This window comes from Diplotaxodon limnothrissa, linkage group LG14, assembly GCF_057381915.1.
Source record: "Diplotaxodon limnothrissa isolate DT_005_m linkage group LG14, D_limnothrissa_male_GT1.1, whole genome shotgun sequence".
NCBI classification, from domain to species: domain Eukaryota; kingdom Metazoa; phylum Chordata; class Actinopteri; order Cichliformes; family Cichlidae; genus Diplotaxodon; species Diplotaxodon limnothrissa.
Window position 1 is genome coordinate 41960355 of NC_140609.1, and position 62012 is coordinate 42022366.

The 62012-nt window shown below is 48.0% G+C and overlaps 4 protein-coding genes and 1 long non-coding RNA gene across 6 annotated transcripts; 1 reads left to right on the plus strand and 4 right to left on the minus strand.

Annotated features, from left to right (window-relative positions):
* Positions 1-3881: 3881 nt before the first annotated feature.
* eif2a (eukaryotic translation initiation factor 2A) lies at positions 3882-14638 on the minus strand. The gene is made up of 16 exons (XM_085371417.1): positions 14590-14638; positions 12922-12991; positions 12760-12831; positions 12553-12671; positions 11459-11558; positions 11292-11374; positions 11138-11211; positions 10922-11066; positions 10728-10844; positions 10441-10597; positions 10032-10116; positions 6346-6678; positions 6150-6263; positions 5473-5586; positions 5291-5356; positions 3882-5112 (listed from the first exon to the last, which is right to left on the minus strand). Exons 1-16 carry the CDS (start codon positions 14615-14617, stop codon positions 5047-5049), a joined length of 1743 nt encoding a protein of 580 aa, XP_085227543.1. The 5' UTR covers positions 14618-14638; the 3' UTR covers positions 3882-5046.
* Positions 14639-16657: 2019 nt separating this feature from the next.
* serp1 (stress-associated endoplasmic reticulum protein 1) lies at positions 16658-18585 on the plus strand. Its single transcript, XM_085371418.1, has 3 exons — positions 16658-16864; positions 17388-17460; positions 18088-18585. The coding sequence occupies exons 1-3, from the start codon at positions 16781-16783 to the stop codon at positions 18126-18128; spliced, it is 198 nt and encodes a 65-aa protein (XP_085227544.1). The 5' UTR covers positions 16658-16780; the 3' UTR covers positions 18129-18585.
* Positions 18586-21795: 3210 nt separating this feature from the next.
* On the minus strand, positions 21796-27912 carry mmp23bb (matrix metallopeptidase 23bb). 2 transcript variants are annotated; one of them, XM_085371193.1, is made up of 9 exons: positions 27861-27912; positions 26520-26528; positions 25553-25622; positions 24432-24571; positions 23661-23828; positions 23099-23263; positions 22747-22857; positions 22539-22665; positions 21796-21988 (listed from the first exon to the last, which is right to left on the minus strand). In XM_085371193.1, the coding sequence occupies exons 1-9, from the start codon at positions 27910-27912 to the stop codon at positions 21796-21798; spliced, it is 1035 nt and encodes a 344-aa protein (XP_085227319.1). The 2 variants fall into 2 exon arrangements, with proteins under 2 accessions (XP_085227319.1, XP_085227318.1); XM_085371192.1 differs by lacking the exon at positions 26520-26528 and having other exon boundaries at positions 25553-25665; positions 27865-27912.
* Positions 27913-38831: 10919 nt separating this feature from the next.
* On the minus strand, positions 38832-45517 carry LOC146619594 (uncharacterized). The gene is made up of 3 exons (XR_014906786.1): positions 45068-45517; positions 39246-39448; positions 38832-39159 (listed from the first exon to the last, which is right to left on the minus strand). It is a non-coding gene; the product is annotated as an uncharacterized LOC146619594 (long non-coding RNA).
* Positions 45518-49192: 3675 nt separating this feature from the next.
* On the minus strand, positions 49193-61358 carry dvl3b (dishevelled segment polarity protein 3b). Its single transcript, XM_085370618.1, has 15 exons — positions 61195-61358; positions 59625-59694; positions 59045-59178; positions 58869-58960; positions 58631-58775; positions 57361-57457; positions 56601-56670; positions 56137-56276; positions 55973-56049; positions 51654-51721; positions 51489-51569; positions 51283-51417; positions 49891-50058; positions 49633-49800; positions 49193-49485 (listed from the first exon to the last, which is right to left on the minus strand). Exons 1-15 carry the CDS (start codon positions 61356-61358, stop codon positions 49193-49195), a joined length of 1902 nt encoding a protein of 633 aa, XP_085226744.1.
* Positions 61359-62012: the final 654 nt, after the last annotated feature.

Below are 62012 nucleotides of genomic sequence, written 5' to 3' on the forward strand. Positions count from 1 at the left end.
AGCGAGGAGAGGGGCAGTTCCTCTGTAGATGTCCTATGCCGGAGCAGTTATGGCAAACAGCCTCCTTCCTGCTTGACTTGTTGGATGTGCTCCAGCTTTGGCGCCCATGCTGGATAGGTCTTTGAGCCCTCTCCGGTGGTTCATAACTTAGCATATGAACATTCTCCCGTAATGCAGCTGTTCGGGCCCCTGTACTGTAGAGACTCGTGGCCCTGGCTGCATAAGCTGCGTGACTGCCCTGGCGGCCCTTTTCGTTGTCTCGAACCTGTGGGCGATTTCATAGGCTCTTGCCAGGGTGCGTGGTTGTTCTTCCAACAATTTCTGGACCATTTCAGCATCTGCCAAAGCATTAGTGAAGATCTCTACAGCAATTCAGTCCTGCTCCAGCTCGGAGCGGTTGGCATACACAATGGAAACCTTCTCATAAATATCATCTCTGAGGGTGTGCAGGGCCTCACCTGGTTTCCTGATTCTCTGCCGTAGCTCAATGCCAATGGCTGCTGCATGCTCTGAACACGGCCCATAGGCAGCCTCCACCTCCTCCACAATCCTCTGGTAACTCCAGCGAGCAGATTTGGGGTTTTTGTGGATTATGGCTCCAGCTGCGCCCCTCAGGCTGAATCTCAGTTGGACAGCCATGGTGTTCTCCGTCCAGCAGTTGGCCTTTGCACAGGTCTCGAACTGATAGAGAAAGTCTTTCCATGACCCTGACCCATCGAACTGGTCTGGTTGTAATGTGGGAATTTTCTCCTTGCCCCTCGTCTGTCCATCAGCACTACAATCTGCAAAACCACCGTCTTGCACTACACCAGGAAAACAGCCGCGTGGCCCTGGCATGGCTTGTTTTGAACTGTGACCCTGGTCATGCTTACAAAGCCCACACCCCCCATCTGGTGCTGGTATTACCATGCGAGGTGTTGGGGAAAAATAGCCCTGAGCTGGCATTTCATAGCTGTATTGCGCAGGTTGGGGTATACCCGGCATAATGTGTAGCTTCGCTGGCTCAGTAAACCGTGTTTTTCTAGGGACACTGCAGGTACAGTTCATGGCGGTGAATGGCTGGCTGCATGGCCGAGATGTAACAATCCGAGATGGGTGATCATGCAGGCCATGCTGTCCCACTGTGAGCGGTGTAGATGCAGTGTTACCAGGGCCTTCGCAGTCTGAGCACTGCAACTGCTTAAACTCACTGCACACTGCATTCTGCTTCGCTATTGGTGTTAAGAAAGGGTTGGTGTGAGCTGAAGGTGGCAGGGTGAGATGCCATGCAGCCTCAAACTCTGTCGTATCGACTGCTGCTATGCTCGCCGCTGGCGTTAACTCTATGTCCGTGATGAAGGGGTTGCTGCTGTGGATTCTATTGTTTACATAAGTGGCATGGTCCACATTAGCTGTGCCACTCTCTGGTGTTTCTGACAAAAATGGGTTGCTGCTCTTACTGAAGTACATTACCATGCCATCCCCTTCAGCATCTCTCGGAGCTGCCATTTTCTCTGTCGTCCGAGGGAAAAGAGAGAAAAAAGTTCGCTCCCTCTCTCTCGGCGCTTTGCGGAGTTTAATCCCGGAAAAGAGCCCCCAGTGTTACCGCGCCAGATCCGCGGCCCCGAACCGTAGTAAGGAAACCTCTGGCAGTTACTTGAAGGTTCCGTAACTGACTCGCAGCCGGCAACAGCTTACTATACAGGTCAACTCCGCTAGCAAGAAGATCGAGGGAGGCGTAGGAAACTGCTTTACCGAACCTTTATTTCTCCTCCAAGGCACGAACACCGCATACAGTGGGCTGAAACAGTTTACTCACAGCGGGCATCGCCGATACAACTCTGGCTGTCGAGGGAGTTATTATATTCCTTTTATTTATTTTCCCTTCGTCTCTTCTGTAGCTAACCGTTACTCTTCCTTTTCCTTTTTTTTGCTCTACCCCCCCGCACACATTTCCCATCAGGCTCATCCTTAAAGGGCCACGCCTGTAACACCAGCCTGGACCCACGCACGTATCCGAGGCCTGTAAAGACTTCACTGAAATCACGTGTCCGACATTTAACTTCAGCTTTTACCTGTTAATTAAACGTTGTCCTGCTGCTGAGTGAGCCCTCATCTGGGACTCTCCTTAGCTCTTACTGGGACAGTGGCGCAGCTGCCCCTCTGTGGGTCTTCCTTGGTCTCTTGTGTTCTGGGGGCCTCTGGATGTCTGGAGTTTTGATCTCCTCCATACCTGCTTGATACCATAAAGGACAGGGCTGTGGCCCCCCACACTCCCTAGCAGATCATTACATGGAGAAACCTCTGGAATGCAAGCATGCTGATCCACACAGGTATGCACACAGGTGTACACATGGGTATTCACAGACACGGACTACAGCTTTCTTGGCTGCTACCTCAAAGCACACTGTGCGCTGTCTATCTTGAGTGTTGCACAATATCGTTTATTATTTAGTAACTATTGATATCTATGGCTAGCTAGTTTATTGTGATGGTGCTTTTTTTTTTCTATTATTATGTTGCTCTTTGTTGTTTGCTGTCTCCTCTGTTTTTTTTTCTCCATACAGGTGACCCAGGAGTTTTTTTTTATTTTTTGTTTTTTTTTTGTTTGTTTTTTTTTCTCTCTTCCCCCCCTTCTCACCGTCTCTTCTCCCCTTTGGTTTTCTTTCTTTCTCTCCCCCTCTTTCTTTCATTCTTTCCCCCTGTCCTATCCCACAGTTATGTCTGTCCCGTTTGCAACTGAAAATAAAATAAATTCATAATTATAATAAAGGTCAATCAAATGGACCAATATGGCAAGGCCATGATGATCCACTTGGTAAAATAAATCCGCTTGGCATCTTTCTTGGCCTTAAGACAACAATTCTGATGCTAAAGATCCAAACGGGACAAAAAAAAAAAAAAAATTAAACGTTGTCCTATCTTAACGAAGGTGACACAACTGAGCCGGTCAGAGGTGAATCTTTATGTGCCTGTTATGATTTTTGGTCATTTAACTTTGCATTTCAATTACAGTAATACAAACGCTTTCAAACCTCACTTATATCCTGTATAGCGGGTATCCTCGGTATACCCTGACACCACCACATCTGTCCACAACACACACTTAAAAGGATACGGGGTGCCCCCTTACAACAGTCCCCGGCCCCACACCAGGGATTCTTGAAGATCACAAGTGCTGGACCAGGAAAATTCACTTAACTGTTCACTGCACTTAAGTGAGGAGGAGTGAGGAGAGAAGCAGCCTGACAGAGGCTCAGCAGGCAGCACTTCATGTGGATTTTCCATAAAAACGCCATCGTCGCAGCCGGGCACAAAGCCAGGTCTGCTCTCCTTCTGAGGGTGACTGAGACCATCCAAAGCCTTTTCCACATGGCCGCTCTGATCGCCAACAGCATGTATTTGAAAGATGGTGAGCAGCTAGGAATATAATTGCTTATCAGTGCTCTCTCTCCAATCTGTCATGCTTCCTTTAGGATTTGCTAGATTAGCGGAGAGCATCTTCCACTATTAAAGTGTATTTAGCTGCTACTTCAGCCTGTCATATTGGCTTTGGAATTGCACCAGTTGGCCGACATCTCTGAGAAGCTTTAAGAACAGGACCCACAGGTTGAGGCCTACTGGTGAGCCTGTTGCTCCTCACAGACAGGACTGAAGCCTGTCACAGTGGTGCTTATCACACTGGGTGGAAGAGGCTACTGTGATGGTGTGCAAGTCCCAGGACTGCAGCCTCGTGGGGCCTTTGGGGTGTTTCTGTGGGACACATCTGCACACGCCGACCATGATTGTGTCACAGAAATAGCTTTTATATATGTGGTATCGTAAGGAATTATTTGTTTGTATAAATATATTTGTACACGTAGGCATAACAGTTATTATTTACAGATACAGACATGTTGACTTCATGTTTATTTTGCTGAAGAAACACAGACAGGATTGTGTGAAACACGTTACTTTGAACTGACTGAAGGGCCTACAGCGTTTGTGTTTGTAGTTTTCACGGTGTTCAATAAATGCAGCAAAGCGGCGTCTTGAAGAAGCCGTGCCTGTCGCGGAGCTACAATGATGATGATCCATGTGACCCTCACTCACACACTCAGTCCTTAGTGTGGGCTCCTAGAGACACGCAGACCTTTGGAAGCGCTGACCTGCCTGGGTGGCGGAGTTACAGGCTTTGATGCACGTGATCCAGGAGTGGCGCCGTTTCCCACAGCGAGACACTGAGTGCTGCTTGAAAGAGAAGGTTGGTCACTTGCATAACACCGGTTCTCTGAACACCGAGTGAGATATCTCACCCAACTGCCCTACCTGCATGGGCAGAGGGCTGGGGATCCCCGTGTCCTTTGCAGTGATTGGACGGCCTCGCACAGACCAATCACAGGAAACGGAGGTGGTGGAGCTTCCGTGATTGTTCACACCAGAGGGCACTTCCCATACATAATGGACTCACTTTGCAGAGAACGGGGGTTACACAAATGACCAGATTTTTTGTTGAATTTATTAGAAATAACGGCTTTATTTTCTTTTTATTACCCATAAAAAATGGAACTGTGAGGCAGAGAGAAAAAGTGTATTATATTAGGGCAGCGACGAAGCTCGGCAGGTGTAGCCGAGTTTGTGTAAATGAATCCAATTAAAAGGACCCGACTCTGGGGCACCGGGTTGGCTCAGTGGGAGAGCAGGTGACCGTAGTCGCAGAACAGCAGGCCTGGGTTCGAGTCCGACTTACTTTGTTGTCTATCAGCACTCCCACGGCCAAAAACAAAAAAACTCTGGTGACAAATAAAAACAAAGGTTTCACTGCGACAAGAAGAAGAACTGGTCTCATGCTCTGTTACACAGTTTATTACTGGACAACCTCCAGCTGAGACAGAGGAGCGCTCGCCGCTCGCAGCCACGGGCAGGGCGTGAACATAAGGAACAAACATCCACTCAGTCTAACCCTCTGGAGGCATGCCACACCTGTCAGATAAGCCCCGCCCCTCAACTAAAAACTCAATCACAGACGCCACCGTCCCTCTGTGCTCTGCAGGATGGGAGGCGTGGTCTGTAGCTCCCAGGGACCTCTTACTGTCCGATCTGCAGCTCCTGCAACTCCTTCAGCAGCTGCTCCTCCTTCTGGATCTTCTCCACCTGCAGAGGAAAGGTTAAGCTCAGAGTTAGCGCCGCTGTGCTCGCAGCACCAAGATGTCAGTAACCGTTACCAGTCATCGTCTACAGCGTGATCACAGTTCCTCCAGACACCACCCAGGGCCCGCCGATGACTGCGGCGTTTGCCCCTCATGAGTGTCGGGTTGTCAACAAACATCACCTGGTTCTTCTGCAGGACCTTCCCCGATGCCTGCTGCTCCTTCAGCTCCTCGATGGCCTTCAGTTTCTGAAACGTACAAAAGTCACTGAGAGACTGACCAATCAGAGCACCACACACCACTGACCCCACCCCCAGGCTGAGATCCACCTGACTGACGTTCACAGAAATAAACCAGCCTTTACCTTCTTTAAGTTCTTGATCTTCTTTTCCACCTCTGGGTCACCGATGCTTGCCTCTGATTGGCTGTTACTGACAGCGGCGGGGTCAGTGGGAGGTTCTGGTTCTGGTTTCGCCTCCTGTTGAAATAATCAGATCAGTGACCGTGTTCACGTGACTGCCTCGAGCACCTTACAACATGGCAGAACCCGGAGTAAGAGGAATGCTGGCAGGCGGTGTGAGATCCAGGTGAGAGCAGACAAAGATCCTCCACACCTGAAACGAGGCTGAAATCATCAGTCAGGCTTTTCCTGTTTTTAGCAGATGAATATCAGCAGATCACATGATCACACGTCAGCTGATGATGAAGAAGCCTCTCAGCTTCTTCATCATCAGTCTGTCTGTCTCCTCATCATCCTCTGTGATGATGACACATGAATTTAATCAGACGCTGAATATCAGATGTTTCATGTAAACAAGTGTTTCACAGTAAAAGCCAAACTTTAGAGTGCTTTTAATTTGAAAAAGGCACAGCATGTGTAGTGTTTGTATAAACAGCTGATGCAGGAAGAGAGCAGGAGCAGGTGACCATTGCTTCTCCAGCAGCAGACGTCGACGCCGTGCGAGCGACGGTGTGATGGCGTTCAGCTCGCCTGGATTTCAGCACCTGTGCTCACAGGTACGTCACACTTTCGAGTCTCACCTGCTTCGCTGCCTTCTTTGCTTCTCGTTTCCTCTGGTTCTTCAGAGCAGATTTAGAGAGACTCTTCTCTCCCGAAGCTCCGGGACGAAGGTCCTGAGGAGGCTCGTCCTCGTGCTGACAGGAAAAGACAGGTGAGGTCAGGTTACCATAACGACGACTTCTGCCTAAATAAACCAGAAAGCCATCGTCATCTCACCAGTTTGGAGCTGGGCGTGGCGGGCAGGTGTCTCAGTGCGGGTGGCCGGTACGCCTGTGTGGGCGGGGCCTGTGTGGACCCCAGCTGGCTGGGCGCTGCCTGGTACTTGATTGGTCGCTTGGGGAAGCTGCCGTCGGGGAGCGACTGCCAGCGCACCTCCCACAGCTCCGAGCCGGCCGCCACGTCCCATTTCTGAAGCACGGAGCCGGTGTAGTGCCAGATCTTATAACCGTTACTGACCCGCAGCCGAGGAGAGCAGGTCGCCGTGATGATATGCTCACCATCGGGACACCAGGAGAAATGAGTGGCGTCTGGCGCCTGAGATTTGGACACCTTGGACGAGACAGGTGAGACTGGTGAAGCCAAACACGACAATGATGGAGTTTAAAGAGAAACCGATGGACAAGACGCCAACTCGTTCGATTAAATCACTGATTCTTCCTGTAAAGCTGCCTGTAACAGGACAGCTCAATGAGGGCTGGGTTTACAGTTCAATTCATTAAATCCTGAATGACTTTTACATATAAATGTATTTTATCAGAAACGTCAGAATCTCAGGTTAAAGCTCACAAAACTATTTCAGCAAACAGCTCAAACTAGGGCTGGGCCATATTATACCGTTCACGGTAATACCGGTATAATGTTAGGCAAAGATAGGAAAATGAAATATCGCGATAGAATATGAGTAAAGCGCGCATGCGCAGTGCCTTTGTTTTCATACGCACATGGCCGATTGTTGAGTGAAACAGATGAACCAGAATTGGTTTGTAAAAATGGTGCAACTTCCGTGACGTGGAACTGGTTTGGTGTTTGTCCGTCAGATACACAACAAAGCACATTTTTTTGCAGAACATGCAAGCGGCCGTTGTTATTGTCGTATTTGTCGGACTAAGATGCTCTTAAATCTGGGAGTAATCTGGGTCCTAAACTCCGTATGCTTCAGGTCAAACGAACACTGCAGCATCACTGAGCGTTAAAAACTGTCTAAATTCTTTCATCTTTAATAAAACGATCAGCATTGCTGCTTTACCAGGTGTAACTATAAAGTTTAACTTCCAGGCATCCATGAAAACAAAAGTTATTACATTTAACGGAGTTAGAAGTTAGCAGGAAGCTAGCGGAAGTTAGCTCGCTAGTTTCGCTAGTTACCTAAGCATGATATAGCATGTTCTGACTGAGAGATTTCTGAAAAAAAATCAAACGTACAGCTCTGCTATCACTTCCAACATAAATGAAGACAGGAAACTAAACAGCAGTGACGTTTGTAGGGTTACTGAAGTTGGGCTAGCTGGTATATAATGATGTGCTACGTGATCGCTAGCTACACAGCTATGTTAGCATAACATAAACAGTGAAGCTGGAGGACGAACACTAACACTTTTCCACTTATAAAAGTTAACGTCAAGGTTCCTCATGGTTAGAGACAAATGCAATCGCATGGCAGGATGCTGTAAACGGACCAAACTTCAGTCAGGAGAACAACTGAGATAATCCATCCACAATACGAGGTTAGTCATTAATATACTGCAACAACATGGGAATAGAGCAGCTGCCAGAGAATTCAACATTAATGAATCAATGGTACAGAAGTGGAGGAAGCAAGAAGAATGAGTTTAATAAAGTTTGATTTATCTGACTGCTTTGTTTCGCTTAATGTGCCTTATAATCCCGTGCACCTTATGGTCCGAAAAATACGTACTGCACACTGCAGTTTAATGTTGCAAAGCACCTCTTTTTAACTTCAGTGGATATTATACATGGTTATGCTCAGGATATGTCAGCACATTTCTACTGGAAATGCCTTTTGGTTAAACTTTCAGCAAGGAATTTGCATTTGCACTGTTACATTTTTATAAAGCTTTAATGTACATAAAAACCAGCTTCTTGTTTAAGTGAAAATAAATGGAAGGTTGTCTTTTTGCGCTAGTAATGTTGTGGAGTTGTATTTTGTCTCGCATCAATTATATCGTCAGTTATAACGTTATCGCAAATTTTCAAATATATATCGTGATAAATATTTTTGGCCATATCGCCCTGCTCTAGCTCAAACAATTAAAGAGCAGGTAAAAACGTGGAAACAGAGCGTGGATCGTCCACAGACGCCGTCGGCGCTGAGAGTCGACGGCTCACAGATCCTGAAGCTGCAGGTTTCGTCACTCTGACCAACACTGACTGAACCAGCAGCAAAAGAAGATCAAACTGCGCTTCACGTTTGATAACCATGCTCATGAGCTCCCTCTGACTTTGGCTGCTGTACTTCCTGCACAGCTCTCTCTCTCTCAGCACTCAGAGACCAGTTTACCATCAAATCTCTGTTTCCTGCATTATTCTCTGTTTATTAGCCACCAGTCTGCTGCTGTGTTCAGTGCTGTCGGCCTCTGACAGCAAAGCCTCGTCTCTGCTGTTCAAACTGAACGAATGGAAACAAATGACTGCTCAGCTGTGTCTGTAATCAAACCTCATCAGGTCATGTTCACATGTTGATTCATGGTTTGCTTCAGTTTTTGATCGACTGCAGAATATTTTTAAGGTTTTCTGCTATAAAAAGCCAGAACAGGAAAACCTGCTTCATGTTTCTCTGTTGGATCCTCAGTTACTTTTAAATTTCCAAGGTTTAGAGGGTTCTTTGGACAGCACACATCTAAATGATCAGAATTATATTATTTCTGACAGTCTGAGTCAAAAATGAGCTGAATTGAATCAGTGATGATACGAGCTGTAAATAAGAGCATCGCTTTGACATGTGATAACAGAAACACACAAACGTGACGGAAAATGCGTACGAAACAATAAAACTGTGTAATGATACAGTTACAATAAAAAAAGCTTCAGTAACAGTCAAATCAGACTGAACACCATCCACAACCACAGATGGAGCGGTTTGATCAAAGAGCCGGGACCAAAGAGCCGGGATCAAACAGCCGGGATCAAACAGCCGGGACCAAAGAGCCGGGATCAAACAGCCGGGACCAAACAGCCGGGACCAAACAGCCGGGACCAAACAGCCGGGACCAAACAGCCGGGATCAAAGAGCCGGGATCAAAGAGCCGGGATCAAACAGCCGGGATCAAACAGCCGGGACCAAAGAGCCGGGACCAAAGAGCCGGGACCAAACAGCCGGGACCAAAGAGCCGGGATCAAACAGCCGGGATCAAAGAGCCGGGACCAAACAGCCGGGATCAAAGAGCCGGGACCAAAGAGCCGGGACCAAACAGCCGGGACCAAACAGCCGGGACCAAACAGCCGGGATCAAAGAGCCGGGATCAAACAGCCGGGACCAAAGAGCCGGGACCAAACAGCCGGGATCAAAGAGCCGGGATCAAACAGCCGGGACCAAAGAGCCGGGACCAAACAGCCGGGATCAAACAGCCGGGACCAAACAGCCGGGATCAAACAGGTCTCTTTTACATGTTTGGTGTTCTTGGTTTGAGGCTCCACCATCGGGGCAGGGGTCAGAGCTTTGTGACCTGGCCTGGTGTCCCTCAGGGCTCCAGTCAGCGCCCCCTATGACTATCGTGTGAGCCGACAGCGTGTTGCTGAAGAATGAAACTCACGCTGGGCGTGTGCTTCAGCACTAACCGCATGGCGCTGTGACGCTCACAGGAAGTGAAACACCGCTGAAGGTCCATTTACCTGTTGCTTTTCGACCCACCCCCACCCTCCCTCCGCAGGTGTTTTTCCCTCACCTGTTTGTAGTTCTTCACATCCCAGACCTCCATCTGACCTCGCAGGTTACCGAAGCCGGCCAGGATCAGGATGTGGCCCTGAGGGCTACAGACAGGGAGACAGACAACATCCAGCAGTTTAAGGTTTGACATCCAGCCTGATTTCCCCTCACAGTTAAAAGCTACCAATCAGGTGCAGCCTCTCACAGGAAGCATCCCATCCTACTGACTACACTAGGTCAGCAGGTTTGGTAGCCGTTACCCACCGAGGAGCCAACCACGTTTTCTGCTGCGGTGATACGACGCTTTTCCATCACGTACCGACCTCCTCCTGAAGACGCCGTATGGCTGAGCCCCCGTCACGGTGGCATCATTAACAGACGTGACCAAAGAGGCGACAACACGCCGTCGAGCACAGGCGGATTCTCACCTGTAGTACGCTGCATTTCGCGGTCCGGTCCCAAAGTCGTAGACGGGGTCACATTTGAGGTTGAAGACGGTGGCTTTGGCCGGCATGAAGCCATACACCACGCAGAACTCGGTGGAGCTTGGACTCCACGCCACGTCGTAGATTGGGCCGTTCTTCGCTGTTTCAAAGCGATAAAGAAAAGTCGTTACACAAACATTTCCTGTCGCTATCGCCATATTTTACCCCTCAGGTGACCAGCGCTGGCGCTGCAGCGAGAAGCTAAACTGGGAAGTAAAAGGAGGATTTACACAGCTGGACCAGCGCCGTCTCTCCGTTAACGCCGAGGTAATGCAGCGTCTGCTCTCCATAGTACGACGCGCCAGTTTTATCCACTTCAGTACTCGCCGTCACCAGCACGGCCGAGGCTGCGGGAAAGACAGGCGGGTTAAAGTCAGCGCTCACAGGGGTCACGGTTCTAGCTGTCGGGACTCGGGACACCTACCTTTCTTGTTCCACTGCATCATCACTCGGTCAGCCTTGAAGAAGCTCTTGTTGGCGAGTGCAGCAGTCGGCCCTCCAAACGCCGGGTACTGATACAGGCGGACGAACGAAGGAGCTCCTTTGCTGCCCGGAACGTAGACGGCGACCTGACGGGGACAGACGGTGGGTGGGACCATGTTCAGGTAGAATGAACTATGCTGCTGGACGCTCCGCTCACCTTGCTGGGCTGACCTCCAGGCGACAGCGCAAAGTCGGACACCTTCTGCATGTGGAGCTTGTTGGCGATGGAGTCTGGGAAAAACGATGGCGCAGACATCAGCTGCTGGTTTCACAGCGACAGAGCCGCTGGCTACCGCTGCACGCGTCCTTACCAAAGTCGTTGTCCTCATAGAAGTGCAGCTCGTTGTTGACGATCCTCACGCAGATCTTCTCGTCTTCAGACCAGCTGGGACACCTGCAGACCACCACAGACATCAACACTGACAGGCAACAACCAATCAGTCGATCAATCAATCAGTCAGGGTGCGTCAGGACTCACCACGACTCGACCTTCTTCTGATAGAGGGCTTTGATGAGTCGTCCGCTGCGCAGCTCCCACAGCTGGAGGTTGGCTTCCCCCTGAGGACTGTCCTGAGTCTCTGCAGCGTCACAGAGTCAACTTTGTTTAAACAGCACCGTTCACACCAGCACGACACACCGAACACACTGAAACACGCCAATCAGCAGAAAAACTGACAATTTAGATTCAGACACAGCAGCTTTCCTCCTTAAAAACCGTTATCTGCAGCAGGCCACACCCCCACACAAACTAAAGCCACGTGCCGCTGACACCTGAAAGGGTCAGTGTGGGTTTAGCCCACACAGGAAATGTCCCTTTCCACCAGACTCCATTCACAAAAACAGTCATTTAACCTCAGAAAGTCTTTACCTGTGAATTTTTCTTACATAAAAAAGTAAAAACAGCTCCACCAGGTGTGCAGACAGCCCTCACCTGTAAACGCCTACAGAACTCACTTTCTTTGTTTGGACAAAATTAAACATGCCATGCTGCAGGTGAGAGGCTCCGTGCAGACACAGGCACACCTGCCTGCACAGGGGAACAAAAAGGAGTATCTGCGCAACCGGTCTAGTGTCACTGTCTCTGCGACTGAGCGTGAACTCCGAGTGCAGAGGAGAGTCTGCAAACAGCTGAGAAATGTTTATGTCACATGACATCAGTCTACCTGTCTGGGTGTAGAACGTAGGTGTCAAACTCTGGCCCGCGGGTCAAATTTGGCCCACAGCCTAATTACATTTGGCCTGCGAAGCCATACCAAATTATTATCAGAGCTGGCCTACTGGTATTATACAGCTAATATATATATTGTTTAGTATCAAGCTTTGCTTGTTCCATATTCAGTTTTTCAGCAAAACCTGTTTGAGTCCATAAGAAAAGATTCATTCTTATATCTGGAGGAATAAATATATTTCAATAAATATTAACGTTAGCCCGCGACTTTGTTCCAGTTTTGAATTTTGGCCCACTGTGTGTTTGAGTTTGACACCCCTGATGTAGAAGGACTCGTGACCTCATGTGAACTTGTTTTATCTCTAATCTCTCTACGGACGTGAAACTCCCTCTTCTTCTCTTACTCGTGTACAGTTGCCAGGTAACCAGGATGTTGTTGAGTGGAGAAAATTCCAGCAGGGCTGTCTTCGGGAGGTCAAAGGTCGACACCACAGCGCCATCTGAGGGGTTCACGATGGAGACACTGATGTACAGGCAGACAGAGGGTTAGAGGTCAGAGGTCAGACAGGGTGCAAGACAGATGTTACTCACAGGGATGGAGAAGCTCCTACTTTTGTCCGTTACACCAACCAAAGAGTGTCCCGTCTGTGCTGAAGGTCACACATCTGCTGGGCCGGCAGTCCCTGCCACACACACGCACACACACACACACTGTAAACAAACAAACTGTGTCCGTGTGTGTTGGTGACAGGGTGCGTAGGGGGCAGGGTTACCTCTGGAAAGCTGCATGTGGCTCACAGTGGGGGGGGCCTCGGAGCAGAGACGTGCCATCGGATCCTCGCACTGAAACACAAACACACCAGAAGTATGTGGACGGCTCACTGACGCGTCTGTGACTCCTGAGCACTGACGTTAGCTCAGCGCTGTGAGGGACGGTCTCACCGTCGTCAATGCTCTCTAATATTTTTGAACTTTTTTTAGTTGTTCATTCCTACAATGTTTATCCTTAAGACCTCAAATGTAAAACTGATTTTCATCGGAGCTTTTATTTTATTTAACTGTCATTTGAATGTAAACATTTTAAGTTCTTTCTTTACGTTCGCTGGATTGTAGTCATACTGTTAGGAGTCAACATGTCTTCGTGTTTACGGAGCTTCTGAGAATCTGTGAGACTGAAATTAAATTACAAATTATTCTTGCACCTGTTACTGTGAACAGGTCAGATTAAAGCGGCTCGCTCCTTCAGCGGTGAGATGCTGTTGAAAACAGATGCTTTACATCAGGGGTGTCCAACTCCAGGCCTTGGGGGCGTGTCCTGCAGGTTTTAGATGTGTCAGCTGATTAAAGTGGCTAAATGACGTCCTCGCCATGTGTTGAGGTTCTCCAGAGGCCTGGTAACGAACTAATCATGTGATTCAGGTGTGCTGACCCAGGGTGAGAACCTGCCAACACCGGCCCCGAGGCCTGGAGTTGCACACCCCTTTGGTTGCAGCACGGTGGTTAGCACTGTTGCCGCACAGCAAGAAGGTCCTGAGTTCAATTCCACCATCAGGCCGGGGTCTTTCTGTGTGGAGTTTGCATGTTCTCCCCGTGTTTGTGTGGGTTCCCTCCAGGTACTCTGGCTTCCTCCCACCGTCCAAAGACATGCAGCTTGTGGGGATAGGTTAATTGGAAAAATCCAAATTGCCACTAGGTGTGAATGTGAGTGCGAATGGTTGTCTGTCCCTGCGTGTTGGCCCTGCGACAGACTGGCGACCTGTCCAGGGTGGACCCCGCCTCTCGCCCTATGACAGCTGGGATAGGCTCCAGCGCCCCCGCGACCCTCAAAAGGATAAGCGGAAGCGAATGGATGGATGGGTTGCGACCATTGGTCTCAGATATCAACACAGTTTGGAATAAACCGAAGAGTAAAAGAGGCCCTGAAAGAGCTCCATTTAAAAATCCCTTAATGTAACGTAATCCCGATTGAACCAAAACAGTGTCACGTGAGTTTACAGCAAACGCGGCGTTTGAAGCGCACAGCATCGCCTCGCACATCGGCTCTAACACAGACCCTAACGTAGCTGCTGCTCTGCTGTTGTTAAGCTCTTTGTACCCGAAACCTCACTGACGTGAAACAGAAAACAGCGTGGTAAAATTCAACCAGCTCAGTTTTATTAACGGAAACACACACGGGCGTTATTTTACAGCCGAATCAACCCAAAGACTCCACCGATTTAAAAACATACAACACTTTCATTGCGAGCGCACGTGACTTTGTTATATTCGCACAAATTAATATTTTATCCGATTCCTCACTGGGTTTGGCGGGCTGCTGGCTCTACCTAACAGCGCGGAGGCTTACGCTGGTCGTGGCGGATGTGTGACTTTGTGTCGTTGTCCGTGGGCTTTAAAAAGACAGACATTTTTATATAAATCAAAATAAACAAAAATGTACCCACCTGCCAGCAACGGGACGGGGGGCGCCATGTTTATTGTGCCGGAAGAAGAAAACAGCACCCCGGAAATGCTTCAGACCACCGAGAGGTGGGTCTATCAGCGCCACGTCAGCAGACAGTCAGTGACACGTCGTTAAAAACTGAAAAGAAGACGCTTACTTTATCATTTATTAACATGTAATTAACGATTCTCTGATAATCGCGAGCTTATAAGATCAGCCACGTTCAACAATTATCATTAAATATCATTTCTTTTTGATGTAAATTTGAGGTCAAAGTTGCATCAAAAATGTCGGAAACTGACTAAAAGGGATTCCGCTTTTGCTTTCAAAATAAAAGGCATCTGAAAGCGAAGGAAGGGTAGGAAAAATGAAGGACCTCAGTCGAAAGGTTTTATTTAAATCAGCTTTATAAAAACAACAGTTTAAACAGTAACACTGAAATGGCAGGTGGTGAGGGTGGGTAGATGCGTTTCCAACAGCATCACCATCAACACAGGAGCACCTCAGGGATGTGTCCTCTCGCCACTGCTCTACTCCCTCTACACTTCAGACTGTGTGGCCACCCATGGCTCCAACACCATTGTGAACTTTGCTGACGACACAGTGGTGCTGAGTGCCATCTCCAACAACGATGAGGCGGCCTACATGGATGAAGTGAAGAATCTGGCATCGTGGTGCCAGGACAACCACCTCCAGCTGAACGTCAGCAAGACCAAGGAGCTGGTGGTGGACTTCAGAAGGGGTCAGCACAGAGACTACAAGCCCATTATCATCAATGGAGCTCCAGTGGAGAGGGTGCAGTCCTTCAAGTATCTTGGTGTCCACATCTCCTCAGACCTGACATGGGCTGCCCACATTCAGGTCCAGACCAAAAAGGCTAGGCAGCGCCTGTATCACCTACGACAACTGAGGAAGTTCAGGGTCTCTCCAAAGATCCTCAGGATTTTCTATACAGGCGCTGTGGAGAGCATCCTCACACAGAACATGACATCGTGGTTTGGGAACAGCTGTGTGAAGGACCAAAAAGCTCTCCAGAGAGTGATCCGTACAGCAGAACGCTGCTGCAGGATTGCTCTCCCCCCGCTTCAGGACACCTACACCAGGAGATGCCGGACTAGAGCAGCGCAGATACTGAAGGACCCGTCCCATCCTGGCAACAAACTGTTCCAACTTCTGCAATCTGGTAGAAGGTTCCGCATCTTCCGGGCAAGGACAGAGAGACTCAAGAGGAGCTTCTATCCCCAAGCCATCCGTGCCCTAAACACACACACCCGCCCTCTCACATCATCTATAATTGACTGAGACAGGACTCTTCCAGACACTAAACCAAGGCACAATGTACATTTCAATTCCTTTAATTTTAAATATCTTTATATTGTCTATCCTGTAAAATAGTCAGATGTCTATTCATATTAATGTACAGAATTCACCTGCTTGCTGCTACTACTGCACATTCACCCAGTGTATATACTATTACCCCCCCCCCCCTTTGCACATGTCGAGGAGCGTGTCAGGCTACATTTCACTGTGTGTTATACTTGTATAACTATGCATGTGACAAATAAAGAACCTTGAACCTTGAACCTTGATAAATCCACAGTGGAGAGGGGAACTTTTTCAAACACACATTTTATCAGAATTTTCACTGAGTCTGTAATTGTTTTATATGATTGTAAATAAATAAATTGTATGGCTATTAAAAAGATAAAGATGAAAAAATGTGAACCTTTCCTTTTGACTGGTTGCAAGTCATTAAAGAAAACTGATAATAAACAATTCAACCTGTTTTATACTTTATAAATTACAGCCTTCAAATTAAGTAACAATAAAGGATTCAAAATAAAAGCTAACAGATATTACATCACAAGTTATTACGACACAGAAAGGATATAAACTTGATTTAAACATGATAAAAATGGAACCACGTCCTCTTGAACGGCAGACCACAACTGGCTTTAATTTTGAAAGGTCCTGCAGGAAATCATGTTTGCGCAGTAAGGCGCTTTCCATGGAGTGTGGGCGTGACCAGCACGAAAGGGGGCGGGACATCAGGTTTTTGAGTACGTCGACAAACAAGAGTCGGTCCCAGTGCGTGAAACAGCGGAGCGACGAGCGCGAGGACGAAACGACGACAAACAAACAAACAAACAAACAAACAAACAAACAAACAAACAAACAACAGCGACGACAAGATGGTGGCCAAACAGAGGATCCGCATGGCGAACGAGAAACACAGCAAGAACATCACGCAGAGAGGAAACGTGGCCAAGACCACGGTGAGTAAAACCGTCATCATCATCGTCAGGGCGAAGAGCGCGAGCCGAAACTGATCGATCGCGTGAGGATCCGTCGTCAGGTCCAGTCAGGCCAACTTCAGGAGCACTTCAGCTCCCCTATAGACAGGCTGTAACAGATGTGTTTAAAAACAGGAAAGGTCAAAGGTCAAAGATGATTGTTTTAAAGGTGAGACGCTTTAAAAGTGTCTCTACAGGAGAGTAAAGCGCAGGTATTGATCACAGGTGATCGAGTTTAGAGCCAATGTGACTCAGAAGTCTGAGAATTCCAGAGAAACGGGCTGTCCGTGAAGGCAGCGCACTTGGAGCTGGTCCCAGCAGGCCTGGGAGAAAGGTGGGGTACACCTGGACAGGTGTCAGGTCTAGTTTTAGTCACAATCAGAGTCAAACCCACAACCTTCCTGCAGCGAGGCGACCGTGATAACCGCTGCTCCACCCAATCCTCAATAAACACAGATCGGGATGAGCGTGATGGGCTGATCAATAAATTGTGTGTGTGTTTCAGAGGAGCCTGACTGATGACAAAGGTGTGGGGCCGTGGCTGCTCGCCCTCTTCATCTTCGTCGTCTGTGGATCAGGTGAGTCCTCCTCTTCTTCTTCGGTCATAAAGGTCTGCTTCACGCTGACGGCTCGTTCATTGTGTGTTATAAACGTGTCCTTTGATTTTCTGGTTTATGAAAGATTTAAATAACTGTTGACTAAAGAGCTGGAAATGGGTGGGGCCTGTCCCTGTGATGTCATGGCACGCCGTGCTGCTGTGACCTTTAATTGATGACGAGCACCTGGTGCTTCAGGTGTGTTTGATCAGGGTGATCTGAGCACGCTCAGACGTGATCACAGAGGTCGTGTCAGGTTATCTTTAATGGAAACTACTTTTAAAAAATATATTTAAAATAATATAAAATCAAAGGGAGAAAAATGCTTAAAAAAGTTCTGAAAATGTCATAAATATTTAAATAAACTGAATATTTTAACTTTAGGGCAAAAAAATCGCATTAATACTAAAAATAAGTTTGTTTTTTGAATAAAAATGTAAACAAATCCTTTAAATAACATCAAAATGATGAAGAATCACATTTTCCACGTGAAATCGTTTTTCACATAACTCGAGTGGTGTGAATAAAATCACCAGTGATTATTTTATTCTGAACGGATTAAAGACAAACGTGAAACGCAGTAACGCTGATGCCTCGTCTGTCCCGCAGCCATCTTCCAGATCATCCAGAGCATCAGGATGGGCATGTAGAGTGATGTCATCGACGGCGGCGGGGCCACGGAGGCGCGGCGAACGCCAGCACCATCAGAACACCGTGTTGCCGCCCCAACCCGACGAAAACATTCCTGAACTCTGACCACCGTCACCTGAGCAGACCAACCCCCTGCCCCCCTCTCAAACAAACCCCGCCCCCTGACACCAGCCTGTTATCTGTTGATTTAACCTGTCGCCACCCGCTGTCCTTCTCACAGTGTTCATGTTTCACTCTGTGCCTTTCTGTGTTTACCTGAGCTTTGGCCCCGCCCCCCTGCGGGGCCAGCTGCAGACCAAAGTGATGGTGGCGTCTGGACATGAAGGTCTTTTGAATCAGAAGGTAGTGAGGAGCTCACAGGTGAGCCTGCACCGTGTGCAGCTGCACCTGAACATTCCCGATCACTCAATAAAGTTCACTTTGAATACGGAGCGCCGTGTGTGTGTCGTGTCTAAGCCCCGCCTTTCCTCGCTCACCAAGTCAAAGCTGTCGGCACGATCGTCTCTAATCAGTCATCAGACCTGAGACGGCGACTCCGTCAGAGTCAGACGTCTGTATCTGTGAGTGTAATCAGATTACACTCACTGTGCCTTACTGTAGAGTCCCTGATTACATCACAGCGATCAGTCGGCGGTCACTGGTGGGTGTGACGGTGTCACAGTCGCAAAGACGATGAAACTATTTGCAAACTGAAACGAGGGTGTTTACAGTGTAATCAGATTACATTTAACCTCACAGGTGGAGAGTCAGTCGCTGAGTGATGTCACAGATTTCAAATCAAAGGTACCGTTAGGATTCACGCTCTGTGACGAGGACCGGCAGCTGTTCCTCTGAAGTCTGTGATGATGTCATGAACTGACTGATCAGCTGATCAGTGTTGAAGCTGCTTCCTGGATCAAGGCCTGTGCTGACCTCTGACCTCTTACTGTGCTGTTACTGTGACCAATCAGATCTGAGCAGCTTTGGCTAAGTTGGTTCATCCTCCAGGGGGCGCTGCAGGGTTAGAGCTAGGGTAACCCTAACCCTCACTTTAGGACCAGGAGTAAAGGTCGTTGAAAGGGGAGGAGACATGCTGCTTCCAAACAGAGCGCCAGAGGGAGTGTACGCCCAGGGCGCCAAACAGGCTAGGACCGCCACTGCACCCGATGGATTAATAAAGTTTTATGTAATCTAATCTAATAACTTTGATCTCAGCCAAACCGATTTACTCACGAACAGACCTCCCTCTGGGCTTCTCTGCTTGGGCTGCTGCCCCCACGACCCGGCCCCGGATAAGCGGAGGAAAATGGATGGACGATGACATTTTTAAGTGACTTATGTATCATGTTTAACCTTTTCCAAATATGTGACGTCTTGATAAACCGAGCAGATATTTGAAGTTTACACAGAAACATTCTCGCCTGAAAATATCTTAAACGTTTATTTTGTGACCCAGAAAGATTAGTAAGAGTAATATTAAAACTGAACAGCTGCCACCATTGTTGGAAACACTATGAATGCTGGGAACGCGGGCCACGAAGGATACACCGGACCCATCCTTCAAATCTGGAGAACAGGAGGACCCGTTTGGAGGAGTCTACAAATTTGGACAGCCTTTGCTGCGTCGCTGTAATCGGCCTCAGGACGATGCAGCCTATGAATTTGGACATCGCAGGTGGCAGCAGGGAGCTGCTGCAGTGTCCCTGTTGGCCCACCAGGTGGTGCTGTGTGAGTGTGAACCATGTTTTCAGGCCTCATTGATGAGCGTAAACAAACAGCTGATCAGTCAATAATCTGCAGTCTGGACTTTTGAACATTTCAAACGTATTTTTACATAATTACATGAAAATAATAAAATGTTTCCATTTATTAAATACGATATAGAAACAACAACAACATGAATACACACATAAGACTGTGTGTGTGTGTGTGTGTGTGTGTGTGTGTGTGTGTGTGTGTGTCAAACTGGTTATGTACACTTTTGTCCTGAGCTGGTCTTCACTGTGAATACTTGTTTTTCATAGATTTTATTATAAATATTATTTTGTATCTTTTTACACTAAATGTAAATGTACACAAGTTGAGTCTGTTCATCTGGATGGTTTCAGTGGGAGAAACGTTTCGTCATCATCAGCTGACGTCTTCAGTCTCAGCTGACTGCAGGTTCCAACCTTATAAACAGGACATTTGTACAATGACTGAAACCAGCAGCACTGATGAACAACGGGCTGGGAGGTCACCTTCATCATAATTATGCAAATTCTCATGACCATTGATCAACAACCACTGATCAATAACCACGAGTCCCATTCACAGAGAGGTGGGGAATGGCTGCAATCACAGCAAGTAAGATGGCGACAGATGAACCCTTAGGCCCCTCCTCCATTCAGAGATGGTCTTTGCCTTTCACGTAAATGGAAGCCACTCGCATCACTTAGTAAATGTGTTTTAATTCTGTCATTTCTTGTTTTTAGTTTACTTCCTGTTTGGCTCTCGCAGCTCTTGCTGATTTGTTTGTTTATTATTGATAATTGTGTAAAAATCAAAAATATCACAAAACAAATCTTTCATTTACTTTTAAAATATTAATATTTCAGATGTTTATTTTGTTTTATTTATTAGTTGTAGTTATTTATTTTATAATATTTAACTTGAGATTGTTAAACTTTATTTGTTTTTGATTTTTAAAATGATTTTGTCAGTTTGTTTGTGTCTGCAGGGTGAGCGACCCACGCTAACCCTGCAGACACTCTTTGTTCTCAGGCCTTTGTTTCCACAGACATCAGTGTCTCTCTCACACACACGCACACACACACACATTCATCATCCAACCCATTTCTTTAAAGTCTGACCTGTTTTCATCTGAATATTTGGAGCACCCTCCCCCTCCCTCCCCCCAAAGAGAGCATGGACGACCTGAGAGCGTCTCAAACCTGCGTTCTCTCTAACGGCCACCAGGGGGCTCCACCTCTGAGAACTCGTACCTCGTACGAGCTGCGTCCAGCAGGAGAACATTTACTAAAATGTTTCTGTTTATTTCTGTAATTTGTCAACAAAACAACAAACAAATTTCACACATTAAGGACAGAAAGAGGACACCACCAGTTTACTGGGTGAAGGACTCACACCTGTCATAGTGTCCATCACTCGCATTCAGAGCGCTGCCGTGCTGTTTGTGAGGCGGGATTAGTCTGAACTGTGAATCATGCAAAGCTGCTCTACGTCAGTCCAGCACTCAAATCGTGGCGGTGAGGACGGGCCGGCGGGGGAAACAGGAAGTGCACAAAGATGTGAAACAGCTTCCCCATGATGGAGGACAGAGGAACAGCGTCTGACAGGACACAAGTCTAAGCAAAGGGCAAAGAGGGATTACATGACTGTCGTTGCTAAGTAATTAACTCAACCGCTGCAACTAAAGTGGGCGGGGTCAAACGCCACAGTTCCTACAGGCTACAGAAATATTCTCACGTAGATGAGCAGCAGGCTGCTTATCACCAAAACGCCATCCAGTCAGCTCAGTCACCACTTTACACATTGTGATGTCATTCGCAGTCATGAGGATGTGGCGCCGTGACATCACAGAGCTGCCAATGGTTCATTGTTCTTTAATGTTTAAAGTCCCTTGAAGTCAGGAAAAAAGTCCACAGACGCCATGCTTCCTGTCAGGTCACTTCCTGTCTGTCGTCTTCAGCTGTTGGATGCCTGCTCCGGCTTCAGTCTGATAGCCCAGGAGTTTGCAGAGACGATGTCGCCGCGGCGATGGACGCGGCAGGTGTAAACGCCTTCGTTGAACTCGTTGGCGACGATGCGCAAGTCTCGGTCCTTCATGACGATGTACCCTGGAATGGATGAGAGGATCTGCTCGCCATCTTTGTACCAGCTGCAGGAAAACCACAGACACCACAGACCTTTAAGCTTTCAGCTCCGCCCACAATCATTCAAACAGCTGTACAGAAAATGACCACAAGCCCGGCTCGTTAACTGTGACTCGTCCTGGCTCCTGAAACTCTCCGAGAAAGATTTTAACCTTGACGAGCTGTGTCCATGACCAGTGACGCCGCAGCATTAGCTTCAAAACATGAACAAGGAAAGTTTGAAGCCTAATCTTGAAAGTAGAGATAGTGTCTGTCTCCCGAATCCAAACTGGAAGCTGGTTCCACAGAAGAGGGGCCTGAAAACTGAAGGCTCAGTTATTGTAAATTTTATCAGGAAATGATCAGACAGGAAACTCTGTTACATGTTCAGTTTCTATGCCACATGTTAAAACAAGATCTAGAGTGTGATTAAAGTGGTGGGTGGGTTCTTTTACATGTTGACAGAAGCCAGTTGAGTCTAATAACAGATTAAATGCCATGTTGAGGCTGTCATTCTTAGCATCTACATGTTAAAATCACCCACAATAATGATTACGCCAGCATTGATGAGCTGACCTGATTTTGGGGGGTGAGCGGGTGCTTTTGGTCCCACAGCGGAAACCCACCACCTTTCCCCGAGGAACCATCTTGATCTTCGTGTTGGCTGCCGGCGGTGTTGCTGTAGTGACCACCTCCAGAGGCTCTGCAGTGGGAACAGGATGGAGACGGGCAATGAGCGTCGTGCGGGCTTCTGTGAGGGTGTCAGAGGTCAGAGGGGCCTCACCGTAGCAGAAATCACAGCGCTGAGGACAGTTCTTCTTCATGAACGTCTTCCTTCGCTCGCAGAAGCCGAGCCGAGCCCACGGGTCGCAGACTCGCTTCTTATCCAGACAACCTGCAGAGCGACAGACGTGTCCAGTCACTTAAACACAACAAACACACGTCACATGATGCAGCGGCGTGTTTCCGCCTGTCTGCATCAGGGGATGTTTATTTCTGATCGGTCAGAGCAGTTTCCCCTCAGTCCACCTTAAATATCTCAAATGCATAAATGTGCTGTTTCCCAGCTTTGCAGCGAACAGCTGTAAACCTGACTGAAGCAGGACGAGCTCGTTTCCGGCCGCGCTGGGGTTTACCGTAGAGTCTCTGGATGCCCCACACGTCGTCCTGGGCGATGTTCCTCTGTCCGGTGTAGGTGGCGTTGGGATGCATCAGAGCCTGAGGGTCTCTGGAGTGCCACAAACCCAGAGCGTGGCCGATCTCGTGTGCCGCCACCTGGACCAGGTCGTTCAGCCAGACTCCTGCAGGAGGAGATTTTTACATCCAATCATTATCATCCTCAGAGCGCCGGCTGCAGGATGGTAATGACGTGTTCTCAGAGGAGCGTCACTCCTGCTGCAGCCTCCTACAAACAGACCACGCCCACCACACTCGCACAATGATCTCTGAGGTTTCTGCTGTGCTCTTCCTGTCTGTCATGTTTCAGGAGTTTGTTTAGATTTTTATCATTTAAGAAGCATTGAGGAATAAATCCTGTCACGATACCAGCGCTGCTGTTTATAACACACACACATGTTATAAACTCAAAAAGTGAGGAACACCTAAAACAACATTTGTGCTGTTTCTTTCATCTCTCAGACTACGGTGGCCTTCTAGGAACACACTAAACACACACAGAACCATCCTACGTGCTCCAACCTTGTTTCCAGCTGAAGCGCGACTTCCCGAGGATCCAGAACTCGTGGTTGTCAAAGTGAATTTCTCCCCGTGGTGGCAGGAAGGCGTGCGCCAGCTCGCCGTTCAGCCCATCGAAACACGGGTGGAGAGGAGACCACCAGCAGTCCGTGTGGTTGAAGGTGTAGAAACCTGGAAATAGGAAACTGAAGTGGAACATCTCAGAGGACGAAAGCAGAGCTCCTCATCCTGCAGACGTGTTCGTGTCCTTTCATGAGGACGACCTACTGAACGCACTTCTTTAATTACCACCAGCAACATGTAGCTGCAGCCTTCACCAGCAGGGGGCAGAGTTTTACTCTTACCGCCGCTTCGTCCAGAACCTTCAGCTTGTCCAGCCCACTAGTAAAGGTTCGGCTGACTCACTACGCCATCTTGTGGTACAAACTGGTATAACATGAAACAACAGCCTGTCTCCATTTTAATATCAGCTGATATCTGTTCAACACAACATCGATGCCGTCTCTCCACCTTCTGTTGATACTTTGGTTGGTTTTTCTAAGGTTTGAATCACTTTGAACACAGGCAGTTACAATTACGAGGCAATTTTTTAATGATATGGACTAATCTTGTATTAAAATAAAGTACCTGTGACCTGTTTAGTGCCAGGGTTAGGGCTCTAATCCATCACTTTAAGCAGAAGTTGGCCCTTTTCAAATGAAGTCTCCCACACAGAGAGAGGTGCGTGTTAACCTGACCCTGTGGGTCCACAGCCAGTTAAACGTTCAGTCCTACCGATGGTGATGTCAGCGGTAGCGTTGCCGTCAGTAACCTCGGTGAAGGTCAGCGGAGACACGTCACTCCACTTTGTGAAGGCGATGCCGATGGCCTTCCTGGTGTCCTCCACATTCAGGGTGTTGGGGAACTTGATGATCCTGAGATGGAAGAGACAGACAGATAACTGGACTCTGATTGGTCCTCAGAGAATGATGCTCCGCCTCCTCTGATTTCAGTTGTGTGATTGGTATAGAAATACAATGGGAGGGCAATCAGTGAGGTAGGTACTCATCAGCATGGAATCAGGAAACAAACGAGCCAATCACGATGCTGCGCCATTCGCTTTCTTCATCGTCATCTATGAACGTTTTTCAGTCGTTAACAAAAAAAACCCCAAAAAAAACTGGTTGTCAAAGAAAGGACAAAATGTTGTTCCAGTCACCCGGGCTCCGCCTGCTACTACAGGCCCTTTACCTGCATGGAAGGAGCCAGAATGAAAATAACCACCCAAATAACTGCCTGCAGGCGTTACAGCGAAGGGTCCTGAGTGTCAAGATTGTTTCTAGACTTTGACCTGAGGCTGCTGCTCCTGCTGCCGACGATGAGGAGGAGGAGGAAGGGTTGGTTCCTGCGCTGTTTATTGGTTAGACTCTCGGACACCAGAGATTATTCTCTGCCTTGTGGTTTATATTCTGCTCTTTATTTTTGACTTGTATAAATTGGAGGCCGAACACGAGGCTCTGTGTGAGGGTCACTTTCTCTGTTCAGGCTCCTGCTGGGTGACATCCTGAATCACTGTAGATATGACAGCCAGCAGGCCCTCAGTATTAGCTTGAATTTCAGGCTCCAAATGTTTACCTTCATAATTAAATATTCTACACGTAGAATGTGCTTTAATACAAGCTGTGGCAGAGGTGCAGAGGTCCAACCAATAAACGCTGAAATGCAGCAAAATAATAGAAAGACGCAGAATTAGACGATGACGACATTAAATCTTTAACTTACACATGATCTTAGAGGACGATTAGAGAAACAGAGCATTTTGAAGTTCCTGACCTTGTAAAAGCACACGTGATGACCTCAGAGCTTCACTGAATGAATTACAGGATGTTACTAAGTCTGCACAGGTGTTTCTCTACCTGTACGTGATGTTATGGTGAGTCCACTTGTGTCCTAGAGGGTTGATGGCATAGCGTTTGCTTCTTGCTGCTCGGTCCCCGAACACCTCCATTGATCTGCTGCTGTCAGACATCTGAAACACAGCAAACATGCAGAGTTAATAACCAATCAGCTTCCTTAAAATCAGTTGCAGTGCCTCTAGCGTCCAGCAGAGGCAGCACTGAGTCAGTCCTCATAGACTCCCGTTTTTAAACTTTACAGCAGAATTAAACACGTTTACAGCCAGATACACAAACTGTTTGGTCTCTGTGGATACGCGACGTCTGGACCGTGTTTGTGCTGTTGGGGCCTTTGTAATGACATCATCTGACCAATAATATGTCTGCTGTGAGGTCACTGTACTAACAGAGCGTCCACAAGGCTGAGCTCTGGGTTTAATGCGGCAAACTGGAGGATTTTGATTGTATAGTACTGAGCCCTAACTGGCCCGTGTCTGTGGATGCAGACCAGCTCATGACTCAGCCATGCTGGCTTTGCTGGCTGAGGCTGTTTTATCGAGCACGGCGAGCTCCGTCTGGAGGTTTTCTGTTATTGATGATTTGACACCACCTGTAGTTTCAGGAGGTCATAGGTCACATGAATGACTGGTTTTACCAAAGTCAGGAGCTGATGCAGCTGCAGCGTTTTGGCCTAGCAATAACTTCCTGACCTCTGTGATTTCCTGTGACTATTTCAAAATAAAAGCTCAAGTCTCAGCAGCCGTGCATGATACGCTGTTCAAACAGAAACAGAAATACTGCAGCGCTCTAATGAAACAGGAGACTCTGGAAGGCTCTGTGCACAGATGTGGACAGATGTGGCAGTAGGGTGATTCCATACAGATGTGAAACACTTCCTTCTTTGTCTCTTTCATGTGTGGCTTTGATGTGCTTTGATTTCCCCCCCCCTCCCCACGTTTCTGTCAGCCACATGTGAACTCGGCTGAACCTCCTTTGCCTCCACGTTTCACTCGCTAGAAAGTCTGCTCACACATCTGAGCGCTCAGACAGAAAGGACCCCACAGGCTCCACCCAGCGCCCCTTGCTATGTGGACACCACCTACAGGTTCTGCTTTGGCGCTGTTCATTCACACGTTTATGCTCTGCTCCCAGCAGCTGTTTGCTGTTACTGCAGGAAACTTGCAGAGCGCCATCTGGTGGACAGACTGTGCAACACCAACACTCCAAGCCTGGCTGAATGGTGTTTCTCCTGTTATCAGTGCTGACACTGACAGATCAGCTCACAGATAACATCAGCAGCCTCACGTTTGTGACACCGAACAGCAAAAGTTGAATATTTGATCTGTTTCTGATCTGGATCGACTGAAGGAACCAAAACTGTGATAACGACGGGTGAGTTCAGACTGACAGCAGACTGCAGGTGATGCTAACACCCCGGGGACCTGAGTGTGACTGAGGAAACAAACCTAAGACCTGCCTGGAGTCCGTTTCACAGGAATCGTCAGACTTACAGAGTTTGATCAGATTTCAGACAGTGTGAACGTTTCTACACTGAGTCTGAGACACGAAGCAGTAAACATTTTAATTAGCAGTGCAGGACTGTGTGAGGTCACCTCTATGCTCTGCAGGCTTTTAAAGGCTCATTCTAAATATTCAAACCAAACCAGTCAGCTATTTCATGGAAAATCATCTCAGCAAAGTCAACTTAAGATGTTTAAAGAATCATTCCAAAAGTTTTAATGAGCACAAAGAAATGGCAGAACCACAGAGACCACAAAACGTCTGCAAACGTCTTCAGAGAGCTTTGTGGAAAACAGACTCAGACCACATCACAAAGAGACGCAGCGAATAAAAAGATTACAGCGCAGACACACTCTCATCACGTTTCAATTTTGTTTCCTGACTTTAAATAGAAGAAAATCTTGTAAAACCGTTTCACAGATTTACGTTTCAGTGACTTTTCAGACCCAGAAATCAGCTCCCCACCCACTCTCACAAAAGCTGCAAACTGATGTTGGAGTCAGTTGCTGTCTGACCTTCAGGGTCCCTCAGCTGAGAGCCAATCACGTGACTCCAATCACGTGGTTTTTTTTTAGTTTGATGTGTGAAAGAGTAAAAAACGCTCAGATTCATCTTCAGTTTATCGTCAGAGAGAAAGAAAAGCGCAAAATCATCTGAACTCAGAAACTTCATCATTTCTAAGTCTGAGCGAATAAGAGCCGGCTCCAGCGCCAGGGTGAAGAGGAGGAGGGTTATGACCTGTGTCTGACCTCGGGCTGACTGCGCGCTCTTTGTTCTCTACCAGTTTGTCTGAAGTCGGTCCCGACACTGACCTTCATCATCACCATCATCATCATCATCATCAGCTGAACGGGGTCCATGGCGAGTCTCGGACCGCGTGCCCGTCAATATATCAGTCAAACAATCGATCGGTGAGCGCGTGCGTCATCCCACGGAGTTTCCAGGCGCGCAGATTTACGCACGCACACTCCGCGGAGCTAAAAGTCGCGCAAGCTCCACTTCAGGCAGAAAATCAAAAAGCGGGAAAGATCCGAACCCCGGAGACCCGACCCGACCCGCTCCGTGCGCGTGCTCAGCGTGGTCCGGGACCCGTGGGAGGAACGCGCTCCGCTGGGGAACAAACTGAGTGAAGTTCCCGGAGTGTCCGCTCGCTGCTGCAGCGGGGCTGGTCCGGAGGGGCGGGGTCAGGTGAGGAGAACAGTTTAACCCTTTCCCACCGGAACCACAGTTCTGTTTAAGCACTGAGCTCACTCAGCGGATAAACAAACCAGACCCGCTCCCGGTGTTTCCCTCTGGGGCCTCAAGGGCTCCAGACTGCAGGTTGGGCCACCCTGAGGTGTTTTCCCAGCAGCAGCGGTCCAGATGTGCAGCAGTTGTTTCGTCTCTGCTAAGAACATCTGTCCAAACACTCAACAGCTTCCTGTGAGGGAGACACGAAAACAGCAAAAACCAAAAATCGTTTACAAACTGAGAAATACTAACAAAACAGACCTGTAGACCTAAAAATACACACATCAAAAACTCCTTACAAATACTGCACTACTAGTACTACACACACACACACAAAGGTCCTGCGATTGAACAGGTTGAACTCGCTGCAGGTTTCTATCCGTTTATGACTTTACAGAAATAATTAAGAGAAAAAACATGATGTGGGAGGATTCAGAAGAGAAACCTGCGATAAAACTCAACAACGTGTGGAGTTCCCCAAGGCTCCGTCATCGGTCCTCTGATGCTGATGGTCTGGCTTTATTGATCTGCTTCATGCCATCTTTTGATGGGCCTTACATGTTTAGACTTTCAGTTTGGGGTTGAGGAGCATCCACAGTTAGCTGCTTATTCACACAGCTGCGATGGAAACATCCAGTCACGTTTTCTGTTGAGACTTGTGCTCTGAATGTGGTTGTGACCTTTTTTACACACCCACAGTCATTAATATTAAAGTATGGCTGAAGCAACAGAAAGACAAAGCCCTGCTGATGGATTAATTCTGGATGTCTTATTGCCTAAATTAATCTGGGAGGGGTGAATTAATCACTCCTTGCAGCCCCCTCAATACCCCCCCCCCCCGGCCCGGCTTGCATTGTTGTCTTGTTTATCTCTCCGCCCACACTTGGCGTCTCTGTCCAGCTCGCGGTCACCTTCACTCTGACAAAGTGCCTGCAGAGGCATCTTTAGAGGAGCTCATCATATGGTGCATGTTAAGCAGCTCATTAACACTGCATTGTGAGCTGAATGAGGTTTGAATGTTGGCAGCTGAGCGGCCTGGCAGATTCCCATCATGCACTACAACACTGCTGTGACCTCACACCGACTCACTCTGTGCTGGCAGGGTGAGAATCGATCGATACGTTGACAGAAACCTGAAACCAAAATTCATCCGAGAGGCAGTTTGTTAGAAAGTCAGTGATCTCCTGAGGAAAGTGAAGGTCAAACTGAGAGAAGAGCCGTGATTACGCTTTGGTCCCTGAATGTCTCATCATCACTCTTTCTTCACCCTGACGTTAGTCTGCAGGACTTGTATTTTCCACATTTCTGGAAGAGCTGCAAACACACCGTGCTCTCCGGCCAGGAGACGGTTCTGCAGCAGGTACTGCTGATACTGAGACTGCTGACATCACACGCAGTGCCATCCAACCTGTCTTTGTCTTTATTGTCACTATAAATACATGAAATATAATGAGATCAATGAGATCCTTTTGACAACAGTCATTCACATCATTGCACCTGTAACTCTAATGTGACACCATCATATGTGACGGTGGCAGAACGAGGTGGACGCACCTGAGCGGCATAAACGATCACGCTGTTCCTGCATTGAAAGGGTGAACGAGGTTTTTGGGAAGTGTTCAGCTGTGTGTGTGTGTGTGTGTGTGTGTGTGTGTGTGTGTGTGTGTGTGTGTGTGTGTGCGCGCGCGCGCGCATCGTGACAGCCACAGAGTAATAACAGAATCCTGAAAAGTATTGAAATGTGTTCGCCTCCGCCGTGTGTTTATCAAAGTGGACAGAACAAAAGAGACCTGACTTCAGAGCATGGAGAGATTACTGCCCACTGAACATCGTGGATCCTCTGTGGAGGTCGTCAAGAGCTCCAGATTCCTCGGTGTCCACCTGGTCCCTCAACACCAGCTCCATAACTAAGCTCTGCTTCCTGAGGAAGCTGGGAAAGCCCATCTCCCTCCATCCATTCTCACCACCATCTACAGAGAGACTATCGAGAGCATCCTGAGCAGCTGCATCACTGTCTGGATGGTAACGGCACCGTATCGGATCACAATGCTCTACAACTGTTAGTGAGAGCAGCTGAGAGGATCATTGGAGCCATCACAGAGGCCTGTCACACCTGCTGAATCGGCAAAGCCACCAGCATCGTGGAGGACCCCACACACACTCTGTTATCACTTCCAGCATAAATGAAGACAGGAAACTAAACAGCAGTGACGTTTGTAGGGTTACTGAAGTTGGGCTAGCTGCTATATAATGATGTGCTACGTGATCGCTAGCGACACAGCTATGTTAGCATAATATAAACAGTGAAGCTGGAGGACGAACACTAACACTTTTCCACTTATAAAAGTTAACGTGAAGGTTCTTCATGGTTAGAGACAAATGTAATCGCATGGCAGGATGCTGTAAACGGACCAAACTTCAGTCAGGAGAACAACTGAGATAATCCATCCACAATACGAGGTTAGTCATTACTATACTGCAACAACGTGGTCAAAGGAGCTTGCAAAGAAAAGCGTCTGGACTTCTTTAAGTTACTTGAAGACGTTTCACCTCTCATCCGAGAAGCTTCTTCAGTTCTAAGGTCAAATGGTGGAGAGTCCCAGATTTAAACCCAGTGGGAGTAACCCCCCAAAGAGGGACAAAAGGACCCCCTGACCCTAGAACTGAAGAAGCTTCTTCAGACAAGACAGTAACGCGTTATGCGTTACTGTAATCCGATTACTTTTTTCAAGTAACGAGTAAAGTAAGGGATTACTATTTCAAAAAAGGTAATTAGATTACCGTTACTTTCCCGTAGGAACGCTGCGTTACTGCGTTACTAAAACCGTGATTTTTTGCGAGAATGTCTCACGACAGTGACGTAAGCGAGTGCGCCGTTCGTGACAACAGCTGTGTGCAGATCAACAGTGGATCATATATCAAGGGGAGAGAGTATGAGCGTGCAGCGTTTAGAGCGTGGAAGTACTGACCTTACTTTGAGTTTGATTCCATAAAAAGTGACAAAAACATTAGCCGTTCAAAGAAAACTTCTTTTTACATCAAAAAAACCCCTAAACTTCTGCACAAGCACCGAGTAGCTACGATGGGAATATAAAATTCACAGAGAAACTCGCGGATCCTTCCACTGACGGCTGCAGCACACCTGCACCAGGGTAAACCTCCGCCTGCCCCACTCCTGCTTTACAGGTGAAAATAGAGCAACAGGACCGCTGAGTCTTTGACTTTATTTATTTTCTGCTGTGTTTTACTTGCATCTATTTGAAAGACTGAGTGTAAACACAAAAAATATTTTATTTTATGTGCTGGAATGTGCAGAAAATAGGTTTAAATGTTAAACTAATTTCTTCCAGTCAGAGAATGTTGCAGATAATTTAATTTTTGCTTGATGCATAAAGTTAAAAGATTAAAACTAATAAAACAAGTTTAAAAAGAGACTTTTCCATTTGATTACATTTTGTATGATGGATTATGCAGAAAAAGTAGAATTGGGATTGAAGCGATTGAAGATCTATCGTAAGGGTCCATAATCCCAGTCCACGAGGGCCGGTGTCCCTGCAGGTTTTAGATGTGTCCTCGAACCAATACAGCTGGTTTAAATTGATAAATTAGCTCCTCAACATGTCCTGTAGTTCTCCAGAGGCCTGGTAATGAACTAATCATGTGATTCAGGTGTGTTGACCCAGGGTGAGATCTAACACCTGCAGGGACACCGGCCCTTGTGGACTGGGATTGGGGACCCCTGATCTATCGCGTCATTACCTATTGAGGGTGTAAAGTAACTAAGTAACTAATTACTTTCAAAAATAAGTAATCAGTAAAGTATTACTTTTGGGGGGGAAGTAATCAGTAATTAGTTACTGATTACTTTTTTCAAGTAACTTGACCAACACTGGTCGTCAGCATACAGGTGATAGGAAATATGATTGTTAAAAAAAGAGAACTGAACCAAAGACAGATCCCTGAGGGCCCCACAAAGCAGAACAGCAAAACACCTCTCAGAAAAATGTGACATGAACCATTTTAAATCATCAGCAGAGGAACTCTTCTCCATTGTTTATGGGAATGTCCTAAAATCCAGGAATTTTGGAAAGATGTCATCAAATGTCTGACTGAAGTGTTTAAGGTAAAAATTCCTTTAAATGGTAAACTCTGTGTACTTGGAATATACCCAAGGGGATTTAAGCAACTGGAAAAACAAACTAAATTACTGGACTATGGACTACTTCAAGCCAGAAGAGCCATTGCACTAAGAGGATGCTCCCTCCATGGGACTCTGGAAGAAGGAAATTGCAGGCTCTAGGCCTGGAAAGACTAACATATATTGCAAAAACTGGGACTTTGTGAATATGTGGAAGCCATATATGGACATTTCAGGGAGTGGAGGTGAAGGATGTTTATGAGAAAGAAGGAAAAGAAGAAGGGAAGGAGGGGAAAATCTTGTTTATCCTTATCTGTAATTCCTTGTATTTTTGTATTACTGTGAGAACTATGCTCATTCTACATTTGAATATGATGTAGGCAGGTTTGATGTATGGATGGGTGTGTGAATGTGAGGTTGTTCAAATATTTGTTTGTATTGTACAACAGAAAATTTCAATAAAAATATGTAGAAAAAAATGAACAGCAGTAATCCCAAACAGGTCCTTGAGCCTGTTTATCATGATGCTGTGATCTACAGTATTTTATCAATCAATCAATCAATCAATCAATCAATCAATCAATCAAAGCTTTATTCGTCACATGCAGGTTGCCCTGCAGTGAAATGGGACCCCCCCCCCGACCTTACACATATAGCACAAACATTACATGGGGATACAGGTCAGAGATTGGTAGAATCAGAAAAAAACATTGAAATGTACACTACAGTGGGGAAAGTACAAGAGGAAAAAAAGAGACCCCTACTCATGCTATGCTTCCATGGTAGGACAGCATGAGAACAGGAAACAAAAAAACTCCTCTGCACAAGAAGCACATAAATGTCCACAGCACAACATTGTGAAGACATGACAAGCCACAGGGGTGGGTGGGGGTTGAGGAGTAATCCGAAGCGAACACAGCAGCCATCCTGCACAGCGCTACCATTCCAGCGCGGCACACAGACCCGCCGTGCTGCCCCTTCAGGAAACAAGCATCGAAGGCGTTTGGAAGGGAGGGGGGATGAGTGAGTGCCTATCAGTGTAAGTGTATGTGTGTGCGTGTCCATAGTTTAGCTGAGACAGTGTCCTTCGCTCTATCAGGCTAAGTAAACAGTCTGCCAGCCAACCCAGGTGGCCTTCATGGGACGGGAAGAATAGTCATCACACAGTCGTTATCAGGGAGTTGTTTTGGTGGGCTCCAGCCTTGGGCCTGCAGCTGGCGCCGTGGTGTCCGAATGTTGAATATTGTTAATTTCTGTTTTGTGAGCAGCTCGAATTTTAGCACTCTGAGACAGGTCCCTCAACTTCGCGTTGAAGAGCTGCGAGCCTCCCCATGATGGTATCAAACTTCAGTTCCAAGGTGTTGTCGTTCTTTTGATTCTGAGACTTCACAACTGCAGTGATCCGTTCCGTGATGTTTTCCAACTGTCGCTCAAGGGTGTCATTTTGAGCAGGCCTTTCTCTGATGTTTCCCCTCATACGCTCAATGGTGTTATTTTGAGCCTTCACAGCAGCAGTAAGCGTCTCCAAGGTGTTGACCATATTACGTTCGTTGTGAGAGGTCGCACCTCGTCCCCGCGAGCTGAGGTCCAACTGAACCAGAGCTGTGTTTACTCTCTAGAGTCTGCTGCCATCAAGATCTTTGACAAAATGTGGAGCCCTGACATCCTGTAACAGGAGCGTACTGGGTCAGACGTGGGAGCTGCTTAGCTCTGTAGCCCAGTCTGATGCTAGAGTACAGCTTGTCCAACGTGTTGAATCTTCTGGTAGTGCAATTTACACCTTGATGGAATTTCTGCAGCGCTATCTTCGATCCACATGATTGAAGTCCCCGCAATAATAAAACTGCATTTGGGGGGGGGGGGGGGGGGTGCTACTACAATAAATACAGTTATAAGCACAGTTTAGGAGGTGGGACTGTTGGTTCCATTATAGTATGAATAAAAATACGGTTTATAAATAAGGTGTAATGTCCATGGGTGTTGGCAGTGCAGTTATGCTCCGATCAGGGTGGAGGTAGGGGATGTTTGACAGCCTGTGGGTAAAAACTTCTGTTGAGTCTGTTTGTCTTCGTCCTGATGGACCTGTAACGTTTACCAGAGGGAAGGGGGGGAGTGAGTGTCCAGGGTGTGAGGGGTCCTTGATGATGATGCTGGCTTTCTGCTGAAGTCTGCCAGTATAAATGTCTCTGAGGGGGTCAGTGAGGTGCCGATTGCCCGCTCTGCTGCCCTCACCACCCGCTGCAGTTTCCTCTTGCCCTCCATGGTGCAGCAGTTGAACCAGAGTGTGCAGCAGGAGGTCAGAAATCTCTCGATGGTGGAGCGGTTGTGGTTAATTAGCAGTCTCTGGGGTAACTGGGCCTGACGTAGTTTCCTGAGGAAGTACAGCCATTGTTGTGCTTTCCCTACCTGGTGGGAGATGTTTGTGGACCAGGTGAGGCCGGCCGAGATGTGGGCTCCGAGGAACTTAAAGCTCTCCACCCTTTCTACCTCCTCCATCAATGTAGAGGGTGGAGTGCTCAGTCGATTACCATCTCCTTGGTCTCGGCTGTGTTCAGATGCAGGTTGTTGTCGTCATCGCTTCAGATGCTGAACCTCCTCTCTGTAGCTGAATCATCGCTGTTGTCGATCAGTCCTATGATGGTGGTGTCAGCAAATTTTATAATGGTGTTACTGGTGTGGATTGGTGAACAGTTATGGGAGAAAAGTGAGTATAAGAGGGGACTGAGGACACACCCCTGTGGGACACCTACATTCAGGATGAGGGTGGAGGAGGTGTGCTCTCCCATCCTGATGTTCTGGGGTCACGCAGGAAGTCCAGTATCCAGCTGCACAGTGAGCTGCTGAGTCATGAGTTGCTTATTAACCAGTTTGTGGGGTTGGACTGTGTTGAAGGCAGAGCTGGTCCACAAACAGCATTCTCACACAGGTGTTGCTACTGTCCAGGTGAGGGCTGTGTGAAGAGCTGTTATTATGGCGTCCTCTGTCGACCTGTTTGCCCAGTATGTAAACTGGTGTGGATCGAGGTCTGCAGGGATGGCAGCTTTAATGTGGGACATGATGAGCTGTTCAAAACATTTGGTAATTATGGGTGTTCAAGCAACTGGATGATAGTCATTCAAGCAGCTCACTTTGCTCTTCTTGGGCACTGGAACGATGGTGGCTGACTTAAGGCAGGATGGTACTACCGACTGTAGCAGTGAGTGTCTTGATCCCCTGCCACAGGTTTCTGGAGTTGTTTGTGTTCCTTGCTGTTTGTATTTGCGCTCGGCTTCTTTTATGCCTTTAAGCAGAGAGTGGCGTGCCTCTTTGTAGACTTGCTGGTCTCCTGATCTGAAGGCGCTGTCACGTGCTCTTAGTAGGGCTCTCACCACACTGTTGAGCCATGGCTTCTGTTTCGGGAACACTGTAACAGTCTTTGTTGTTGTTATACTCTCACTACAGAAGTTGATGTATGAGAGTACGGCAGATGTGTGGCCCTCCAAGTCTTCTGCAAATACACTCCAATTCGTGTTATCAAAACAGTCCCGTAGGGCTGTGGTGGCTTCCACGGTCCACACTCGTACTGTTTTTTCAGATGGTTTTTGCCTTTGAATTAGAGGTCTATAAGCAGGGATCAGGGACAGAGAGAGATGGTCAGAGAGTCCGAGATGAGGCGGGGAGGGCTTTGTAAGCATCTGGGATGTTGGTGCAGACTTGGTCCAGTGTGTTGTTTTCCCTCGTTGGAAAGCTCACGTTTTTAAAAAAAATCCAGGCGGGACAGATTTCAGGTTTGCATGGTTAAAATCTCCAGCCACGATCACAGCGCAGTCCGGGTGTGTTGTTAGCTGTTTATTAATGGAGCACTGGAGTAGCTCCATGGCTGACTTAGCATTAGCTTGCAGTGGCACATAAACTGCTATTATTGTGATCGCTGTGAGCTCGCTCGGCAAGTAGAAGGGTCTACACTGAACCATCATGTACTCTGTGTCCGGACAGCAGTGGACAACTTTAACTGTGTTGTTGGTGCACCAGTTATTGTTCACAAACACTAGCAGACCTCCTCCGGACTCTTTGTTCCTGTCCGCTCTGAATGTAGCGTGGCCCGCTAGCTCAATGATCATAACAGAATAATCCAAACAGTGTAAGGTGATCCGCAGTCGTAGCTCATCCATCTTGTTATTTAGTGACCGTGAGTTGGTGAGGAAGAGACTCGGAATAGCCGGTCTGTGTGGGTTAGCACATAGCCTAGCACTCAGCCCTGCTCTCTTCTGTTTCCTGTGCCTCCGTCGCCTACGCCACTTCAGCGGTGGTATGGTGGAATTAGAGTCCGTGTCCCTCCGGATCTCAGGGGGAATTGAGTCCCAGTCATTGTCAGCAAAGGTTAGCATAGTTAGCATTAGCAGTTGGTGGAAGGTAAACAACAGTGTACTCCCTTGGTACGTAAAAGGGTCTGCAATTCATTTACTCCAGGTCAGGGAAGCAATGGCTGTCCACAGTAACTGTGTCTGTACAGCAGTTATTGTTGATCTACACACACCCCACCTACTCTTCTCTAACCACGGTCCTGATTTAGCACCATGTTGTTAAGTCCGTTAGCTTGATGGCTGAATTCGGGATGAATGGATGAAGTCAGGATTCTGTGATCATAAGTACACAGCTATCCCTAATGGTGCAATCTGTCACAACCTGGAGCCTTAGTTCGTCCATTTTGTTGAAGAGGGATCTGGCATTGCTGATGAAAAGACCGGGAAGCGCTGGTTTATGAGGTTGTCTCTGTAATTCCAGCTCTGCAACCTCACTTCTGCTTCCTTTCCTTGCACCACCTTCACTGCCTTGTGCTCTGAGCTGAAGGAGCACCTGCAATGCTGGAGGACGTGTAAGTGTTATCCATCTTAGTTCTCCTTTAAAAGCACTTTGAATTATTTTTACTGGGTTTTATTTAGCGTGACTTCAGATGCATCGATGCTAAATGAAGAATTCTGCTCCTGCAGCTCTGCTGGAGTGACTGCAGGCTTCCTGAAGGAAGTTCAACCAAATGCCCAATGAGTACAGAAAATGAGCCAGGTGCCAACAGGTGGGCTTCCTGTTCAGGTGCACCCGAGGGCTCATCGTCTCCCATCTTTGAGTATAATAACTATGAATGGAGATCTCCACCCCACATAGCAGAAACTGAACTGTTGTTTTCATACTTTTTAAACAAACCTGAGGAAACACCCTCACAGCTTACAGCCTCTCAGGTAACACCTGCTGGGTATCCCATCATGTCTCAGTGTTTCTGGCCCACTGCCCGGGGCCCACGGCTTCCTGGCTCGAGTCCAGCTGGCTCGGAGGCCCGGCGCATTGGGAACCTGACGGCACGTCACTCAGAGAGACGGAGGAGAAGACAGACTTTCAGCCGGAGCTGAAGGATGACGATTTAATTACACTTCTGTCCATTCATCTGTCCATCCACACACACACACACAGTCAGAAACACCCACACACACTTGTCAGCAGGTTCCCACACCTCACAAACAGCCCCTCCATCTTGTTCTTTTCTTGTATTTTTTCGGGTCGATGAAAAGAAACGATTCTGTTTTTACAGGCTGCTGGTTGCCGTGGTGACCGGGAGCGACCAAAAAATGTCCTGCAGGTCAAACTAGACGCCTCGACCATCAGCAGAGATGAGAAACCAGGTTGCTCAGTTTAACTGAAGCTCCAGTTTTATGACTGAAGATTATCACCTCTGCAAAAACTCTGTGTGTGTGTGTGTGTGTCGCGAAGTAGAGCAGCTTCAGGTTTGTGTTGTCTTTAGTGTCACAGCCTCAGTGTGAGCTGCTGTTAGACTGAACCTGAGATGTCCAGCAGGGGCAGCAGTGAGTCCGTCTCCATAGACTTCCATGTTAAAGGTTCGCAGCACAAACAAACATGTTTACAGCCTGAAACACAGACAGTCATAACACGCCCCACAGGTGTTATGAAGGCGGGGGAAATGTTTATATAACTCACCTCTTTGCATTTTTAGGGGTGTGGCCTCTTTGACTGACAGGTAGATGGTATCTGCAGTGTGGACCTCTGGACCAACCCAGTATTACAGCAAAGCGTGTACACGCTAACCTGTGTTTACATGTAAAAGTTTTAATGTCTGTTTGAATGTTTCACGTCATAATTTCCATGTTGGCTTGAAATGTCTCCCTCTGCTGGCTCTGCAGCTTACTGCACATTTGGAGGGTCACAGCATGAAATGGACACTGTGGACTGCGTGTCTGTTACACGCTTTGCTGTGATATCAGGACTGGACGTGTTTGTGCTGTTTTTAATGACATCATGTGACCAACAATATGGCTGCTGTGAGGTTACTGTACAGAGCGGTATCTGTGGTACCAAGCGTCAGCTGATGACTCCATCCTGTCATTTCTGATTGGATCAAAGCAGCCTGGAGTCCATCTTTTATTTACAGTCTACTGTGAGTAAGCACGCGTCACGCCGCTTTCACTGGTCCAGCACCAGTCAGCACTGGTGGCTGAAACAGGCTGCAATGTCAAATCAAAGGAGTCTAATCAGCATGATGACATCGTCAGCGTGATGGGCGGGTTCACGTAAACAGACTGAGACACTCGGAAAGTTTATTTTCACTCTGCTTTACTGAGGAAGATGGAAACGCTCTGACAGCGATCACAAACAGGAAGTGCACACATCAGCCTCAAACATCCAGCTGTGGCGTGATCGCCGAAGGTCAGCGACGCCTCCAAGACTGTCACACCTGAACGAGCCACAAAACCTGAGGAGGAGGAAGAGGAGGAGTTAATCAGCAGCAGATGATGAAGAGTGAAATTCAGCGTGTATGTGACGATTTCCTGTTCTCACCTGAAACTTGATGAAGGTCACAGGAAGTGTGCAGACCTCCTCATGTCCAGCAGCCTGGTGCTTGGCGCCCCCTGCAGGAAGTTCTGTCAGCGCTGTATTTTCTTTAGGTTTTGATTTTCTTGTCCAACGCTACAAAAATCAAAACCTAAAAAAACCACAGAGCCGCAGCAGCAGCACAGCGGCACCATGGGACACGCCCCTTCCTGTTTAGGAAAAAACAAACAAACCACACACTGGAGCTGTGTCCCAAAACGTTGGCTGCATCCTTCGGAGGCCGCATTTGAAGGCTGATTACGTCACAGCCAGGCGATAAAGGCTGTCCCAATTCGTCGACTCCTTCAAATGCGGCCGACAGATACGCCCTTTATTTCCCCGAATTTGAAGGATGGGTCGGGTGCGTCCTTCGTGGCCCACCATATCCCAGAATTCATAGCGCAGCTCAGCCAATTCCAGTTTCCAACAATGACAATTTACATATTTTCGCGTGAATGCAGCTGTTTAACCTTCAAATATCTGCTCGGTTTATCAAGATATCACATATTTGCAAAAGTGCTCCGACGTTTTCAGAGACGTCTGCTACCCACCAGCTCGATAGCTGACTGGTAGGGGTGCAACAATACACAAAATTCACGGTTCGATATTTTTTCGATACAAAAAATGTTCATACCTTTTTAATTTGACATTTATTAAAATTATAAATATATATTTTAACTCAAAAGTACAGTTTGATGGAGGAATCCCTCATCTTTGGAAAAGAGAGTTTATTACAGAGAAATGGCTCTTTCAAAATAAAAGCTCTACTATACGCTTCTTCTGGGCTATATTCTCAGCAGCATATTAAACATATCAGGTCCCCATAAGGAGGATCCTGTGCTAACGGCTGTCTAAATGACTCGGGTAAAGTTTGTAGCATGCTGCTTGTTGTTTTTGTCTGCTTCCACTTGTCTTTGCACTAGGATGCTGTCGGAGTAAATGTGCAGTCATATTCGTTGTGTTCCCACTAGTGCTGTCAGCGTTAATCTGAAATGACCTTAACGCCACAACACGGCAAATCTCCGTTAATGAGCTACCGCGGATCGCCCCGTGCGTGGGGCTGGACGGCCAACACGTTAACGAGCTAACTGTGCTAACACACTAGTTCCCACCCATGTAATTGAGCATTGTGTGGCACATCCAACATACTGTTTTACTTTAGTCCATGACGCGCTTACCTTCAGGGTCATACGTCACATGAAAACCAAAATCTGAATAAATTTGCCATGTTGCAATGAGCTTCGCTTCTGTGCTTGTGCTGCGCTCAGTGGATCTGCGCTCGACAGTGCAGCCTAGGCGGAGTAGTCGAACGCAGATCCACTGAGCGCTCAAGACAGACAGCATAGTCAGAAGAAAAGTTGATAAAATAAAAAATAAAAAAATATTTTAAATTTGTATTGTTCGATACATATGCGTACCGAACCGAAAGCACTGTATCGAACTGTTCAATATCCATACGAGTATCGTTGCACCCCTACTAGCCGGGGTTCAATGGTCACTCGAGCTGGCGAGGGCAGCGGATCCCCGCTGTCTTTCGCTACTCAGGTTAAACGTGATATTTAAGTCACTCGGATAACTTAAATCGTAAAAGTAAATCGGTTTGGCTGAGATCAAAGTTATTAGATTAGATTAAATAAAACTTTATTAATCCATCGGGTGGGTTCCTCCAGGATTTTCACACAGCTGAATAAACGTCAAACAGAAAACTGATTAAACAGAAGTGTGAGACGGTCGAGAGTTTACTCCAGTGTCCTGTTATATTTAGATAGCACGGCGCAGACGGCCAAGTTCATTAAACCCCACCCAGACAGCGATGACGCAAATCTGAAGGCTGGACCGTCCAATTTCACAACCTCGCTCTTCCGGCCTTCTCGGTCTTCAAAGGACCCGGCCCACGTAGACCGCAAAGGCCGGGTCCTCAGGAGGACGCAGCCTACGCTTTGGGACACAGCTTGGGTCACAGAAACACTGCTGAGGTAATACCTGAAATCACACTTTACCCTCCCCCGCAGCCACACCTCCAAACACGTCGGTCAGCACCGCAGTTTTCGGTCACGCCCTCCCTTAAAGAGGAAATGTCCTCCAGCCCCGATCTGCCATGATTCCTGACGGCATCCGTGCAGCGATGCAGGAATGTGGTCAGAGCTCGCGACCACTCGCTCGATGTCAGAAACACTCAGTAATAAAAGGTCAGAGCAGCGTGCCAAAAACTCCGTGTCTCCACAGACGTGACCTGTGGAGCTGAGCGGCGGGTTTTACCGCACGGTCGCCGGGTTGGCGTCGCTACGTCAGTCCTCAGGTGGTTGAACAGGACAGGTGAGCACTCTGGGGTTCCTGTTCCTGTCACCTGCACCTGACTGTATCCAGATATCAAACATGGCCGACACCGCGGTGATCGTTACAGACCCCGATGCACACGCACAGTTGAGCCAACATCGTAAAAAAAGCTCTCCGTCATCTGAGACTGCCTCCTCAGCCTGAACACGAGGTGATCGGGGTCGTCCGGGTCAGAGTGCGCTACGTGTTTGATCCACTAACGTCCACGCCGCTGCCGCTCCAGCTGTTCGAACGCTGCGCTCAGACGTCTCCATTATACCCGAGGTCCTGACGGGCCTGTCGGAGCAGACGCTGTGCATCGGCTGGAGGTTGGACCAGCGAGCTCACCTGTGAGCCCGGCGTCACTCACTGAGCTTTCCATCAGCGCCGCAGCCCTGCTGCTGTTGCCTAGCAACAGGCTCCCTCTGCATGTCTGCAGGACCGAAGGAAGCTGCAGAGCTGCGTGCTGAACGTGACGCTCTGCAGCTTCCTTCGGTCCTGCAGTGGGAGAGCACCTGCCTCAGGGCTCCATCGCATTTTTTAATCACTAGGGTTTGAGAGTAACGAAATTTCTATTCTCTGTATGTCCTGTACATGTGGCAGAATTGACAAATAAAGTTGACTTGACTTGATCACCATCGAACAGCACAGCACACCGTGTGACTCCACACTGCCTCTGATTGGTCCAGGAGAGTCGTGGTGCAACCGTGAGATCAGAGTTTAAATCTAAACGATCAGCTTCACATCGAAGCAGCCCCGCCTCCTGACGCAGACTCAGCATCCAAAAAGAGAGTGAAGCGAGGCTGCGGTAACCACGGGAAACGGCCGACGGTACAACGAGCTTCCTCCACTCACCGTCATCAGACAGATGGCTGGATTCGAGATTAAATGGAAAGCTGAACCTCGGAATGCTTCAGTGACAGCGCTGCAGAGGGCAATCACAGGAAGCAGCGTTTGGTGCAGCGTCTCACCTTTGACCCCAGCTGACCGTCACAGATTAGGTTCATTCTGCATTTACAGCTACTGACGAGCTGTCACATGACCAGGTGTTCCTGGTTTCAGTTCTGGGCCGGATCGATCAGTAATCAATCAACATTAATGAATCTGTATGGATGACCTCAGCGGGCTCGCTGCGTTACATCCTGTATGGGTGTGGAAACACTCCAACATCTGTTACTGCTGGAGGATGAACAGTGAGGGCCGTTTAAGACTTTTCTACTCTGGGATCTATATGACATCATAAGCACCATACAGATGCCTGTGAGGGTCAGCCAATCAGAAGCCAGCTGTCTAAAAGGGGAGGGGCTACAGTAACTTCGGAGTATGACTTCGAGCCCTGAATCATGCTAGGTTGCCCTGAGTAAAAGATTCTGAGCATGCTGTCATGGTGACAAGCTCTGGAGATCAACACCTCCCCCGCAATCGTGGATGAGGAGCTGACACCGTCAGTCAGAGCCAATCATAACGGAGAGTTGCAGCTGCACAGACAAGAACAGGGCGCAAGTTATTACAGGCAGCGCCTGGGAAACACTTCACATAGCAGAGGGCACTGTTCCCGACTCGGAAAACTCCATTCCTCCTGGTCGTTGAGCTATCGATCCCGCTTATCGGTTCTTGCACTCGTGCTATGATCAGCTGATTTTAGTTGGCGTGTCGGAGGAGGAAAACGGCGGTGCAGTCTCCAGCGTGGATATGCACGTCACTTTTATTGTATTGCACAAAAGGGCGAGATACAAACTGCAGTCTGCTGCTAACACAACTTCACTCTTTACAAGCAACTGCACAGACAGCATGTTAATGCTGAGCTAGCCAAGAACCCAGAGTGCACCAGGTAACAAACAGATGAGCCGTCAGGCTGCAGCCTCCTCTACCTGTTCAGAATCACCGTGGCGACCGCTTTTTGTGCTGGTTTTCATTTTTGCGTTGTACCAAGACAGGGGTGAGCAACTCCAGGCCTCGAGGGCCGGTGTCCACGATCCAACACAGCTGATTCAAATGGCTAAATGACCTCCTCAACCTGTCTTGTAGTTCTCCAGGGGCCGGGTAATTAACTAATCATTTGATTCAGGTGTGATATCTAAAACCTGCAGGACACCGGCACTCGAGGCCTGGAGTTGCCCACCCCTGTACTAAGAAAAAGACCTGAGAGAGGTGCGTGCTGCTATGTGGGGCTGTAGCCTCATGGTTATATCGTTAGATGGTGATTATAAGCGCTTCAGATCATTTTACAGAGGAACATGAAAGTAACGAATAGTAGAACGAAGTGTTCTGTGTAATATGTTACCGAGTACAAAGAAGAAGGAAACCTCAGCACGCTCAAACATGCGACCCACAGCGTGTGATTCATTTACATGACTGTAATGTCTTAGTGATGCTGGTGAAAAACAATCCATAAGAGAATCAATACTGGAATCGCTAAATTCCTATCAGTTCCCATCCCTGGCCAGCTGATGACATAATGTTAAACTGCAACATGAAATGTGGACCTCGGCATCCATGCACAGAAACATCGCTCAGCTGGAAATGAATCCGCAGTAATCCTTATGACAGGCAGGCAGCTGAACACTCTGAAATCTGACTGTCAGAGCAGCACCTGAACAGAGCGTCGTAAATAAAACAGAGTCCATCATTATTTTAATTTCACACACAGAGACCAGCTGTCAGTTTACCTTCTTATAAATATACATCATCTTTTCTAAAGAAAGCTCGTTTGTATAAATATGAAGATGCATTTGTGGTTTCCCTGTAAACGTCAAGCTACACCACTCCGTGCGGATGCTTCAGATTATAAAGATGAAGCGTTTAAATGCTGGCGGACATGTTCTCCCCTTTTATTGTTTCATATGACATATTTATTTTAATCGTAGACACGAAAAGGCGTTTTGATATTCACATATGTGCACACAACAAGAACATCTCCACACTGAAGGTTAAAATGTACGCTGACAGCCTGCAGTTACCCGCTGATAAACCTTAAAAGGGGCGCACTCCGAACTCCATTGACGAAATCTCCGTTTTAACGTTGGTGTTAAATTTCCCGGGATGGCGAAGGAAACCCTTCAGATCGTTTAGCGGCCGGTAACGGCAGGCTGTGCCGCTGTTTTCGGCAGCCTCGTGTGTCCCCCCAGTTATTTGTACCTGGACGGGAGGACTGATGTTTCTACCCAGTCACGTAGGTTTCGGCGCCGCTCACGAGAATGGTATTTATCGACGACAGCGACACATAAAAACGCTAAAAAGGTTCGTTTGTCTTACACGAAGCTTCCTTATGGGTGAGCCGAATTGAAGGGCGGCTCCTCGGCTCTCACTGTGGACAGTACACCGCAGCTCAGGCGGGAAAGACGGGAGCGGTCAGCGCCAGGAGCGAAAACCGGGATTTCTGACGGCTGCTTCGGAGCTAGCCGTTAGCAGCTGCTGCTAGCGCTGCCGCAGCGGTCAGCCACCGCTGCTGCAGTGCGGACGGACGGACTCACGGGCAGAGCGCGGACCGCTGCCGGTGTTCCCCGGCCCCGCGGACAGGCCGCTGGCTCCCGGCGAGGATTCCTCCTGGACCGCGAGCCTCACCGTCGATCCATCGGGGCGTCAGGACCGGACCCTCCGTCTTCACCGTTCGGTGCCAAGATGTCTGCGCCGCGGCGGAGCTCCGCGTAAGCTGACGGAGCCCCGCCGGCCGCGTCCCACTCAGAGCACCGCCTTCCTCCCCCGGGACACTCCCTGCCCTGCGGGACCCCAGCGGCTCCCTGTGCCAGCGGCCCGGGGCCTGGTGTCGGTGTGGTTCGAACACCGGCGCGTCCCGGACCCCGCCGTGCCCGCTCCCGGAGCCCGAGGCGGCAGCTGAACGGTTTGGGACGCGTCCCAGCAGAAAAGAGCGAACCGTGAACGCGAGCCAGTGACGTCACCGTCCGGGCCCAGACATCAGGGGTCCCCAAAGACCAAGGTTAGGCTTCAGGGTGACCGTGGGAGAACGTGTTCACCAGAGGCGGAGCCAGACATTTGAAACACCCGGGGCTTAGCCCTAAAGGGTAGTATGTATGTGGGATTTTTTTTTTTTTTGGGGGGGGGGGTTTAGAAATGACTGAAAGATTAATTGGCTCTGTTTTGAGTTTTGTTAAAAAAATGACTTCATATAGGGAAAAATATATATCACATGTGCAGGACACCTTAAACTAGTTTTTTAATTAAGCAGCAAGGCAGAACAAAGTCAGGGCTGTATCAAGACACAAGGCCTAAACCCCAATTCAACCAGACCCAGAACTGATCCGGAATTAATAATGATAATGAATTGGATTTATATAGCGCTTTTCAAGGCACCCAAAGCGCTTTACAATGCCACTATTCAGTCACACACTGGTGGAGGCAGCTACAGTTGTAACCACAGCTGCCCTGGGGCAGACTGACAGAAGCGAGGCTGCCATATCGCACCATCAGCCCCTCTGGCCAACACCAGTAGGCAAGTAGGGTAAAGTGTCTTGCCCAAGGACACAACGACCAGGACAGAGAGCCCAGGGATCGAACCGGCGACCTTCCGGTTACAGATGCGATTCCCAACCCCCTGAGCCACAGCCAAGTGCAAAATCAGGACTACTGAGGACTTAACCAAGACAGAACCAGAATCAGAACTAGATGATAGCAGCACTAAAAATCATCATAGACCTGCACTACACTTATTTTTTTAATTCTACCAAAGTTTATATAATTATTTAGCCTTGTTGTGCAAACAAGCTGCAGAACTTAATAAATATAGAATTTGAAAAATAGCAAACCTAAAAAGAAACACGAGGTACGAGATACATGAGGACCTGTGATACGCTGATACTTTTGGTAAACAACCATTTGACTAACATGTGAGTCTCACCTGCTCTTGTTCCCTCTCTTCCTCTTTGTGCTGACAATCATCAAATACACAGTTATACAGATATTTACAAACTCTTCAGATAAAAACACTTTTTTAATTGTAACATCAAATCAGACTAAATGTTTATTTTTTAGATAAATATAAAAACATATTTGTTAACTTTAAGAGTAAAGAGAGAAACTGTCTGTATTTCTTGTAAATGGCACCAAATTGTATTCAAACTGAGCCACACTTATGGAGCTCCACAGTTCTGTTCCTGGTGTTTTGGTTGACATCTCTTGATGTTCCCATGTCACAGAAACAGACTCTGTGTTTTGCCTTATATGCATCCACAGCTGTGCCACCAGTTTACTCACATGGACTCTACGAACCAATCAGAAGCTTCTTCAGCTCAGAATGGAATCGTCTGCAGTTTCTTATTAATTAACAATAAACTTAGTGTACATGTACTCCTAAATTTGATGAAAGTGATAAAAATAGAAGCTCTGTCTCTCTTTATTCTGACATTTAACTAATTCAAAAGATGTTTCAATATTTATCTAAAACAAAAGTTGACTCTAAATTGATGTTGTACAGTAAAAACTGTTCTTGTGTTTTCCATAAAGTGTAAATATCTGGTTTCAGCTGTGAATATCCTGCTGTGTATTGAAGTTCCTCTTGTTTTGCATAGAAATATACTGAACAACATACAAAGCTTAATATATAAAATAACATCTGCCAGAGTTTTTTCTTTGAAAGAAGCTCCTTATGTCCATGCTTGTACATCAGTGCATTACTGAAACCAGTTTAGAGAGTTTATTTAGCCGTGGAGGGTAACAACTGAAAATATGAAATAAACACATGTAAGCTGAGACTCTCTAAACAAACAGCATTGTTGTTGTTCGGCTTTTCATTTCGCCATTTGTTGATTCACTTGAAGAACAAGTAACGTAATATGGGTCAAGTGATCAGTTTGATATCAATCTTTAGTGATGCACCGTCATATTTACATTATCTGTACAGTACGAATGATTTGCTTTGGTACCTGCTCAAACTTCAGCTCTCCTCTGTCTGCGCTTCTCTAACAGAGCACTCGTAGGCAGCAGCTGCCCCGCCCCGGTTAGTGCCTGAGCTCGGATCATACCAATATCAGGGGGGATTTACACACAGTCGTAAATTCCCACAGTGTGCACTATGTGCTTCGAATATTGTGTGTACTTTTTGTTTTATACAGTTGTCAGCCAGACATCTAACTATGAAGAAATTACACTCCAAAAGACCCCGGGCCTCTGACAAAAAGACCCGGGCTTAAGCCCCCCCCGCTCCACCACTGGTGTTCACTACAACGCAGTAATGAAAGAGGCGTGTTTTGTTTCTGAGTGGAAAAGTTCAGATTGAAGCTCTTCGGGGTCACCTGACACAATTCTCTGTTTTTACATGTTCTAGATTGTTTTTTCAAATAATAAGATAACCTTTATTGGTCACACACGTGGAAAATATTTCCTAGTCTTTGACTTTTACACTACCGGTATAAATGAATAAGTTACTTTATTATTTTTATTCATGTGGATATTGAACATGTATGTCTATAAATGCACATCACATGAAAAATAACACGTTTATTTTGTTTTAAAAATAAACTTGTGATATTTATGTCATATGCACTATATCCACATGAATAAAAAATAACAAAACAATTCTGACCAGCTCTGCCCTACATTATACATGCTTCCCTTAGGCAGTATCATCAGAAGACATAGCATACATTTTCACCCAGCTCTATCTGTCCATGAAGCCAGGTAACACACACTGGTATCTAACCAGATTCTTACTCTGGGTGGTGTTCACCTGTCTCACAGAGCCTTCACGGCCCATGAGGCCTCTGTGTTTTGTAGTTTTTGTCCAGCGCCACCCATCGTTCAAACAGCCTACTGTAATCAGCTCAGCGTGCAGATCGGAGAGAAGCATTTCACACATTTCAAAGACTTTTATTGTTTTAAACAACTCAAATGTCTGCAGAGGACACACAGCGTTTCTCTGAAAGCTGTGATGGAGCAAGAAGGACCATCCTCCGACCATGTTGCTGGTTTCACTGGGTTTTTATTTCTTTCAGGTTTGGTGTTTATGCTTTTCTATACTTTCAAACGTCTCATTCACTCTGCTGTCACTAATAAACAAGTGACCCGAAGACACGAGCAGCTGAAGTGTGCGCAGGAAACCGGGTCAGCACGGACTCGAGGAACCGTCAGTGAGCTGGACCTGCTGGACCTGCTGGACCTGCAGGCCTGCGGACGACAGCCGGGTTGGCAGGGCGTATCTGCAGTTAGTTCCCGTTTCCTCTCGCTGACCTGAACCTGCTTCTGCTTCCGGTTTGGATCTCCTGTCGAGCCCAACCCGGCACACGATTCAACATCCAGCAACTTCTGGAGACGAAGCTCAGCTTTCCCTCTGCGACATCCTCACGGACAGGAACCAGAGAACCCCGCGTCGATGGAGAACAGAAGAGCCTCAGAGCGAGGTCCTGACGTGATAACGGATCAAATCAAACGCTCCCGGCCTCTGAGCTGCTCCGATCTTCAAACACGTGAGGATGGCGGGTTGGACAGTGCTGGAGGCAGGTGAGGTCAAAGGTGTGCCGCTTCACAGTGGAGGTTCATAAATAAAATCTAAATATGACGAAGAGCAAACTTTCCTGAATCAGCTTCATTCAAACTACGAACTCAACAGTTTATAATCACGGAAACGTTTCCAGTTCCCAATGTGATCACATGACATCCACAAAGAAGTCGCCGGGGTTTCCCATGGCCATGCGGAAGGACTGGCGGGAGGCGGAGACTCCAGGCTGGGCTGTTGGAAGGTCATGGTGCTGACCTCTAGATGACGGCAGGAGGTCTTCAAAGCAGCTCAGAGGTCGCTGGACACGACTGTCACTGAGAGGCTCCGCCTCCAGACGCTTCTCAGGAGAGGCACTCGCTTCCTGTTTGGAGGCTCTCAATTCGCTCCCTCCTGCTCCTTCCTCCTGATTATCGCTGCAGTTCGAGCCGCTGCTACAGCTTCCTGTGAGGTCACAACAAACCATCATTACTTCAGACATCATGATGTCAGTCATTTCACAGCGACCATATTTGGACAAGAGCGGCCAGCTGATCAGTAACAGCCAATCAGAACCCACTGCGAGTGTTTGTACACGAGCACGTTTGTTACCTTCACTACATGGGCCTCCTCCTCCTCCAAGGGCCGGCAGCTGGTGGAGCGGGTGGGGGGAGCTGTAGGGGTGGGGGATGGGGTACTGGTAGGGGAAGGTGAGCTGGTCGCAGTCAGACCCTCGTGTGGAGGCTCCTTCCTGATCCATCAGTGACATCACAGCCATGTCTGAGGAGGAAGCACAGAGTCATGATCAGCGCAGCAGAAACCTCAAACTCACGCTCTTATTATGAAATGGTTTTAACTTCCTGCCCTCACCTCCACAGAGGTCTCCGAACACATAATAGCACTGCTCGGAGAAGGTCACCTTGTTGACGGTGTGTCGGATGAACCCGGCCTTCAGCAGGTTGCTGGCATACTTGCGAGCCTCGCGTCGGTCAATGAAGCCATCCACGTTGCGGTGCAGCCAGTCCACCACGTCTGAACCTGCAGGGGCGGAGGGAGGCCGTCAAAGGTGAGGCACACATTACTTCCCGCTTTCCTAAAACCAGCCCTCGCTGCAGTCCAGCCACCAAAGCTCTGCGGGGATCCGAGGAACGTCCCTGGAACCAGAACCAGCTCTAACTGGTACTTGCTCGCTCTCCGAGCCTCGTGGAGTGAACGTCCTCACAGGGCGCCATTCATTGTCTGACGGCTCCTCGCTAGCACACTGTGGTTGCCTAGGTAACCCTCCAGCGTATTTACTACCAGTGTAGTATCCTGTGCTCTCATTGGTTAGAACCTTAGTTGCTCATCTCAAAGCTGATAAGGGTTTATCTCGGGACCCGCACACTTCAGTGTGGTTAAAAAATGCCTGGCACACTGATGATGATGGTTTTGCTACCATGGCACCCCGCGGGCGACATACCTCTCCGTACTCTTACGCTAGTACTGCTAGCTGCTGTCGCATCTGGAACTTCAAAGCTAACGTTAGTCTGGGTTCTCCAAAAAGTTGATTCTGTTCATCTGGACGTAGCGTTTTGTGGGAGAAACGTTTCGTCACTCATCCAAGTGACTTCCTTCAGTCTTCTCTGAAGAAGTCACTTGGACCAACATTTTGGAGATTTACTTTCCTGGATGATTGAGAATGCATCAAGACGTTAGTCTGGGTTCAACATGGCCAGTGACCAATCACATTGTTGTGATGTCATAGCAATGTGGAAAAAAACCTGTTGCTGTCCCCTCGGGAAAAAAATCCCAAAAAGGGGGCGGTGCTGTTCCCATGGTCCAAAACAATGACATCACAACAACGTGACAGGTCACCTGCCATGTTGAACCCAGACCAACGTTAGCTTTGACGATTCAGGAACAACACCAACACGGGGATACCAGAGCGAGCGCCTGCTCCTACAGGGGAGTGTGGGTTCGGCCGGCGGCCACGTCCCGGTAAACCGCGCTGGCTCGCAGGCTAAACGAGCTGAGGGTACCACACAAAGGGCCACTGTGTGTGACGGACGTCATTCGTAGCTCTAACATTGGTGGTGTAAAAAGTCACAGAGTGGAGGGACGGTCTGGATCGGCTGAGGGCGGAGACCAGGTCAGAGCGAAGAGCGAGTACGTGAAGACGAGACGATGAGGTTTCCTAAGTGACTGAACCCACACATGATGGTCATCAGAGGTTAAAGGTCACGGTTCCAGGATTCAGACCAAAATATGAGCCGGACTTCTTACCGATGAAAGCGTTGGGGATGGTGATCTTCAGCCACATCCTGTCTCGGACCTCCAGGCCAGACTCGGGATTGGCCATCGCCTTGACAACCATGGTCATGTCACTGTGGATGTTGAGGTGGTTCTCCTCGTTCACGCCTGGAAAAAAGTAGCAGGTTAGCATCTGATGGACAGGTGACGGGAGGTGCAGAGGATGGTGGGTGTAATACCGTATAGTGGGAGGAGCCTCCCCGTCATGGCGGCGGTGTGAGACACCCAGGCAGCAGGGTCGATGGGACGGACTGGCTCGCCTGTGGAGATTTGGATGTGTCATGTAATCATTTTACTTTATGTAACACCTCTTGTGTGCCAAACAAATACCGACGATAACTCACTTCTCGGCAACGTGAAGCAGCCTCGCGGGTTCGGATCCCAACACTTTGCCACGGTTAGCGTCACCGGACTGAAAGGAAGATGACACAGATCGGTCATTATTCAAACTGTAACTTTATTCACACAGCAGCCTCTGACATGTACATAGACGGTGTCTTGGCAAGTTTTCAGGATTTGTCACACAAACTTGACCTCCCTCGTTCAGCTTATTTAGATACTTTCAAGTTCGCCACTTCCTTCAGCATCATAACCCTGACTTTCCAAATATAACTCTACTTATTGCTGTAGATGATCTGTTGAACCTGACATTTAAGCCTAAAGGTCTAATCTGAAGAACTAGTAATTGTATAGCCTCCTTTCAGAATAACAATGCCAAAGATCAAAGCGGACTGGGAGGATGAGCTGGGGGTGGACTTAGAGGAGGAGACCTGGGAGAGCGCTCTTTTAAGAGTAAACAACAGCACTTTCTGTGCCAAATTAAACATCATACAGTTCAGGATTTGACACTGCATTCATTACTCCAAGGCAAGACTGGCTAAAATATTTCCAAACATAGATGCAAGCTGTGAGAGATGTAGAAATCCCTCTGCAGATTTAACACGCGTTTTGGTCATGTCCAACTTTAAAAGCAATTTTCAAAACACTGTCTGAAGCATTGAATGTTGAGCTTCAACCCAATGCAGCTATGGGTATATTTGGTGCTAGAGATAGAGTATTATTTAGTATTTATTTTAGTATTTATTTATTTATTTATTGTCATTGTCAAGAACAATGAAATTGCGTTTGGGGCTTCCATACAACCCAAAAAAAAGAAGAAAATAATAAATACCCCTTAAAACCCAAGTGTACATATTTAACCCAGTGTGACTCCAATGCAATAAGACAATCCTTAGCAATAATGTTCGTAGAAATTCAGACAAAGACCTGAGAAACATGACAAAATACAACAATGCAACCCATTCAATATTATTGTACTGTGAGATATGATATCAGATATGATAGTTATCTATTTAAGAAAGAGGGGGGGGGCAGGAGGGGGAAGAGAATAAAGATATGATGCACCAATGCAGACCAGTTCATTGCTATTAAGAAGTTGGATATGGTTATTGTCCGTGAGAGGGGGGCAGAGAGTTCAGGAGCCTCACAGCCTGTGGATACAGGCTGTTGGCCAGTCTGGATGTTCTGGCCTGTATAGACCTGTACCTTCTCCCTGAGGGCAGCAGATGGAAAAGGTGGCGCGCAGGGTGATGTTGGTCCCGCAGGATACTGTGCACCCTCCTCAGACAGCGAGTGGGGAAGATATTACTGATCTCTGGCAGACTTGTTCCAATAATTCTGCCAGCTTCTTTCACCACCCGCCGGAGTGCTTGCTGGTCGGCCTTGGTGCAGCTGGGGAACCACACTAGAAATCCATACGTCAGAACGCTGCTGATGGCACAGTTGTAGAAGTTCAACATCAGAGATCTGGGAATGTGTGCGCTCCGCAGTCTCCTCAGGTAGTAGAGGCGCTGTTGGGCCTTCCGTACAACTGAGGTGATATGGTTGCCCCAGGACAGGTCCTCAGTCACAGTTACCCCCAAGAATTTAAAACTGCTCACCCTCTCCACCGCCTCACTGCCAATGAAGAGAGGCAGATGGTTGTTATGACCCTTCCTCCGGAAATCTACAATGATCTCCTTGGTCTTTTTGGTGTTTAAGACCAAGTTATTGTCGTGGCACCATGACTCTAGTTGTTGCACCTCTGTCCTATAGTTTGTCTCATCATTGTTGGATATAAGTCCGAGCACTGTAGTGTCATCTGCAAACTTAACAATGAGATTGGACGCGCAGGAGGAAATACAGTCATGGGTGAAGAGAGTGTATAGCAGAGGGCTCAGAACACACCCCTGAGGGGCACCGGTGTTGACCACAAGGGTGGAAGAGGTGTTCTTACCCACTCTGACACTCTGTCTACGGTTAGTGAGGAAGTCCACAATCCAGTTGCACAGAGAGGAGTTAAGTCCCAGTTGGTGGAGTTTGGGACGGAGTTTGTATGGCCGGATGGTATTAAAAGCCGAGCTGTAGTCTACAAAGAGGAGCCGTGCATAGGTGTTCCTGTGTTCCAAGTGCTTCAGTAATGTGTGCAGCACTGTGGCGATCGCATCCTCGGTTGACCGGTTCTCCCTGTATGCAAACTGGTGCGAGTCCAGGGATGGTGGAAAAGCAGCTCTGATGTGTTTAATGACCAGTCTCTCCAGGCATTGAGGACATGGAACATTAAGGAAGTCATAAAAACACAATCGCTTTCACTACACTGCTTGCACGCAGAAGGATATTGTTGCATTGAAAGTCAAAGAAGCCACCCAAAGCGGCTCTGTGGTTCAGTGACCTGACACAGTTCATACAGCTGGAAAAGATAAGTACGCTCTCAAGGGGTCGAAGGAGAGATTCTTTGCTGTTTGGGATACATCGCTAAAACATTTAGAGAAAATTAAAACCCACCTGATAGATGCTTGACAGCTGCCGTACATCCTTTTTCTGTGTGATTGTGATTAATTTTGTGCAAACTTCCCTTTAAGTGCACATCTTCAAATATGGTGAATTTCCTTGCACCTCATTTAAATTCACTTTATTCATTTATGTATTTTAAATTTTCCCCTCTGGATCGCTGTCCAACATGTTCTTGGGGTGGGGTAGATATATAGAAGGAGCATTGTGGCCTTGCTACATGTATATCTTCGTACTACATTGTTGATGCTCAATAAAAAGAAAACAAACAAACTTCTCCTTCGGTTACACTCACCTCCACCCACCCCCCCTGCCTGCACTCTCCTCTTCACCTCTCTGTGGATGGTCAATCCCAGGTATTCAAAGTCCTCCACCATCACTACCTCTGCTCCCTCCACCTGTGCCCCTCTCGTTCGGATGGGGCGACCGTGTCTCAAGAGTTGGCAGTTCGTCTTGTAACCTGGAGTACTGCGCTTTGAGTACTCCAGGAGAGTAAAAACGCACTATATAAGAATCAGTCCATTTACCATATGCCTCCCCAGACCATCAGTGACGGCAGAGCACAGCCAATGACTGCCCAAAATATTCATTGTATGTGCACAATGACAATAAAAGGCTATTCTATTTTATGTGATTCTATTCTCCCCATCACCAAACCCACCATACCCAGTATGAAATCATAACGTTCTCAGACCCCTTCACATCTGTCACATGTGCTCAGAGTGAACCTGCTCTCGTCTGTGGAAAGTTTGGGCACCATTGGTGGACCTGCCAATTATGGTATTCTATGGCTAATGCCTGTCGGGCTCCACGGTGCCGGGCAGTGAGCACAGGGTCCACTAGAGGACGTCGGGGCCTCAGACCCCCCTCGTTAGTCTGTTTCTGATTGTTTGGTCAGAGACATTCACACCAGTGTCCTGCTGGAGGTCTGTAGCTCTGAGGACGCTGTTCCTCCTTACAAAGAGGAGCATTTACCGGTCCTGCTGATGGGTTAAGGGCCTTCTACGGCCCTGTCCACCCATAACTGCCCATCTCTCTGCATGGTCCTGAGACCGTGCTGGGAGACACATCAAACCTTCTAGCAATGATACGTAGATGCCATCCAGGAGGAGTGCTGGGAAGGTTACTTTTAAAATGTATTCCACTACAGATTACAGATCACATGCCCCAAAATGTATTTTGTAACGTATTCTGAATACTTTGGATTACTTAATATCATGCTTTTTACAACTACATAAATGTCCTATTGCTGTGTGATTCATTACTGAAGGTTACTCTCCACACCAACACCAACTAGATGTTTAAATCTTAATATAAACGAGTAACAGCAGGTGGACATTAGGTAAGGCTGTACAGGCATTAGAGCCTCTCAATGAGCGTTTTATTTGGGTTTCCACTGGCATGAAATTACCAAAGATGGAGAGGGGACAGCCTAAGTTATGAAACAGGAAAAGACCGTTGTGTAATCCATTCATTTCAAGTAACTGTATTCTGAATACCACCTTTTTAAACAGTAACTGTAATGGATTTTTCTGATGTGAAATATGTGCCGTGGCTCCAAAAGATTGGCGAACACTAGCTCAGAGCACCTGCTGTTAATTTCATTCAGACCAAAGCAGCAGAATCGGATGAACCCCAACTCGGAGCTGACCGCTTTGACAGACTCGACGGTCTGGTTAAAGCGTTCCTTTGATGCAGCGTCTCCACTGCGACGCAGGAAAAACACCTGAGCTCCCGCACGGATTCATTTGTCAGATAAATCAAAGCTGACTTTAAACCACGTGATCGGCCTTGGTTACCATGGCGAACTTACGGATGAAGCAAAAGGTCTCACCCCGGTTTGTGGACGATCTCTCGGAGGACTCGGACGGCGTCGTCGTTGCTCATGTTCTCGAAGTTGATGTCGTTCACCTGACGGACACACATACGACACAGCATCGTGAGCCTTCTCACCACCACCTTTAAAACAGGAAGCGGATTAAACGGCATGAGCGGCACCTGCAGCAGCATGTCTCCCGGCTCGATGCGTCCATCCGCCGCCACCGCTCCGCCCTTCATGATGGAGCCGATGTAAATGCCTCCGTCCCCTCTGTCGTTACTCTGACCGACAATACTGATGCCCAGGAAGTTGTACCTCTCTGACAGACAGGCAGGCACACAGCAGGGTTACCCTGAGCTCTGCTGCTACGTGCAAACATCCCTGTCACTGCGAGCTAACAGCCGCTCCATAATAACTCTAGCTTCTTAAACCTGCGTTCTCTCTAATGTCCTGCAGGAGGCGACTTCTGACTGTGCTCCTGCATGAGCGTGCTGCTCAGCTCGTGCTTTCAGCTGTGACTGAACAAGCAGCAAGTTACTTTTGGTCCAGTTGGAGTTTCAGAGAAACAGGAAGCAGGGGAGGGTTTAGGGCGGGGCTACGGTGTGATCGGCAGCAGCGCTCACCCGTACTGAAGCGTACTCACCCATGTTGAGAGTTACAGTGATGATGTTGAGCGACATGGTGGAGTCAGTGACACTGCTGAAAGACACAGACTGACAGACAGACGGACAGAGAGAGGAGACAGTTACAGACGGACGGACAGACAGACAGTAGAGGAAGGTGAAGGACGGCCCCCTCAGACAGGAAGTTCATCAGGTAACGTCACTGACAGAGTCCACAGGTGTCCGCAGTCCTGAGTCAGCTGACCGACTCATCAGCGGCACCTGCTGTCAGCCTGGACCAGTCACATGACTGACTCTGACCTCCGTGAGCTCAAAGGTCAGACGGCTTTGGTCACAAAGACCGCCCACATTAAAGCACCTGCGTGTGCGCACAGGTACGAGGAGGCAAAAACCAGCCTGCAGATGTGAGTAGAACCGCTGCATTAGAATTCAGTAGAAAAGACTTTCACTGAAGTTGGTTTGTCACCTGACCTGTGAGGATTAACAAATCACCTGAGAGCAGGAATGTTGTCACCATGGTAACCAACGCACGAGACCCCACAGGCCTCCACACAGTGACCCTGACCATTGTTGGTCCGTCTGTCTGACCTTTGAACCCTGCACACTCCCACAGGTCGCCTGAAAACTCACATCTGTTTCCTGTGCAGCGCCGCCACAGCTGAGGAGGCGCCGATGGCCTCCGACCAATCAAGTCGTTTGTTACAGGAAAAAATAGGAAGTGTCTGAACTCTGTCAATAACGCCATCTGATGTCAGTGTGCGTGCGTGTGTGTGTGTTTACCCTCTCCATCCGCTGTGTTTTGGGTTTCCGGTGGCGGCGGCGTTGACGCCTGATGAGACGCGGTGAGGAGCTGCTCTGCTCTGTTGATTGGCTGAACCTGAAATGATGTCACAGAGGGAAGCACACCTGGTTCAGTCCGACTGACTTCACAGCTTACAGATACCTGTGTGGTTGGGCGTGGTCACTCAGTCGGGAAAAATTTAAGACAAAATGTAAATATTTGTACAAACAAACAGGAAAAAAGCTCGATGTGTTGAAGGAAAGCGGACGCACGAACCCACGCGCCTTCACTGAGATCTGTTGTGTCTTGTTTGTTGTCTCGGCTCCTCTCTCAGTCCCCTGTTTCCCCCTTTATGTGTATATGTGTGTATCCCGAATGCTGGCTTAGGAACGTCATCGGGAAGCTGAAGCTGGCCACGCCTGCTGTACATCGAGCCTCGCTGGCTGAGCTTCAGTCGGCTCTCGGGGGGAAACGTTTCCTCGCCAAACTAATTTCTTTGTCTGGTCAGGATGTGGGAAACGAGCGTGTCACGACTCACGCCACAGAGCATCACCGCTGTGCCGAGGGTATCACTTTGTTACCTTCACTGTCTGTTTTTGGAAACGTCCGAAAGGTCTGATTTTATGTTAATAAAATGAATAAAAGGAAGTGAGACTAAAAGTCGTCGCTGTCATTTATTATTATCATCAATATTAAAAATTATTGATGAAAGTTTAACAACAGTCATCAAAATAAACATCATTTGTTCACAGATTAAGTCCAAATAAATACATGATTATTTTTATCACTATGATCATTAAAAGAAAGGTGACATGCACATACCTGTGAGCGATGTTTCATAAAAATGTTGCGAGGCTCAAATTTAAAACTAAAAAAAATCTAAAATCCAGAGAAAACCTGCAAAAACGGACGGACAGAGGCGGGAACACATTATTTCTGCTCATGGATGAGCTGGGACGCTTTTATCTGCGGGACAATACAGACTGCAGCGCTAGTCACCTGACCTGCAGCAGCCAATCAGAGCAGGAGAAGGAGAGCGGCGTGTGAACAGGATTACTGGAGCAGAAGAAGCAGACCCAAGGGCGGCGAGTGCATGTCATAGCAAACCCACCAATCACAGCGAGGTCTGCTGATGATGTCATGAGCTTACCTTACATACTTAAAGCAGAGGGAAAGTGTTAACCTGCTGATTATGAGCATCATCGAGAGGTCAGAGTTCACTGAGGGTCCTCACAGGTACAGGTAGGCGTGTCTGTGAGTGAGACTGACCTTCCTCCTGAGTCTTCCTCAGAGGAGCAGAAACTGGTTGTTTCCAGTTCGCTGCTCTGCTGGGTCGATGAACTGTCGCCGCCACCTGTTGGCTCCACCCCCCTCTTATCAGCTGGGCAGTGGGCGTGGCCATTCAGGCGATCACCTGTAGAGACCACAGCCAATCAGCAGATGGCAGGAAATGCCTGTCACTGTTTAATAGGTGTGCAGGTGACACCTCTCTCTCTCTGCATCTTACCTTGCTCACCCACATCTTTCCTCTGCAGCCTCTCTGAAACAGCAGGTTTGACCTCTGACCCCTGCAGCTCATCATGGCTCACAGTGGCAGCACTGAGACAGACATGACATCACTTCCTGTCAGCATTGAGGCCTGCACTACAACACGTGTTGCATTCTGGGCCCCGGTGTACTCACTGGAAGGATGGCGGTCTGGAGTCTCCGATACCACCTGTCCTCTCTATAGGGGGCGGGGCTAAATTGGTGGGCGTGACCACAGACTGGACATCTGAACCTCTGAAATCCAGCTGGCAGGTGTCTGATGACACCAACTGCAAGGAGAGACATGATGAACACCTGAAGGCTCAGGACACACCTGTGTGTGTGTTTGTGTGCGAGTTGTGCCTGTTTACCACCACTGTGAGGACACAAATTACAACTGACATTGTGGGGACAAAGAATTTTCTGTAATAAAGGTTTAAGAGTGGGGAAGCTTCTAATTAGAATCCATTCAGTGTCTTCCAGTTATCCAATAAATAACACAACAAAATGTGTTTTCAGTCTTTTAATGTGACTGAAAAAAGCTGTTGTGTGCCTGCAGGTGTGCATGCAGGTGTGCCTGCAGGTGTGCATGCAGGTGTGCCTGCAGGTGTGCATGCAGGTGTGTGCTTTGGCTGACTGTGTCGTTTTGAGACAAAGGAACGATTTTAGAGTTTGTCCTCAATCATCGTCAACAGTCCTCATAAACTCAGCTGTACCATGTTCGTGTGTTACTGACCCAACAGACGACCCGTCCGTTCACACAGGGCAGCCTGGCGTCATCATCGCTGATCTCCTCTTTGACCACCCTGTAACACATCAGGATTAGCCATGAAAGAAAATTAAACATAAGTACTCTAAAAATATCTAATAGCACATGTGGGCATATCAGGTAGACAAAAGCCACACCCACCTGCTATCAAAACCTCATATTTGTGAGGGGCAGCCAATTAGAAGGAGAGAGATGCAAACAAACTGGACTAACATCACGACAACAACGCTGAGGGTCTAAAGTGGGCGGTGTTATGGTTGCTACATACATCTCATATTCACAATCTGAGTATTACTGCAGCTGTGGCGGGGACACAAACCCCGCCGGGTGTTCTCCTCCTCTTTGTTACACTCAGAGTCACAGATCAATACTGAGCAGAACGATCGATCATCGCAGCATCAGCTGAGAGGGGTCACACACATGTGCTGGTCTGCCTATCTTTGTGAGGACACATAGTCACAGACACCATCCCCCAAACCTGAACCTGGTTATAATCCGAGCCCTGAAACCAGCTCTGCATCTCCACGCAGCCGTACAGTCTGTCATAAAAGCCCTGTGTGTGTGTGTGTGTGTGTGTGTGTGTGTGTGTGTGTGTGTGTGTGTGTGTGTGTGTGTGTGTGTGAGTGATTATAGGGATTATAGAAGCTCAGATTATTAAACAGTTGTTTCATCAGCTGTTCAGAGTAAATGAGTGAATAAAAATGAGGAGAGCTCAAACTGAAACACAGGCTGGACTGCTGGACACACAGCAGTGTGTAACTGCACAGACTGTGACCTGTGTGTGCAGAAGGGTTTACAACCACACAAATACAAATACGAGTTTGAGGCGTGGAACCTGCTGCAGCGTGCCCACGTCACAGCGCCGCTCCATAAAAGCTCTTTCACGTGAAAACAGCAAAAACCAGAGTAAGTGAAACGTGCAGAAGGAGCCCCGGAGCGCCACCCTCAGACCGGAGGGCGGGAACATGTTGGGGAGCCCGATGTCACGGGGACGCCACAGATGTGAACAGATTTGAAAGTGGGTGGATGAAGCGGAGCAACATGTTCTCCAGAGAACTTCCTGTCAGGAAGAACCACCCAGTCTCCGCCTTGTCCACCACAGCTGCTGCACACGTGCGGTACAGCGGACTTGCCCACCTTTGACCCCGAGGCCACAGGTGCAGCATCGGGTGGAGCAGCTCAGCACCAGGCTCCGACCGGGCTCTGCTGCTGCCACCTTAAGGTTTCTCCAAGTGTAGGACTGGAAAGAGGGCGGAGCACCCCCGATGGCGCCAAAGGCGTGGCTCCAGGCTGACCTCTGACCTCAAGCTCTGAGGGGACAACACCTGTTCCACCTGGACAGGAGGCAGGTGGGGGGCGCTCCCTGTTAGGTGCCTGAGGTCCTGCTGCTGCTGCTGCTGCTGAGGGTCAGCTTCAGCTGCTCCACCCTGACATGCGCAGGAGGGTGATTGTACCTTAAGAATAACAAACATCGCGTGACGGGAACAATACACTCACCCGACCACGGATCAATGAGCGCACGGACCACGTGACTCACCCGAAGTCGTCGTCCACGGACTTGAAGAAAAATTTCACGTTGGGTTTGTTCAGCACGTGCTTAAAGTCCGCCAGGGTCACGCGCTCCGCGGGCGCGTTGATGCGGACGAGGTAGGGGGTGTCCTGGTCCTCCAGGTGGTAGATGACGCGGGTCTCCTCCGCCATGCCCGCGAGCCCGGCTTGGCGGTCACGGGATGACGCTGAGGAGACACAGCTGTGCACCTGTCCGCGCGCCCGCGCTCCGTTCGTGCGCGTCTCCGCTCCAGAGATTTCGCTCTCGGTCCAGATGTGTCGGTCCAGCTTCTGCGTGTCTGATGCTCCGTCTCCTCCCGACGCCGTCAAGACACACACACACGCACGAACACACTTCCGCTCGGACCCTTCAGAATAAGAGCTGAATGAACACAGGCAAAAATAAAAAGAATATCTGGACTCTGAGAAATGATGACACACACACACCTGCACGTTATTACGTCACAACGTCAGAGGTTCAGTCTCCACGTTAAAGGTCATGTTTCTTTTGGGGCTTTTTGTTCTTAATCAGTTTTATTTATTAATTATATGTTATGTAGTTATTTTATCTTATTTTTTAAATTACGTTTACCAATTTATTTTGTAGGTCCGCATATTCAAACTCCCTGAAGGTACAGAACAAATGTCCTCGACCCAGAAACGCTTTTCTTTTTCCCGCCGTCCTGGTTGTGACGTCACGTCCCTCACCTGTATCCGGGCTGAATTCATGAGCTCACAGCAGAATCCAACCCCTGAATAAACTCGAGCCCGTGACGAGTTTCCGGCTTCCGCTGCTCGGACGAGATC

Coding starts and splice junctions, on each gene's coding strand:
- eif2a (XM_085371417.1), bottom strand. CDS start 14,617: ATGGCGCCCCCCGTCCCGTTGCTGGCAG. Junction 6,679..10,031: donor ATGTGAAGAACTACAAACAG/GTGAGGGAAAAA, acceptor GTCTCGTCCAAG/GTGTCCAAATCTCAGGCGCC. Junction 5,357..5,472: donor AGATCAAGAACTTAAAGAAG/GTAAAGGCTGGT, acceptor TGTACGTTTCAG/AAACTGAAGGCCATCGAGGA.
- serp1 (XM_085371418.1), top strand. CDS start 16,781: ATGGTGGCCAAACAGAGGATCCGCATGGCGAACGAGAAACACAGCAAG. Junction 16,865..17,387: donor GAAACGTGGCCAAGACCACG/GTGAGTAAAACC, acceptor TGTGTGTTTCAG/AGGAGCCTGACTGATGACAA. Junction 17,461..18,087: donor CTTCGTCGTCTGTGGATCAG/GTGAGTCCTCCT, acceptor TCTGTCCCGCAG/CCATCTTCCAGATCATCCAG.
- mmp23bb (XM_085371192.1), bottom strand. CDS start 27,912: ATGGACCCCGTTCAGCTGATGATGATGATGATGATGGTGATGATGAAG. Junction 22,858..23,098: donor GGGCATCCAGAGACTCTACG/GTAAACCCCAGC, acceptor GTCGCTCTGCAG/GTTGTCTGGATAAGAAGCGA. Junction 22,666..22,746: donor GCGCTGTGATTTCTGCTACG/GTGAGGCCCCTC, acceptor TTCCCACTGCAG/AGCCTCTGGAGGTGGTCACT.
- dvl3b (XM_085370618.1), bottom strand. CDS start 61,358: ATGGCGGAGGAGACCCGCGTCATCTACCACCTGGAGGACCAGGACACC. Junction 59,179..59,624: donor ACGGACGGGTCGTCTGTTGG/GTCAGTAACACA, acceptor CTCTCCTTGCAG/TTGGTGTCATCAGACACCTG. Junction 56,277..56,600: donor CACTGTAACTCTCAACATGG/GTGAGTACGCTT, acceptor CCTGTCTGTCAG/AGAGGTACAACTTCCTGGGC.